A 71,310-nucleotide genomic window follows, 5' to 3' on the forward strand; every position below is an offset into this window, starting at 1 on the left:
ACACCTTCACAATGACTCTGCAGGTGGGCAGAGTAAGGATGAGGATTCCCATTGGTCACATGAGGAAACTGAGGCTTCAGGTCTAGATAGGGAGACAGGTCCAGAGTGGATGCAGAGTGACAATCCTAGGCCGGAACGGGCATCCTACCTCTTGAGCCGAGGCTCTCCACTGCCTGTTTCAAGATGCAAGTCCTGGCTCCCACGATAAACTGTTCCAAACCTCTGGACAGGGACCTCATCACCTCCTCTCCTCCCTCTCAGGAAGGGGTTCAGGAACCACTATGTTCCCTTAGAACATCCTCCTCTGCTAGGGAGGGGGCGCTCACCCACCCAGCCCAGATCTCCCGCCTGCCAAGAAACACTGAGGCCCACTCTCCTGTCCAGGGACCCTCAGCCCTTCTGAGGCAGCCTGCGCTGGGAGAGGGTAAGAGGTCTGTACAGGAGAGACCTGCCAGACCGCTGAGAAGCAGAGCTTACTCACACAGCTTACTGTCTATGTTACCGTGACCTGACTATTCCACTGTCTGCATCCGTCTAACTTGACTACTCCTGAATGCTGTGTACATAAGTACAAAGAACTTTATTGTTGATTCTTGAAAGACCCATCAACTCTTCAACAGAAGCGTCAAATGACAGTGTATACCCCAGCGCTCCCTGAACCCCTCACCTCAAAATCCTCACCTCGCTGTGTCCACCGATCCTAAACTATGACATCGTGATCCTTATAAACCAAGTAGAAAACTCACCTTAATCCAGACTTCAAAATCTCAACAAATATCCCAACCTTGCCCCCTCCTCCACACCCCACCCACCCCACCCTGGCGGCACTACTAAGGCTCTGTCGAGGCAGCACCCTCCCTCACCACAGAAAGTAATAAACTCAGCCTTGTCTGACCCATAGGCCGTTTTGGTGATATTTTAGGAAGCCAGCATTCGACACCGCCCACAGATCCCAGCTCTCTTCACTGTTCGCTGTCCTTAACTCACTCAGCCTACGTGCCAAGCATCCTACCGGAGGCAGGGGATATGGACACGAATACAGTCACGCACTGCTTAAACGACAGGGATACGGTCTGAGACATGCATCGTTAGGCGATTTCAGCATTGTGCAAACACCAGAGCGTACTTACACAAACCTATACCACACACCTGGTACTATATGGCTATATGGTATTAATCTTATGGGACCATCGTCGTATACACAGTCCAGACAGAAACATTGTTATGCAGCACACAACTGTACTGTAAGAAAGGCTCCTTTTTGCTGATGGTCAAACACAGATGAGGCACAGGAGTTCTCCCTCTAGCTGTTCTCCCGCTGGGAAGTGGTTTCTCAGTGACAACAGCAGAGCCTGGAGCCAGAAGGTGGGGCCTTTACTCAGCAGAGGCTCCTGCTGGCCAATTTCAAAGACTGAGTTTCTAAACGCAGGCAAGCGCTCCACCTGGTGGCTGTCTGCAGAACAGCAGCTGATTCTGGTCTCAGGCCCCAAGGCAGTGGTTTTCAGGAGACAGAGCCTCCAAGGCATGCCCACACTGCCTGCGGGCTGCTGTTCTCTGGGCTCAGAAGCACCAATGATAACCAAATCCACCCCTACCCGTGCTCACCTCCTCCTTGAAGGGCAGGGGCGGCACGGTGGGGTCCAAGCGGAACATGTCGTCACACAGCAGCGCTCGCAGGCACAGCGCCAGGCTCTCCACGTCTCGGGCCATGGGACCGACTGAGAGCTGTACTGTGGGGTGGGGAGGGGAGGGAAGAGAGATCACCCAGTCCCAGTGGGCTCTGGAGCTGGGCCCAAGCAAGGGCGGGGCCATGGTCCAGGAGTGTGAGCAGAGACAAGGAGGTAGGAACTCAGACCTAGTGTGGCCTAGGAGCCAAACGCTGCCCCAGGAGAGACAGGGGCAGAAGTGGATCAGGCAGACCTCCCTCCTCCAGGGCGCTGAGGGAACGACAGATCTCACCTGCCACCTGTCCATAGACACAGCCCTTCAGGCCACTCTTGCTGAATAAGAAACACAAGATGTTGGAAACAGGCAACGGCCACCCTCTGCTCAACCCCACACCCATAGAGCAGCTCCCAACTCACACCACTTTGGAAACAAGGAACCAAGCCCAGTGGTACTGTGACATTCCCTCCCAGCAAAACCCCAGTGAGGGAATCCCTGCCTGGAGCCCAAAAAGGGGGGAACCTAGGCTAAGGTCACACAGCCAGAGGCCCAGAAGCTCCCTCCACCCACCACCTACACCTTACCTGAGGCGGTTCCCCGTGGGCTTGAGGCCGCAGATGCCACAGAAGGCGGAGGGAAAACGGATGCTGCCCCCAATGTCAGTGCCTAAGCCCAGTGGGGAGCCTCCAGCCCCAATGAGGGCCCCCTCGCCCCCCGAGGAGCCACCTGGGCTCTTGGAGGACTTCCATGGGTTCATGGTCTGGCCGAAGAGGGGGTTACTGCAGTCATAGCTGGAGGAAGCAGGAATGGGTCAGCCCATGTCACACTGGCTTGGGTGCCCCTGCTCCCACTCTGTACCCCTGAGACCCAACCTGAACATGGACTGGGGGATGTTGGTGTGCACGAAGGGCACAGCGCCCTGCAGCTTCAGCACCTGCACCACCACGCTGTCACACTCTGCTGGCACCCCCTCGTTCAGGCTCAAGCCCAATGTCGAGTCCTGGCCCTAGAAGGAGGGATGGGCACCGAGAGGGACATGGCCTATGAGTTAGGGGCCCTCAGCAGCACAGGGCCCACTCCCACCACCATCTCCCTGGCCAAGGCACACACACCATGGTACCCTCTCAAGGCCTCTGGACCTGACACTTCCCCTGAGGGCCCGGGGGACCCAGGACACAGAGCTGGCTAGCAGGGGTGGGAGTGTGGAGGCCTGATACTGAGGCAGGACATACCTTGTAGCTGAAGCACTCCTTGAGGCTCACAGGGACACCGTAGAGCAGGCCCTGCCTTGGGGCCTGGGACAGCTGAGTCTCACAGTCTGCCAGGTAGGTGGTCACACAGTTAGTCCCTTTGTTCACCTCCCAGGCCTGGGAGAGGGAGAAATGGACACAGGCAGAGTGAGGCTGGCCTTTTTTTAAATTGTGGTAAAATATACATAACATAAACGAGGCCTTTTAAAGAATGCCCAGGGAAAGGTAGCCAGCAACAGCACCCAGAGTCAGGAGCACAGGGGATAACCGAGGGCCAGCACCCACCTCACTGAGGACATCTGGCCCCAGCCTCACCCTGGCTGTCTCTGGCTTTCAACCCAAGACGGAGAGAAAGTACTCCCAAGGCCGGGACACAACTGGGCCACTCAAAGGAGCAAGACCCTGGCCTCAGACGCCCTCAGAGGGATGAGCCGGGAGGAGGGTAGCCGTTGGCCACTCCACCTCCTCCTCCAAATCACATCTCTGCCCAGTGAGGCAGACGGGAACTGGACAGGAACAGATCCCCATCTCAGGTCGCACTGGGAGGCAGCGCAGAGCAGGGCTAGACCCAGGCTCCAGCCTCCCAGAGCCCAGCACCCCCTCTGCCCCACGCCTGGCCTGCACCTGCCCCAGCTAAGCCTCCCCTCTCCCAGGAACTCTTGAATCTGATAATCACGTCACGTGGAGGAGTGATGACTGACACCGATTGTAGTAAAGGGGTGGGAGCCTGACTAAAAGGAACCATGCACTAACATTAGGTGGCTGTCTGCCTCGGGGCCGGCCTTTCCGGAGCCCTCAAATCACTCAACAGAGCCCTACAAGACGGAAGGACCAGGGCAGAATGAGATGCAGCTTTCAGTCCATTCTCCTGTTCCTGTGAAACACCTGAGGAAAAGGGGTGTGGGCCCTGGTGCCATACTCAGGCACAGGAAACATGACCACGGCAGGAAGGGAGGAGGCAGATCTGTAACCCGAAGGCTCTCTTACGGATGATTAGGAAGGGCGAGAACTTTTTCAGGGACTTGGATAGGGAAGAAGCAACACACTTGAGACTGACCCTCAGTGCACCCGGCCCAGGGCGTTCCAGTCCTTTCTCCACAGTCAGTCTCACTCTCATCCTCTCCCAGACCACTGGCATACACGCCCATCAGTCACCTGACACTCATGTCCACCTGCTTAGCAGTCACACTCACTATCACACACTCTCTTTCAAGAAATCATACACAAATCACACTCATAAAGCACAATTCTTTCTTTCATTTCAAACACATTTCTCGAGCACTTACTATATGAGACAACTAGTATTCAGCACTGAGGTGCAAAGACAAATAAGACGAGTTGTGTCCATAAAAAGTTCACATTTGACATGGAAAAGAAGGACAAGGCAAGCCCTGTGATGAGTTGAGAAATGTGCTGTTAGAAAGTGAACACTGAGGGGTCGGCCCGGTGGCGCAAGCGGTTAAGTGTGCATGCTCCACTGTGGCGGCCCAGGGTTCGCCGGTTCGGATCCCAGGCATGCACCAACGCACCGCTTGTCAAGCCATGCTGTGGTGGCGTCCCATATAAAGTGGAGGAAGATGGGCAAGGATGTTAGCCCAGGGCCAGTCTTCCTCAGCAAAAAGAGGAGGACTGGCAGATGTTAGCTCAGGGCCGATCTTCCTCACAAAAAAAAAAAAAAGTGAACACTGACGAGGAAACCCTAACTCGGGCTGGGAGACGAGGAGGATCAGGGGAGGCTTCCTGGAAAAGGCGACTCTTCTCTGAGCCCTGACTCAGCCAGGGGAGCCTGTTGCACCAAGTGGGGCAAGAAGAGGGAGAAGAGCCTTCCAGGTGAAGGGGACCCCCCATGAGCCAGTGCAGAACATGGCAGGCCCCGGGTGCCAGGCAACTGCCAGCAGCTGAGCTGCTGACGCCCCAAGTTCCAGAAGGCCTGGGCCAGAGAGGATGCTGGAGATGGAGGAGCAGAAGAGCAGAGCCTGAAGAACCGCAGATCTGAGAGGGCATCTGGCCAGCAGGCTGGCACTTGGTCATGGAGGGAGATGGTGGTGGAGAACTAGGGTGGCTGAAGGGGCGTGGGGACAAGGGGGTGAACTAGAGAGAGCTATAAGAAGGGAACAGACCAGACTTGGTGACCGATAGGGTGGGGGCGGGAGAGAGAGGGAAGTCTGGGCTGGAAGCCAGGCTTCGAGCCAAGACAACATGCTCAGTGTCCCCCCCACCACACACAGAGTCAGCCTCTCTTCTCTCTCTGTCTCTCTGTCTCTGTCTCTCTCTCTCTCTCTCTCACACACACACACACACACACACACACACACAGAGCCACTCTGTCTCCTTCCCTTCCTGGCAGCCCCTGGCACTGTGGTCCCACCATCGCCCTCAGCAAGACAAACTCCAGGCCAGGTTTTCCCCACAGCCTGTGCAGAGAGAGGGAGAAGGGGGGAGCAGGGAGGATTATCAGCTGCCTTACCTTTCCCACGTAGGTGAAGAGCACAGCTTCCGGGGACAGCTCCCCACTGCGTAACTTCTGCGCCAGTTGAGGCAGGGGCAGCGCCAGCAATGCCTCGGAGTCCAGGTCGGGGTTCTGGGGAGATACCTCAGATCAGCCCCCCACTCCCCACAGGCCCCGTGTGCCTGCAGCAGACACCTGTGGCCCATGGCCCGAAGTCCCCACACCTACCAAGCAGATGCTCACTGTCACGTGCCAATCCATGACAGATATGCCCACCCGCAGCTCTGACACCAGAAATGGGGCCCAGCCTGCGCAGGCCCTGCCACCTGTGAATGGCGCAGATATATCTCTTCAAGAAGCTTACTGGAGGGGGTGCCCAGGAGAGGCCACGTCAGGCTGATTATTACAGCGTTACAAACAAGCACCACCAATAGCTGCCTACTGTGTGCCAGGCGCCGTGCTGGTGTGCGCTATGTTTAGATTAAATCTTACCACATTCCCACTGCACCGATAAAGAAACTGAGGCTCAGAGAGGGGAAGTGCATTGCTTAGGACCATACAGGTAAATTATAGTGTCTGTCCACTCAGCACACGCTGTCCACTGGCTGTCCACCTGCTCCTGACCACCCAAACCTGGCAGGGAGGGTGAAAACAAGAGGACCCCACCCTGAGCGGCAGGGGCTGTAGCTGGAGGTCACATCCAAAAGAGAGGCCTTTTGCATTCATCCACAGACATGTATTAGGTGCCTACTCTGCACCAGGCACCACACTAGGCTGGGGGTACAGCCATGAACTAATAAGGCATGTCCGTGTGAAACCAAGGCATGTCCGTGTGAAACCGAGCATGAAGAGGTTAACAAGCCCTCCCTGGGCTAGAAGAAGAGAGCAAAAACTTGGAGATAAGCTTTGCTAACTGCAGCTGTGCATATTCAGCATCATCAACTGTTGTGTTAAAACTAACCAGGTCTTTCTGTCCGTCCCTAGTATATGAGTGAGCTGTCTTTCCCAGGAAGTCAAGGTCCCGACGTCAAGATTCAGCCTCACAAGGCCAAATGCAGGTTGAAGATGAAAACTAACCAGAAAAGTCCAGACAGTCAAGGGAAAGAAATTCAGTCTTCAAGGCCAAACGCAGGCTGGTGGGAAGGTGCCAACCAGCGTGGCCACATGCACCCCCTCCCTTACCTAAAACCCCAGCACGTGCTCTCCCTCACAACCTTTCAACCCCTTGCCTCCCATCTTTCGGGGAGACGGGACAAATTTGAGAGCTCTCGTCTGCTGGCTGACATCACCCAAAATAAAAACTCTTTCCTTGCCATGAGCCTGGCGTTCTAGTTTTTTATTTGGCCCCTCTTGTGTGGCGGGTAAAGAACCTGGGTATAGGGCCGGCCCCGTGGCTTAGTGGTTAAGTGCGCGCGCTCCGCTACTGGCGACCCGGGTTCGGATCCCGGGCGCACACCGACGCACCGCTTCTCCGGCCATGCTGAGGCCGCGTCCCACATACAGCAACTAGAAGGATGTGCAACTATGACATACAACTAACTACTGGGGCTTTAGGGGAAAAAAAAAGGAGGAGGATTGGCAATAGATGTTAGCTCAGAGCCGGTCTTCCTCAGCAAAAAGAGGAGGATTAGCATGGATGTTAGCTCAGGGCTGACCTTCCTCACAAAAAAAAAAAAAAAAAAAGAACCTGGGTATATACCCAGTAACACAGGCTCTGGAGAGTTTACAGGAGGTGGAGGGTTGGGAGTGAGCAGATAGTTAATAAGTAAAGAAATAAGAATTTTAATAGTGAGAAATAACTTAGAAAAAATAAAACCAGGTACGGTGAGTGGGCAGCATGCAGGCACAGTGGTCAGGGCAGAGCTCTCTGAAGGAGGAGGGACATCTGCTTGGATACCTGGCTCCCAAGGCCTCGAGGGCTCCCAGAGTCTCTGGGGTTAGACCCTGCCCACAGACACACGCTTGCCTCCTCCTCCAGGGTACTGGGCTAATTGGTGAAGGCCGCTAGAGGAGGACACCCAAGTCACAGCCCCCATCTCTCACCTCCACCCTTCCTGCTCTTGCCATAGTCCCCAGGGACCTCCTTGTTGCCAAATCCAACAGACACTTGACCGTTTATTCGGCCCCCGTCTCACTGAGGCATTCGCACAAAGGGGTTGAGTCCACAGAGCAGCTCTCTTCAATTTCCTCGTGGGCATGGAGATTCTACCCTCCTCCGTGTTCCTCCTGCCTCTCTGCTACTTCTGTCATCCACTTATTCAGTCAGTCAACAAACATGTTCTCAGCATTTATTATGTGCCAAGGACTACGTGAGGGGCTATGAATTTAGAGGCAACCAAGACAGACGAGTCCCTGCTTTGAGAGAGCTTACATTCAAGAAGATAAACAAGTTTACAAATAATGGACAGATCATGGTAAGTGTGAGAAAGCAAATCAACAGAGCCCTATGATGGAAACAGAGGGCTGAGTAAGATGGGATAGGCAGGCCTCTTTGAGGAGGCGACATTTCAGCTGTGATTTGAAGGACAAGAAGCCAGATGTGAGGAGAGACAGAGGCTCCTTGAGGTTCCTCTTCCCTCTCTGATGCTGGGAGAAGTCATTCCTTCTCGTGGCTTCCACTCCAGGCTCTCCACCTATCCCGCGGCCTCCTGATCCTCCACCCAGCCTGACCCAGCTGAGCTCCACTGTTCCCACCCTCTGGGTCCTTCCCCCTGCGCTCCACTCCCCGACTTTCCACAGCTCCTCCTCCAGTACCCTTACTCAGGAAGGGCATGGCCATCCATCCAGATGTTAAAGTGAGAAAACAGGATCATCCGGGACCCCTCTCTTTCCCTCCCACTCACATCCAGTCAGCCACCAGGCCCCCCAAATGGCTCTGGGAAATGGCCACCTCTCCATCTGCTCTACCAAGACCCTCAGTGGTGCTCATCCTTTCCCCACTCATCACACAGGGGCCGCGTAACCGGCTACCCCACCCCCGCCTTGCCGCTCCCACCCACCCTTCCTGCCAGGCAGACAGTGCAAAGCCCAACCAGGCCTTGCCTCTCCCCTTAAAAACCCCATCGCACCACAAGCTCCAGAGCATGTTCCAGGTGGTGCTTCCAGGCCATGGTCCTGTCAGACTACTCTGCACCCCCTCAATGCGACACCACCCACTCATACCCACCACACCCCCAGAGCTGAGCACCCTCCACACACACCCATCACACAACCTTCGTACTCCGGCCTCAATTATCAGGAACACTCTACCCTTCTCCTTTTTTTTTTTATTTTATTTTTTATTTTATTTTATTTTTATTTATTTATTTTTCCCCCAAAGCCCCAGTAGATAGCTGTATGTCATAGCTGCACATCCTTCTAGTTGCTGTATGTGGGACGCGGCCTCAGCATGGCCGGAGAAGCGGTGCATCAGTGGGCGCCCGGGATCCGAACCCGGGCCGCCAGTAGCAGAGCACGCGCACTTAACCGCTAAGCCACAGGGCCGGCCCCTCTACCCTTCTCCTTAATTTGTTAAAGGGATACAATACTTACTTGGGATTTTTGAAATAATACAGGGAGCTACAAAGAAGAAACATGGATCCCTGATCTCTCCCCACATAACCGCTGGTGATACACTTTTTAAAAAGGTATACAAAATGAAAAGTGAACATTTCCCCCACCTCTAAATGGGACCACCCTGCCCAAGCTCTCTTCTGAAAAGAAAACCATAGTTAACAGTTTCTAATGAAACCTCACAGGAAAAAAAATTGTTCATGAAAAACCCACAATGTACATAATTGCTTACATATATTCTATTTGTGCACAAAGGGATCATACTATATACACAGTGCCACATCTTGCCTTTCTCACCTCACAGTGAAAATAGAAAGACTGCTTTATTTTTTTCTGATTATATAAATATGTGCTCATTGTAAAAAAAAAAAGTGCCTGACAGTATGAGGAAGAAAGTAAAAATCACCAGCGAGCCCACCACACTGCAGTAATTACCACTGACAGTGTGGCCACCACCATTTCCCACCTCGCTACAAGGTGCCCTCCAAGTCCTGTGCACCTCAGCTAGAAGCTACCAGCAAGCTCCCGCCTGTTCTCCGCACAAATTTTAATTCTTTCCTATGTTGTTCCATGTTGACAGTTGATGACATCGTTGCTAACAGCTATTTTTAACTCTTCAACTAGTTATCAAGCAGCTGAGACATTTTCTCTTTCACAAGACACCAAAGTAAGTCTGCATCTCCAGGAGGCCAATCTGCGAACATGGGGGAAATTAAATTTGCGTGGAGAATGCAGGAAAGTGTACACATAACCTCCAACTAAGCATGTGGCCAACCTGTATGCAAACTTTTTCAAGGGAAGGATACTGGAGGTGTCATGGAATCACTGCCCCTCCTCCAACTGTTTTTCTCCCTCTGAACCACCTACTGTGCTAATTTCAGGTATCCTAGACTGTCCTCCACGTCTTTTTTATTTTCCCTCATGGTTTTGATCACTTTGTTCTATTTCAAGATATCCCTTCCATTTGATCATGTAGGACACTGATACTGGTCTCAACGAAAACCACATTGTCCTTCAATTCATCTACTGAATCACTTTGTTTTAAGGTCAGGTTCAAGGTGGGCTTGGAGAAGGCCTGGAGATGGAACTACAGGTCAGATCCAGTTGAGGGAAGTGGCATTTGCAAGACCAGTGGGATTCTGACAAAAGGGGTTGTAAGAGACATGGGAAAGAGGCATTCAGGGTAAAACCACAAGTGCACAGGCACAGACGCATGAGCAGGTGTCGTGTCACGTCTCTCCCAGCCAGAATATTCTATTAATGGTGCTCCCTCTCTTCTATCTAGAAAATATTGAAACTCATGTCGGGGCAGGGTAGAAAACGATGGGCAAAGGGTTATTACAAGTTAAGCCTCACCTGGTCAACAGAGAGTTCCTAGAAACACACCTCACTCCAGAGCTGCTTTGGAGCCTAGAGAGGTGGACCAGTGTGTGATGGTTCAGGAGGTGCTGAGGGTCCCCCTCCTCCAGTGCCACCTCGGAACAGAGGTAGCTGGGCTCCCAACTAGCTTCGTCCAGAGTCTATCAGGCGGGAGCTGCTGTGTTCTCCCATGGCCTGCCCCGGGCCCTGCTCACCTCAGTGCCCCTTGCTATTTAGGGCTGGGCTGAGAAAGCTCCAGAAGAAAGGCTGCTAAGACAGCATCAGAACCCGCCTCTTTGTCATCCAGCAACCCCAGAGCCAAGCAGAAGGCAGGGAGGAGGGAGGAGCTGGTCCCAAGGCTGAGGCAGAGTTCAGTTAAAAGTCCACCTCCTGCCTGCCCCCAAGGCCTACAAAGCTATTGTCATCAAGCCCCACCCATTTGCTGATTGCTCAAAATAATGAGGCTCCTGAAATTGTTCTCCCTTTGTTCTCCACAGTCATTGGAAAACTAAGAGGTAAATTTCTCCACCCGGAAGAGCCAAGCTTTGGTGTTCCGAGGCCAGGCTCTCTTGCCCCATAGGGGTTATGTAAACAGCTTTTTGTATTTCAGGGTCAAAACTTCTACCCTGGAAGATTCAGTTCTTAAAAATAATGAAAGGCAGTTGCTCCAGAGGGAAACTGTATAGATGCTGATGTTTGGAGTTGAAGTGAGGAAGACCCACCCTTCTACCACCCCACACTCCTGCCAGCCCGTGCATTCCTTGCGACTAGGAGGGGAGTTCCGTAGGCAGTAACTGTGGGCACATTCCTGCAGCTGCCCCCACGCAGCTCTTGGAGCTGGCAGAACTAAGCTGGCTGCACAGAAGGACTTGGGGCCTCCGGAGCAGCCGAGGGTCTCCAGGCTGAGCCGGGGGTCATTGCAAGGATCCCTGAGCAGAGCACCCAGGAGCTCAGCCAGAGAAGGAGGACTAAACAGCAAAAAACCTGTGCTCAAGTAGGGGAAGTGGCCAGTTTGGATTAAACACCTAGAAATTGACTGATGGTGGACTTTTTAGGCAGCTTGATGAGTGGAGGCTGGAACCAGATCGATTTTGATTTCAATAAATAAATAAATATGACATATCCTGGCCCAGGAATGATGTGGAGTAAATTCATACCATTACATCCAGCCAAAACCTCACCGTAATCAAGGCCGCACCCTGGGCCTGGCATTCAAGGCCCAGTCTCCTTTCCTAATATCTCTCCCCTGCTCCTCTCCACTGGAATGAGGCTGGATAGTCCCGCTGGGCATCTACGTTCTAGCTACAGCTCTGCCTCAACTCAAAAATCACTTGCTATAGCTGAGCATCTGCTAACTGCAATTTTCTGTGACTCCCTCTCTTTCTCCCCCCCAGGCACATCCTCTGACTCCTGCTGTCCCCATCACCTGCAAAGTCTTCCCACAGTCAGATCCAAATCCTATCAAACACAGACCCTCAACACTCGCAGGAAGTCCTTCCTCCCTCAGCAGGTAAGAACATCTCCCAGAGTTCAGCATTTTGACTTCTACCTGGGTTCCATGTCTTAAGCCCCCTTTTCCACCCCCATACACACACTGAGCAGATCACCAGGGAAGGGCTGGAACTAATCCTGCTCACGGAATGTGCTTGTGGGGGGTTGGACACCACGGCCTGAGCGGCAGGAGCTGGGGAGACTTTCATTCCACCCCAGCTCTGCCAATAACTCCCTGTGCACTTGAGCAAGTCTCCTTCTGGCTCCCTCCTAGGGTCCTCAAGCACAAATCAATGAGTTTAAACTGTAAACTCTCCAGATTTCCTCGGCCATCACTCCATGATGCCAAAATCCAAAACCCTAGCCTCCTATTGGTTCTCATGCTCGCGTGTTAGCGTTCCAATAGTCAGTGATATTGAGATTCTTGGGCATCAAGTAAAGCTCCTCTTTGACCCGTTGCGGCGATGGCCTCCACAACCTGCCCAACTCCTTTCATTTCCCTTCCTCTCCTCGGTCCCACCTGGCTCCGAAAGAGTATGGAATGTATTAGGGCGAGGAGGGGCTCGGAGAGTTACAAACCTGCGCTGCCCGCCACCTGCCCCTCCGAGCGCCGGGAGGCTGAAAGTGCTGTGCGGTACCCCCCTTCCCCCCTCCACCCCCACCCAACCGTCACCTGGAGCCGGAAGCGCTGCGCAGCCTTGCCCATGTTCTCCAGCGCCGCTTGCTGCCGCTGTCGCGCCCGGGCCGCCGCGCCCCGCGCCGTCCGGCGACCGGACCAGCGCAGGGCCACGGCCGCCGCCACCAAGCAGCAGGCCAGGGCAAGCCCGGAGGCGCCGGAGAGCGCGGCCCACAGTTCGTCCAGCACCATGGTCTCCCGCCGCCTCCCGCTGCCAAGGGCGACAGATGAAGGATCAGCACGCGCCAGTTCCGCCGCAAAACCCGGCCTGGATCGCCGGGGATCCCGCGCCCGCCTGCGTGGGCGGGGCGAGCGGGGAGCGGGCCGTTGCCAGGCAGTGGGCGCGAGGCCGACGGCGAGCAACGGTCAAGGTCAAGCCCGGCGGCCCGCCTGGGGTCGCTCCCCGCGTCCTCCCGCCCTGCACCGGGCGGAGCGGGAGGGGCACCCGCTTCCCCGGGGCGCCCTCGGAAGCACGAGCGTAGCAGCGGTTCGGCGCCGCGGTCCGCCAGGCCTCCGCCCGCGCACCCCAGAGCCCCGACTCTCGGAAGACGCAGCCCAGCCCGAGCCCTCCGCGGGAAAAGCCGGCCAAGACCGCGGGGAGCAGCAACAGTTGGGCTCGCGGACCTGGTTAATCCTCGCAAACAGTTTAGCAGCAGCTTTCCTGGAGAACCTTGCGTGCGGGTCGTGCACCGCTGGGCGCCCACCTCTCCCCTGTGCGGGGCTCCCGGGCGCGAGCCCCGAACGGACACAGGAAGTTTTTTCAGCGCGCCCACCTGCTGCCCCCTCCGCTTTCCCCAGTGCTGGGACCCCGCGTCTGTCGCCCTGGGCTCTTTTTTATGGCCAAACCACTCATCGCTTGTCCTTTTGCTCAGCCACCTCCCGCAGACTGGCCTTCCCAGGGTCACCCTTTTCCGGGCCTGGACCCTTCTGGGTTTCACCCCCAGGAAGCAGGAAGAACGCCTGACCAGGGGGAGTTTGGGGACCTGGCGCCTTCATTAGCGGCGTGGGGGGATTGCATACACACAAATGCTTCTTCAGCCTAGGCTCTCTCACAGGACTTGATGTTTATGTGCTTTACCTCATTTGTCCTCCCAACAGACCTATGAGGAAGGCATTTTTATTATCCTCCTTTTACAGATGAGGTAACTGAGGACCAGAGGGGTTAAATGACTTCTGTGGGTCACACAGGTGGCTGAGTGAAGATTCAAACTCTAATCCTGAACCATTGCTCTTAACCATCAAGCAGAACTACCACTACTGCCCCTGGAAGTGAGGCTCTGTGGGATGGGGTATAGGAAAGTGCTTTGTGACTGGAAACATTGTCTGCTGAAACACTGTGCTGTCGCTCCAGTTCTGTCTTTACTGCTGAATCTCGGCCTTTACCTGAAAGGAGGAGGGTTATGATGCCTACCTCACAGGATTGTCAGGAGGAGTCTGTGAGGTCCTTTACCAGTGGTGCCTGGCACACAGTAGGCCTCCATAAATGTTTGCTGACGGAATGAAAGGCCTGGCTATGAAGAGCCTTGAATGTTATTGGAAGAATCCGGACCTGAGGGCCTTGCAAGTCACTGTTAGGCTCTTGAGCATAGTTGGGAGGGGGCCAAGGCCTTGTGTTTCTAAATCTTTAGTCCTTGTTGAATGCTGCTGAGTTCCTACTCACCACTGATGGCCCTTTGTAAGTTTCAAATCCGTGGACCTCAGTTTCCCTAGAAGAGGAGAGCTGACAGATGCAGGGTGATGGAAACCCCAATCTGAAGTAGGTCTTGCAAGGTCACCTCCCCCCATCTCCTGATGGAATAAAGGGATTCTAGCCCTTGATTCACCCTTCACTTGCTGGGTGACCTTGGGTAACTCAATTTTCCCTTTTGTAAAATGAGAAGCATTCTTCCTGACCCCCTCTCTCTGTCAAGAAGGAGAAAATAAGATTATAGTTATGGGGAAAATCTAGCCATTCCTGAGGCTTAATCATCAAGTTTGTAACCTGTTGTGAGTTGGGCCAAGATTTGTTAATTTAGGAACTCCATTAACAAAATACGCACTTGTGTGTCTTTGCTGTAATGATGATTTTTCTAAGTAGTAGCTTCCTGGGGGCATATTAAACAGGACTGAATTTACAGAAAGGGTCTGGAGGATCTAGGTAGGGTTTGGAGTCCAAGGCAGCAGGTCTTGGACTGAGTCTAATGTTCAGGTCACAGTGGGTGGCCACTTCAGTCCTCTGAGAGAGGATCCCCAGACCCTTCCCCTCTGACATTCTGTGGTTCAATTCAGCAGACATCCACTGACCCTTGCTACTATAGGCCCCTTGCTGTGAGCTAGGGAAACTGAGGCAAGTACTATATCTCAAACCTTGTGGTTTGAGGCCTTGTGGAGCTCAAGGTCTGGTTGGGAAGGAAAAACCCTGCATAGCCCAAAAAACAAAAGACAAGCTTTGGTGGAAACACAGAGATCATGCTGCATGAACCCGAAGGGCCTTGATGTCAGACCCTTGGGCAGAACAGCGCTCGGGGAAGCCAGATAGCACAGTGGTTTAAAGCTTGGCTCTGGAGCTGGAGTGTCCAGTACCCCATCCTTGTTGTGTGACTGTGCCCCAGTTTCCTTCCCTGTAAAATGAGGATAATAATAGTCCCCCTCAATTCTCTAGTACTATTGTAGAATCAAATGAGTGAACATAGGTAACAGCCAGAACAGGACCTGGCATATCGTAAGCAATCTACGCATGTTAATCATTATATTATTATTGTTATTATTTATTATTAGAGAAATAGCTACAGAGAGGTGTTTTCTGGGCTTAGAAGCCCAAACTCAGGAACCAGACTGCCTGAGTTCAAATCCTAACTCTGCTACTTATTTACTGTGTAACCTGGAGTAAGCCACTTTAATTTCTTGTGCCTCAGTTTCCTTTATCTACAAAATGGGGGATAATAATAGTGACTACCTCACAGAATTGTGAAGATTAAACGAGTTAATTGGGGCCAGCCCTGTGGCAAGCGGTTAAGTGCGTGCGCTCCGCTGCTGGCGGCCTGGGTTCGGAACCCGGGCATGCACCCGATGCACCGCTTGTCAAGCCATGCTGTGGCGGTGTCCCCTATCAAGTGGAGGAAGATAGGCACAGATGTTAGCCCAGGGCCAGTCTTCCTCAGCAAAAAGAGGAGGATTGGCATGGATGTTAGCTCAGGGCTGATCTTCCTCACCAAAATAAATAAATAAATAAATAAATAAATAAATAAATAAATAAATAAACAAACAAACAAACGAGTTAATTCAAGGAAAGATCTTAGAACAGCACCTTCCCGATTATAAGGGCTCAGTAAACATTAGCTCATTACTTTAAGCAGAGATGTGATGCAGTCCTACCAGTGTTTTGGGAAGGCAATGTAGAGGAGAATTGGGAGAGGCAAGCTGGAGGCAAAGGCCGTGGAATGGAATAGCAGGGCAATGCGAGGATCCGAGGGGGTGGGTTTCCAGGCCTCTGCCCTGTGTTATCAGAGAAGCATCTGTGAGTCAACACCATACCATTTGGTGAGCCAGAATAGCATGTACCTGCATTCAGGTGGTGGGTGTAAGAGCGAGTTACTCCTACCTGCAGCAGGTAAGTCCCTCAAGCAGGTCCTGGTGGGTTCTCTGAGCAGGATCAGGGTCCTCCCCAGTTAGCTGGTGTTCTTGAGCAAGTCATCCTTATGTGTCCTCAGCTGTCAAGTGGGAAGACAGGTGATACCCTGCTGAGCTGTCTTGGAGGTGGGGGCGGTGCTGCAAGGGCGGGGAGGAGAGCCTGCAGAAGGGGAGGGAGCTCCTCAGATTCCAGGGCGTTTAAGTCTGTCTCTGTTCTGGGCTGAGAACAGAGAGAGTGTGCCCTGTTCTCAGTAACTGCTCTGCTTCTCTGTTCCCTTTCACTTCTGTGAGCCTTTCCTCAGGTGTTGTGAGGGGAGGACAGGAGGAGGACACAGCCCTGCTCCAAGGAACTCACAGTCCCACAGGTGAGGTAGGACATCGCACTCAAAAGCGCCATGTGCGGCGCTTTACAATTTTTAAAGCACTGTCAGGTCTTTGACCTCAGTTGTTGGAGCCCCCTACCACCTCAGAGGCCCCCTACTACCCTTGCAGTTTCCTCTGAGTTAGGGGAGAGTCTGTCTCCTGTGGTACTTTGATTCAATAAATGATCCCAACACTCCACCCCTTTCTGTATCTGTGCTCTGTGAAAATAACTTTGTAGCTCCTCCCTCTAGAAGGTGGGGTCTATTTCCCGGTAAATCTCAACTGACCTTTGTGACTTGCTTTAACTAATAGAATGTAATGCAAGGAATGTTGTGCTAGTTCTGAGCGCAGAATCCAAGAGAACTGTTTTCTGTCTCTCTCCTGGAACCCTGCCACTGCCATGGGAAGAAGTCCAAGCTAGCCTGCCAGAGGATGGGGCCAGGTAGAGTACAACCTACTCAGCCCAGTTGTCCCTGCTCAGGGCCATGCTCAGGTGAGAGCACAGTCAAGATGAGCAGAGCCACCTGACTGCAGATACACAAGTGAGCTCAGCCAAGCCCAGCTTAGCTCAGCAGAACCACCAACCAACTGGAAAATTCAGAGAATAATAAATGGTTTGTTTAAACCCCTAATTTTGGGGTTAGTTTGTTACAGATCAATAGCTAACTGATATACCTCCCAATTCCCATTGGTATATCCATCCATTGCCCGGATGGATAACTGAGGCATGCAGACAACCAGTGACTTGATCAACGCTACATAGCCAGTGGGGGGCCCAGTTGTGTGTCAAACCTGGATTTTTGAGACTCAAAATTGCTGCTGCTTCTGTAACAGACATCTAGACTTAAGAACTGTTATTGAAAGTTCCTGGGCCAGCCCCTGTGGCCTATTGGTTAAGTTTGGCCAGCTCCACTTTGGCAGCCTGGGTTCGGTTCCCAGGCATGGACCTACACCACTCATCTGTCAGTGGCCATGCTGTGGTTGCAGCTCACATACAAAAAGAGGAAGATTGGCAGCTGATGTTAGCTCAGGGTGAATCTTCCTCAGCAAAAAAAAAGTTCCCAGTCGTTAGCTTGGAAACATACCAACCATACATCACCTTAAATCTATTTTCCTCAACCTACTTTAACCCATGCCCTCTTTGGATATACATGAAATGCTATGCTTTCTCCCTCCTAAAATTTATTTGAAACTGTGGGGTAAGTTTCTTTATCTTTCTGCATGTGTTTCCTCATCTGTAAAATGGGGATATTGTACTACCTCATTGGTTATTAAAGAGAATTAAATAAGTTAATGTTAGTAAAGTGTTGAGAACAGTGCCTGACATATAGCAAGTGCTATATAAAATAAAATAATAAAATAATGACTAAAAACAAGCCACGGCAATAGCAATTTTATTGAAACATTTTTATTTTGATCCTGAGAGCTACTTATTTTTCATTTGGATCTGGTGACATCAGTGTTGAGTGTTGAGTCAGTTCGTATGCCATAAGCTCTTCTATCGAGATGGTGTGGGAGACAACATCTCGTGGGTGGCAAACAAGCTTTTGAAAACCAGACATGCAGAAAAGCACCTGCCTTCCTTCTTGAGAAGCACTGGCAGGACATTATTACACATTTACCTCATATTTCACAGACAGTATGTTCTTGGTAGGTTGTGTGTAAATCAAACCCTAACATAAATCTATGTTATGCAAAGAACTCATCTGGGGAATCATTCTGCAAAGTGAAGATGGCTTTTGTAAAGCAAATCAGTATCCCTTTAAGGGACATTCAAAATTTTGACTAGAGATGGATTGAATTTCTTTGTGTGTAAAACAAATCTGCCCACCTAGTCCCCTCAGGGGATTCTGGTCCTTCTCTCTTTCCAGGCTCCTCCCACAGGTTCCAGGGCTGCCTACCAGTGAACCTCAACATAACCCCAAGAGGCTTCTTGCCTCCTCCCGTTTGGCCTCTTGCCCTTGGTTCTCTAGGACTGGGACCTGTGTGATTTGTGGCTCTAAACAAGGTGAATCCCTTTGAAACCAGAAGATGTGGGGCTGTTGTCCTCAGTGACTCTGATGTCATGATGTTGACAGTCTGGATATTCAGCTATCAAGCTCTCTAGCTTCTGCTCTAGCTGGCAACAACCTGCTTACAACTTCCTTCACAAACAGGGGCATCTAAGAGAGGCATAGCCCACAGTTCTAGCAGATGCCCACATCTGGTTCTGTGAATTGGGTGAACATACGGATAGGGTTAAAACTCAGGATCCAATGGGTCTGGCAGGTTGTGGGAATGAGCCTGAGTATGAAGGAAAGTTCTAACTAACTTCTCAGCTTTCCTCAAATACATTAGGCCCTAGTATTATTCTGTGCCTTTGAACACACTATCCCCTTGGCCTCTGATGCCCAGTGTTCCTCCATATTCTTCCTCCAACCACCCCACACTGCAACACATACTGCCTGGCAAATTTCTATTCATCCTTCAAGACCCAATTCAGAGGCCTCAGGTTCTGGATGGCAGGTGAAGCATATGCATTTACCTTCCCCATTAAAATAACAGAAAAACATATTTTTCAAAGAAAAACAGAGGAGTTACTGGTAAACCAGAAAAAAATATAAAATTCTTAGAAGATAAACCTATGCAAACCTATGATGAAAAGGAGAAAGAAACCAAGCAAACCACCATGGACATATTTTGAAAAGAGTGACACCTCCTCAAGAAGAGCCTCAGACAGGTCCTTCAGGAGGTATTCCAGAAGAAGGCATTGTGATCATAGGAGATGACAGCTCCATGCTTGTTATTGGCCCTGAAGACCTTCCAGTGGGACAAGATGTGGAGGAGGAAGACAGTGATGTTGATGATCCTGACCCTGTGAAGGCTAACCTAATGAGTGTGTCTGTGTCTTAGTTTTTAACAAAAAAGTTTAAAAAGTAAAAAAAATAAAAATTTTAAAAATAGAAAAAAGCTTATAGAATAAGGATATAAAGAAAATATTTTTGTACAGCTGTACAATGTGTGTGCTTTAAGCTGTGTTATTACAAAAGAGTCAAAATTTTATTTTATTTTTTATTTATTTATTTTTTTTGGTGAGGAAGATCAGCCCTGAGCTAACATCCATGCTAATCCTCCTCTTTTTGCTGAGGAAGACCGGCTCTGAGCTAACATCTATTGCCAATCCTCCTCCTTTTTTCCCGCAAAGCCCCAGTAGATAGTTGTGTCATAGCTGCACATCCTTCTAGTTGCTGTATGTGGGACGCAGCCTCAGCATGGCTGGAGAAGCAGTGTGTCGGTGTGCACCCGGGATCCGAACCTGGGCCGCCAGTAGGAGAGGACGCGCACTTAACCAATAAGCCACGGGGCTGGCCCAAGAGTCAAAATTTTAAAAAATAAAAAGTTTATAAAGTAAAAAAGTTACAGTAAGCTAAGGTGAATTTATTATTGAAGAAAGAAAAATATTTTTTTATAAATTTAGTGTAGCCTAAGTGTACAGTGTTTATAAAGTCTACAGCAGTGTACGGTAATGTCTAGGCCTCCACATTCACTCACCACTCACTGACTCACCCAGAGCAACTTCAGTCCTGAAAGCTCCATTCATGGTAAGTGCCCTATACAGGTGTACTATTTTTTATCTTTTATACTGTATTTTTACTGTAACTTTTCTATGTTTAGATACACAAATACTTATCATTGTGTTACAATTGCCTACAGTATTCAGTACAGTAACATGCTGTATAAGTTTGTAGCCTAGGAGCAATAGGCTATACCATACAGCCTAGGTGTATAGTAGGCTATACCATCTAGTTTTGAGTAAGTACACTCTGTGGTGTTCACACAATGACAAAATCGCCTAACGATGCATTTCTCAGAACATAGCTCCGTCGTTAAGCAATGCATAACTGTATATTTAAAAAAATATTTTTAAAAACCTGATTGGTATTCTTAGAGAAGTTTGAAAAAATACTGTAGAATCTGAAATATTTTAGAATAAGTTAAAAATATTACAAGCATAAAAACAGATCAGGTTGCTATGGAAAAATAGCAATCAGAGAATGAGGGAAAGTTCCTGGAAATTAAATATATGGGGATTGCTGAAATAAACAAATTCAATGGACAGACTTAAGTCATGAGTAGGACAACAGGCCAAGCTGGTGGTGTGGATGACAAAAATGAGGAAATCTCCCAGAATATTGAACGGGAAAGACAGAGAAATGAAAACATAAGAGAAAAATTTAAAGGCAAGAAAACTGATCCAGGAGATTCAGCATCCATCTACTGGCATTCCAGAAACCAGGAACACAGACAAAGGACAGGAAGAAATAATTCAAGGAGTAATAGATGAAATATTTTCCAGTTTAAGGATTAATAATAGCTAACACTTAATTGCTTACTATGTGCAATATTCTATGTGCTTATTAAAGAAGTCACAGGGCTGGCCCAGTGGCGTAGTGGTTAAGTTCGTGCACTCCGCTTCAGCAGCCTGGGGTGCGCAGGTTCAGATCCCAGGCGTGGACTTACACACCACTCATCAAGCCATGCTGTGGTGGCGTTCCATATAAAGTAGAGGAAGATGGGCACAGATGTTAGCCCAGGGCCAATCTTCCTCAGCAAAAAAGAGGAGAATTGGCAACAGATGTTAGCTCAGGGCTAATCTTCCTCAAAAAAAAAAAAAGTCACAATTCTTTAAAGGATTCACTCAGTGCTGAGCAAAATAAATGAAGATCCACATGAGCTACATCCTGATGAAATTTTAGAACTTCAAGGCTAAAGAAAAAGCCTAAAAGCTTCCAAAAAGTAAAAGTGATTACTTAAAAAGGAACGAAAATCTTGGTGATATCAGATTTCTCATCAGCAAAACATTAAATTCTAAAAAGTTATGAAACAATATCATTAAATATCTCAGTAAAATATTTTGAACCTACAATTATGTCCTTGGCCTACCAACCAAGCATGTAGGAAAAATAAAGACTTTTCCCAATGTTTAAGAACTCAAAAGGTTTACCATCCACGCACGTTATATGAAAAGTTACTTAAGAAGGTACTCAAGCAAAATGATAACAGAGCTCAAGAAAGAGGATAATTTGGGATGCAAGAAAGAGTTGCAGCTTAGTATGATCCAGAAGAAGTAAAGACAGTGAAAAACATTAAAAGAAGACCCTTTATATCTTGATACTTGGAATATTGTCCTTTGAGCTTCAAATTTTTGGTGATGTAGGATTACATTTCCATCTCTGTGAGTCTGTCATGCCACTTGGCTCTACAGTATTGGTATTACTTGTTCTGCCACTCATAAGCTGTCCAATCTTGTGTTTTTTTTGGTGAAGAAGATTGGCCCTGAGCTAACATCTGTTGCCAATCTTCCTCTTTTTGCTTGAGGAAGATTGTCACTGAGGTAACATCCGTGCCAATCTTCCTCTATTTTGTATATGGGATGCTGCCACAGCATGGCTGCTGACAAGCAGTGTGTAGGTCTGTGCCCGGGATCTGAACAATCTTGAACTAGTTACTTAATCTCTTTCTCCTGAAAAACGGGCATAATAACAGTACCAACCTCACACGATTGTTGGGATGATTAAATTAGTTTATCTATCTATGTAAAGTTCTTAAAATATGAGCTGACACATAGTAAATCCTTAATAAATGTTAGTTGTGGATATTACTATAAATATTTGCATACTACTACTATAATAGCTATTTATTGACTTTTGGTTTTCAAAATCAATAAAGTACAGAAGAGACACGGATACATACAAATTAACATAAAAATAATAAAACAAAAATTGGAAAGCATGCAGGTAGAAGGGAGAATATGTTCACTAATAGCTTCACTTTTTGGACAGGAGAGTTGATAGCATCTCAAATTAATATATCAAGAGACAGAGATTGTAGTATATTATCAAAAGTCTTATAATAGTAATAGGTATTATTTACAGAGTTTGTAATATATGCCAGGGACTATTATAAAAGCTGTAAATTTATAAACTCACTTAATCCCACAGGTAGATGGGGTAGATGGTACTGTTATCCCCATTTTACAGACCGTTATCTAGAAAAATAAAATGATAATGGTAAAACTCACAAAATGTTAGAAAGGGGAGAGAGGAGAAAAGGTGGGAGGTGATAGGTGCGTGAATTTCTTATCTTTCATAGTAGAAGCCATCTGATACTGGCTAAAGTTGATAAATCAAGATATAAAGTTTTGTGGGGTTTTTATGCTTTAGGAAGATTAGCCCTGGGCTAATATCTGTGCCAGTCTTCCTCTACTTTATATGTGAGTCGCTGCCACAGCATGGCTGACGTGTGGTGTAGGTCCACACCTGGATCCAAACCTGCAAACCTGGGCCACCGAAGCCAAACGTGCCAAAATTAACCACTACACCATGGGGCTGGCCCAAAGATATAAAGATTTTAAGGTGATCATTTGAAATTATAACGATAACCATCAGCAGCAGTTAAAACAGAAATTGAGAATTTAAAAAAACCTGTAAAGGTATAGTTGGGTCCACAGCGTTCAAAAGATTGTAGTTGATCTTTTTTTTGGCTTTTATTTCATTATCGTGCACCTGGTTTACTTGTCCTTCCCGTCTCAGCTGAAGCATTTCTTCCTCAATTCCCTAGCCTGGGCCGGGGCCACTCCTCTATGCTCCCCAAACTCCCTGTGCTTCTCTGATGGGGAACTGTTTATCACACAGTATTGAAACCATCTGTTTACATGTCTGTCTGGATGCTCCTTAGGGCAGGGACTATGTCCTACACCATCTATTCCTAGCACCATGCCCATTTAGTCAACATTTGTTGAATAGATTGTATGAATGAATCAATACAATTGTGTTGTATTGTATTGCACTGACGACACCTCTGTTTACATCCCAGTGGCTAGTGTATGTAATTGGTGGCTGCTGCCACAATCCTTAACACCTCCAGTGACAAACTACCAGTGCTTGCTGGTCAAACCCCAGGACTGGTAAACTTCTAAAAACTCTTCTCCTGTGTTAAGTGCTGGCTGCCTACAATCCACAATATCAGGAGAAGAGTCCCCCAAAGCTAGCACAATTTCTTCTTCCTCTAAAGGAGGAGGATGGACATGTTCACACTGAGCCTTCTCAGATTGCCCTCTCCTCGCTTTGTCACTGCAGAAACCCCTTGGGGTCCTGGTAAACTATAGATATATCTGTTTGCGTACACCGACACATGTGTCCCATGGGGTTGTGGAGCGACTGAAGTCAGCTGAGGTTCACCTGAGAAGGCTTCCTGGCCTAACTGGAGGAATAGAAAGGAAAGGGAGATGCAGAGAGGTCCCAAGGCAAGACCAAACAGGTGGCTCTGAGGCCCTGGGAATGCATATCTCTGGCTCCTTCCTGCTGCCCACCACCTGCAGCTTCTGACATCTGGCAGCCTTCTTGCCACAGCTGGCACCTAAACCTCAGAATAAGGTGGTGGCCCCAAGGTCACTGGGCCATCCTCAGCACTGCAGGCAACTAATGTTCCTCCTGCCTGCCATGTGAAGTCCCTAGGACCCCACAAAAGACCACAGCCGAGCTCACTGGACAGTCGTCTACTCTGATTATTACTCTGCCCCTTTCCTTTGGGCAGCCCCGGGATTCCCAGACACAAGCCTAGGCTCCGGCAGCCACTGATGCCTCCTCTGTGTTCCATCCTACACTTCAGGCATGGAGGTAACAGCCAACCCTCATTGAGCATTTTTACATGTTAAACACGTTACAAATATTTTTCTCATTTCACCCTATCAGCTCTCTGAGGTAGGAACTATGTTTATTCCCATTTTACAGATGAAGAAACTGAGGGTAACAGCTTGAAACACCTAAGTGACCATCCCCTTTTATTAATACTTTATCACTCTACAGGGTTCTATAGTTTATACTATACTTTCAGGAATGTTCTACCCTTTAATCCTGAGAACACTGAGGCTCAGAAAAGGGAAGTGACTTGTCCCTGGTGGCATCCAGCTGAGAAGTGGCAGGTCAGGAAATAGAAGCCAGGTCATGTGACTCTGAAGCCAGGCTCCTCTTCTTTTGCACAGCTGACTCCAGCTTCAGGGTAACTGGTGAGGGGCATCTGCTCTTATCTAGGGCTCAGACAGGATGGTCACCTTGTGATTCTGAATGTAAAGGGCCATCTGAGTCCAAACTTCAGCATTCCTTGCTTGAATGTCATAGATGCTTGGAGGAAATTAAATACAGTACCATGGGTAAGTGCTGCTAGAAGGGCAGCTCAAGTAGTACAGAGTGATTAGGAATGCTTCAAGACAGAAATAAGCTTCCACTGGGCCTTGAAATGTGGGTAGGATAAGGGCTGGCCAAGAGGAGAGAGAGAATGGAAAGATGTCAATGATCCTGGGCCTGAGCCAGCTCTTAAGAGAGACCTCAGAGGTCATTTGGTCCAGTCTCCAAACAGTACACAAATCCCATCACGTAACATCCTTGTCTCAGGACCATCTAGGTCACTAATTTGAAGTTTTTAATGTACTCTCAAATCATCTTAAGAGAATTTTAAAACTGCATATTTCTGCAGAAAGCCTGAATCAGTAGAGATGGGGCCCAGATATAAGTATTTTTAAACAATCACTCCAGACGATTCTATTCTCCACACTTAGAAGAACATCAAATTCTGGATCTTGTATCAATAATTCCCTATCAGTTAGGTTGCCTTCAGTTGCAAGTAACCAAAAACCCAACCTAAAGTGGCTTATATAATAAAGATATTGGCTGAAATGGAAAAAACCAGCATGAGGGTGAAATTCAGTTTGATCAGGATGTTGGCACTGATTCACTGCAATACTCCTGGTTTTGCCTTCCTCCATGTGTATCAGCTTTACCCTCAAGCTAGTTTTTCTCATGGTCCCAAGATGGCTGTCAAGTAGCAATGCTTCCTCATTCTCAGCCAGGAAGAAAGCATTACTTCCCACAACGCTTGAACAAAAGTCCTTAGTTTTACTCTGATCCAATGAATCAATCACTGTGACAAGAGGGATGAGTTTACCGCAATAGGGTTAGACCAGTCAGAACCCACTCCTGCGGCAAGGGTAGGGTCACTTCCACCTAAACTATGAGACTGATAAACATTATGGGAACATGGATGATGAGGAGGCAACCACAATGTCCACTACAACTTCTAAAGACTAGAAAATCAAAGTGCAATACTGTTTTGGTTATCTATTGTTGTGCAATAAATTACCCTAAATCTTAGAGGCTTAAAACATGATGTATCATTTATTGTCTCACAGTTTATGTGGATCAGGAATTTGGGCATGGCTTAGCTGAGTCATCTGCTTTAGGATCTCTCACAAGGCTGTAATTAAGATATCATTTGGGGCCGCAGTCATCTCAAGGCTCGACTGGGGAAGGATCTGCTTCCACACTCATGTGGCTGTTGGCAGGATTCAGTTCCTTAAGGGTTGCTGGACTGAGGGCCTCAGTTCCTCGCTGTTGGCTGGAGGCTGCCCTCAGCTTTTTGCCAGGTGGCCTTCTCCATTAGGGAAAACATACAAGAGTCAGAAACAGAACACCAGTATGATGGAAGTTACAGTCTTTTGCAACCTAATCATGGAAGTGACATCCCATCACTTTTGCTATATTTTGTACATAGAAGCAATCACTGGGTCCAGTCCACACTCAAGGGGAGGGGATTACACAAGGGCATGAGTACTAGGAGGCAGGGATCTCTGGGAGCCATGTCAGTAGGTGTCTAATACACATACAAAGTAGCACTCTCCATTGCTAGACCACTGTAATTGTTTAAAGGGGGTGTTTTTTATACCTTTTTACCATGATTCACAGAATTATGAATAGACTTTAAATTAAAACCTAGTAATGTGTGTGTCCACACACATACTAAAGTAAATACTTCACAAAATAATACTCACCCTTACTATGTGTAATGCACTCTCATGTTTTCTATTCTATTCAATTAAAAATGAGTAACTGATCTATACCTGCAGTATCGGTCAAGATAGACTAAGTTATACCTCAGTAACAACACAAACTCTCAGTGGCTTAACACAACTGTTATTTTTCACTCTCGCCACATGTCTAATTCAGGTCCACGGGGGCTCTGCTCCACATAGTCACTTGGGGACTCAGGCTGATGTACGTTCCATCTCAACAAATGTTTCCATGATCACTGTGATGGGAATGACATGGCAAATCTGATGCTCACTCTCAAAGCTTCCATCCAGAAATGGCAGACCCCACTTCCACTAATATTTCATAAAGCAAGTCACAGGCCATGCCTAACTGCAGTGGAGCAGGAAAGGCACCCCTGCCAAGTGCCCAGGAGGAGGAGTAACTAGGTACCTGTGCAAAGTTCTAATGCCTACCATACCCACAAAATTGATTTCATGACCATTAATGAATCACGGTTGTGAACCATAGTTCAGAAAACACTAGTTTAGCGCCGGCCCCGTGGCTTAGCGGTTAAGTGCGTGCGCTCCGCTGCTGGCGGCCCGGGTTCGGATCCGGGCACGCACCGACGCACTGCTTCTCCGGCCACGTTGAGGCCACGTCCCACATGCAGCAACTAGACGGATGTGCAGCTATGACACACAACTATCTACTGGGGCTTTGGGGGGAAAAATAAATAAATAAAATCTTTAAAAAAAAAAAAAAGAAAACACTAGTTTAAAGGTTTCTTATGTTGATCAGCAATCTGGCTCACTACAACTTCCTTCCACTGGCCCCAGCTCTGCCCCTGGGGACACTCAAAACATATCTGTTTTTCCTGCCTTAGCACAGTCCTATTTGGAGACAGCATCTCTCTTCCCAAGTCTTCCCCTCTCCTGGCTTAATACTCCCCATTCCAATTATTCTTCCCAGGATGGGACTTTCAGCTTCCTCTGCATCCTGATCACCCTCCTCAGGCTACACCCGAGTTTGCCAATGTACCTTATAATGTGTCACCTCAAAATGTGGTCTGAGCAGCTTGAAGTTCAGCAGTTCCCATTTACTCAAAGATATGAGGCCTGAGTAAGCTTAAGGATAAGACTGGCCTTAAGAAGCATTTTCTGTTGAGCCAATTATTTAATCTCCTCATTCAGCAAGTACTATTGACAATGATGTTCCCAGTGGGAGGCCCATGGAAGTCTGATCAGGTCATCTTCTGGCTTAAAACTCCTGCAATGGGTTCTAATTACTCAGGATAAAATACCCACTCCTTCAAGTGGCCTGCAAGGTCCTGTGCAGTTGGCTTCTGCCTGCTTCTCTAACCCCATATTTCACAATCATCCCCTTCTCTCTACATTGCAGCATACCGGACCTCTTTCAGGTCCTAGAATGTACTCTTTCCAGCTTCAGGAGCTTCACAGTCACATGACTTGTTCTACTAGAGAACACCCCGACACACAACATCCCCCTTGACCTCAGTAATCAAACTCCTCCTCTTCATCAGGCCTGTTTAAACATCTCTTACCCCAGGCTAGGCTAAGTCCCCAGGGATATGTACTTAACACTCCTCTCAGTACTTTGCTCACTATAACGTAGTTCTAATTCATTTGTAATTACTTGTCTGTCTTGTCCACTAGATCATACGTCCCATAGAATAAGGACCTTGTCTGTTTTGTTCACCACTCTCTCTAGTTTCTAGGATTAGGCCTAGCGCGTAAGAGATACTCAACATGTACTGACTACCTAATGTGTACCAAACATATTGGTGCCTCATGGTTAGGGATGCAAAGATGAATACTAGCTTCCTGCTCTGAATAATTCCCAGTCTGGGGATGGGGTGAGGAGAGAAAGCAAACATGAGAAGTGGTATACTCACGTTATATACAGATGGCTGGGGAAGCACAGAAGAGGGAACAACTGAGTCTGCTTTAGAAGGATCAGGGAAGGCTTCTTGGAAGGGGTGGAAATTTGGGCTAGCAAGAAGAGCAGAGAAAACAGGGCATTTAGACAGAAAAGGCCATGTGTCATGGCACAGGGGCATCAAGGGGGCAGATCATGCTTAGGATAGACAAAGAATCTGTGAAAGGAGAGAGCAGAGGGGAATGGCAGAGAAGAAAAACAATCAACAGCCAGGGGCCAGGGCAGAGTTTGGACTTGATCCTGCAGACAAGGAAGAGAGAACAAAGGATTGTAAATAGGTGAATGATGCTGTCAGATCTGAGTGTTTAACATGTGTCAGTTACTTATTGCTATGTAACAAACCACCCCCAAAATTTATTGGCTTAACCATTTTATTTGCTCATTATCCTGGGGTCAGCAAGTTAGGCTGGTTTTGACAGGGGTCACGCATGCAGCTTGGGTCATTCCACCACTTAATTGAGGTTGGAAGGTCTAATATGGTGTCTAGCGCATGCATCCAGCCGGCTAGCATGGGCCTCTTCACATGGCACTAGAAGAGTTCCAAGGAGACAGCAGAAGCTGCAAGGCCTCTTGAGGTCTAGGCTTAGAATTTGCACAACATTCGTTCCACCAAATTTAACTGGTCAAAGCAAATCATAAGGTCAGCCCAGATTAAGGATTAGGAAACAGACTGTTTCTTGATGACGGAATGGCAAAAGTCACAGTGCATTGGGACAGGATAGGAAGAATTATCACGGTCAGCTACCACACAACAGATAAGGGGTGGCATGAGAGGGTGGAGAGAAGGGAAGGATTTAGGACTGGTTAGAGTCACAGAAATCAGTTTTGAGACTGTCATAGTCCAGTGAGAAATAAGGCTTGACCTAAGAATCAAGAGATATTTAGATACAAGAGATATTTCAAGAAAGAAATTTCAGATTATGTATAATTTTTTGAAAGTTACTTAAGTGGTCTAAGCTTGTTTCCTTATCTATAAAATGGAACTAAAAAGACTATCTCTCAGGGTTTTTGTGAGGATAAGAAAAAATGCTGCACGTAAAACAATGCTCAGCGTGGGCCTGCCTCAGATAAGTGTTCAATATGCAGTGGTACTTCCTGTCACTGCTCTTATTAATTAGGCATCAGGGGCAACTGCAGTTTCTGGCTTGGGCAGCGGGGTAGATGGTGGTGCTGTGTTTGAAGATGAGGAATGCGGCAGGACCAAATGCAGCAAGGCCAAAACTCTTACCAGAGTCTCAAACAATTTGTGACAAACCAGAGATCCAAGCTCTCTCTCTACCGTGACCCATGGCTGCCCCAACACCTGGTCCTCTGCCAAGGATGGGCTGTTGCAGGTCACTAGGAAAGAGGAACTCACGAGCAATACTGAGGCAGCTCTCTAGATGCGGCCCCTCCCACAGCCCACATCAAGCCACCTTTAGCACAATTATACCCTGCGGCCTGGGTTCTCTACTCCCTCCTCTCCTTTTTTGGACATCAGGTGCACAGAATTAGATTAAGCATAATCCTTGTTCACGACACACCTTTCCTTCCTTCCTTCCCTCCCTCCCTCCTTCCCTCTTTCCCTCCTTCCTTCCTTCCTTCCTTTATTTTGTGAGGAAGATCAGCCCTGAGCTAACATCCGTGCTAATCCTCCTCTTTTTGCTGGGGAAGACCGGCTCTGAGCTAACATCGATTGCCAATCCTCCTCCTATTTTTTTTCCCCCCCAAAGCCCCAGTAGATAGTTGTATGTCATAGTTGCACATCCTTCTAGTTGCTGTATGTGGGACGCAGCCTCAGCATGGCCGGAAAAGCGGTGCGTCGGTGCACGCCCGGGATCCGAACCTGGGCCACCAGTAGCGGAGCGCACGCACTTAACCGCTAAGCCACAGGGCCGGCCCCTGACACACTTTTATCATGCACTTTTTTGTGTGTGTGTGTGTGAGGAAGATTGGCCCTGGGCTAACATCCATGCCCATCTTCCTCTACTTTATATGGGACGCCGCCACAGCATAGCTTAACAAGCAGTGCGTCGGTGCACGCCTGGGATCCGAACCTTCAAATCCCAGACTGCCGAAGCGGAGCGCACACACTTAACCGCTCGCGCCACCAGGTTGGCCCCAACACAACACACTTTTATGCATAACTTTTTACTAATTTAGTTGTTTTGATAATGTAATAAGCACCAAATATGAAAGCCAGGACCTTGACAATAACCTAATCTAACTACATGTTCCCTCCAGCCCCATCCTATCCCCCTGCCTATGGGAACCATTATCCTGAATCCCACAGTGAGACCCATTCTTCCTTTTTTACATAGTTTTACTGCATATATATTCTTTAAAAATGTTTTTAAATTCTTAGTTGTATTTAAATTTATAACATCACCAGTCATCAGAAAAATGCAAATTAAAACCACAATGAGACATCAAGACACACCAACCAGAATATAAAGCTTAAAACTTACAATTCCAAGTGTTAGCAAGGATGTGAAGCAAAGCGCTCTATCTTTGGATTGCATCACCATGATTTGTGTGAGGAATCTTGGCTTTGGGAGAGCTCAAATTAGAAGTTCCAGGCAGGGTTTTTATGATATTCTGGCCATGTAATCAACACTCTCATAACCTGTTAGGCCAGTTGTAAACCATCAGTTAAAGAAAGTGACCCTGAGAGTCACTGGGGGATCTTGACTTTAAGTGGTGAATTTAGAAATCCCAATGCCCTTATCTTGGCCAAGAGTGAAAAACCAGACATCCAGATAAAGACAGAGCTTTTGCAATCCAGCTGTAAATCAACTCTATCTTCCACAATATGAAATTCTAGAATAGGCAAAACTATAGTGACAGAAAGCAGATCAGTGATTACCTGGGACCAGGGATGGGGAAAGGGAATTGAGTGCAAAGGAGCACAAGGAAACTTTTTAGGAGATGGAATTTTTTTCTATATTTTGATGGTGATGGTGATAATACCATCATATACAATTATCAAAATACATTAAATAGTACACTTAAAATTGATAAATTATATTGTATGTAAATAATAACAAAAAAGACAAAAGTTGTATTGTTTTTTTTTTTTAAAAAAGGCATCGTGCTACATTTAATATTTTGGGACTAAACTTCATTCATTTAATATTTTATTGCTAAGATTCATTCATATTGTTATATGTCACTGTTGTTCATTTGTTTTGACACCTGTATAATATTCCACTGTGTGAATATTCCAATTTATTTGTCCACGCTCTTGCTCATGGGCATTTGGGTTTGCTTTTGTGACCAAGACTGCTATGAACATTCTTGTACAGGTCTTCCTAGTGTAAACGTACCAGTTTCTCTTGGATTCATCCCTGGTATTGGAATAACTGGGTTGTAGGTTAAGTAAATGTTCAATTACAGGAGATAATCAAACTGTTTTCCAAAGTAGTTCTCTGTTTTTCTTAACTAGGTCTGTCTGTCCCCAATTAGACTGGAACCCCAGGGGCAGGAGACCCTCTCTTGAATTATCACTGCTTAGCACTCAATTAGCACCAGGCTGGATGCTCAGGCACCTGAGACCTCCCAGGCTCAGCAAATACTGAGTGCAGAATAAACAGCAGGCGAAGACTACGTACCACACATGGAGGCTAATTAGGGTCCTACTCCCTGGAGCTCTATCTTCTTAGCTTCACTCTATTTTGAGTTTGGAAGGTCTTCCAGGGCCTTTAGTTACAATGCAAATCCCAAGAAAAGAGAAGGCTTAACCTCATCTAAAAATCCTTCTCAGCTGACACTTCTAATACCCAAACAAAGATTAGCAAGAAAGGCATAAAGAACAAAGGGAGTGACAGAAAGAGAAGAGGAGGGATAAGGAAAGCAGGAAGAACTTTTTTGTGCACAAGAACCAGTTTTTCAGAAAAAAATTTTTTTAATAAAAAAAGCAGTATCTGCAAGTGAGCATAAGCAATTTTTAATATCCCTGCCATTAAAGGATTGCCTTCTTTGTGCTAAAGTCACAAAAACAACATAACTAGCATGCAGTCAGTAAATGACATAATGTTGCCCCAAACACACACTGTATGAGGTGAGCCCTTGTGATGCTGGGGGAAGAGCTCTGAGGGATTTGGGGGTGGGCCAAAGGACTGGCACCAGAGCTCAGTCACACACCAGGAAGGAGAAAAAACAAAACGAAACAAAAAACAGAATATAACAAGACATTAGGAGATTCCTAGCTGCTCAGAGAACAAAAGGAGGAGAGCTGCCATTCCTAAGGATGAGGAGGTCTCGTTATCTCCCACGATCCCAACTGCTACGATTCCAGCAGCTCCCTGGCTACCTGTCAGACAGGAGCTCAAGGTATACTTGCTAGAGGAATGAACAATGGAAGGAACACATAAGGGAGCATCACAGCCCTGGGGCAGAGCAGCTTCCCCAGCCACATTTGGGCAGCAGTGCTGTGGATAGCAGGAGGAACAGCTGCAATTATTCAGCTCAGGAGAGTTCTCTCAATGTAAGTAAGCAGATTATTATGCATTGGCTTAACATTTTTAGCTACTTGCTCCTTAAATTAGATCATGAGCCATATGGAGAAACTAGGTGGCACCCTTCGGCTGCTCAAGACTGACCAAGACTGGGCCGGCCCCATGGCTTAGTGGTTAAGTGTGCGCACTCCGCTGCCGGCGGCCCGGGTTCGGATCCCGGGTGCGCACCGACGCACCGCTCCTCTGGCCATGCTGAGGCCGTGTCCCACATACAGCAACTAGAAGGATGTGCAGCTATGACAGACAACTATCTACTGGGGCTTTGGGGGAAAAATAAATAAATAAAATCTTTAAAAAAAAAAAAAAGACTGACCAAGAAGAACTCGCCTCAAGTGTGAGAGGGGCTCTGTAATCAGAGGCCTGTAACCAGGCTGAGGTCCTGGGCTTTGGGCACCAGGGAGCTAGTGCTCAGTAGCAGCAGCTGGTACAAAGGAAACTAACAGTACTTGGACTGACATGAGGCCCCCAACTTCAGCCCCAGCTCTATAGAGCTTCAACAATTTTATTGGCTAAATGCTTCTTCCCAAGTTTACAGCTTAAAGTGTGGGCCAGCTCACTGGCTCTTCCTTCTAAGCCCCCAATGGAGCACGACACTTTAGCACAGGCTTGGTGATGGGGGATGGGGGTGGGGTGTAATAAGATAGAAACCTGCTGATGCTCCACAATTGGACAGCAGGACAGAAAAACTCCTACTTTCTACTGCTGAAAACTGTCTACAGAAGGACTTGAACTGGATGGAGATAGGACCCAGAGTGCATCTTTGCCACTTGTCTCGGTTTCTGGTGCCTCCATGGGAGTACACCCTGTGTCCTCCTACACCAGAGCTTCAGGAACAGAGTGAGGCTAGGTCAGCCTACACATTTTGCAAAAGTACATAGGCCCAAAATTGGCCATGAGGTTTGGGATTACCAGCTCTCCAACCTGGCAGGATGGGAAGAAAGAGAATGTGTCCATGAAAATCTTTCGGAAGTGAGTCGTGTCTTCCACCTGAACCTCGATGCTGTATTGATTGGCCAGGAGCTCGATGGTGCCTTGTACCACATACTCGTTCTGTAAGTGTGAGAGTGAGCAGGTAGAATAGACAACATGGCCTCCTGGTTTGGTAGCAAGGAGTCCAGCCCTGAAACCAGAAAGAGACAGAAGCAGTGACTAGTGAGCTTCCCAGTGGTAGAAGGGACAACAGGGCCAGCCTGGTGGTGTAGTAGTTCGTGTGCTCCACTTCGGTGGCCCAGGGATCGCAGGTTCGAATCCTGGGCGTGGACCTACGCACCGTTCATCAAGCCATACTGTGGCGGCGTCCCACATACAAAAAGTAGAGGAGGATGTTAGCTCAGGGCCAATCTTCCTCAACAAAAGAAAAAAAAAGAAGAAGAAGAAGGGCAACAGAAGGAGCTGGAAGCACGGATAGGGAAGTCTACTGTGGGATGAGTAGTTGCATTGGACAGCCTCTGAAGTCCCTTCTACAATGACACTTCCTGAAAAGTCATTCTCAAAGCAGAGAGCAACCCAACCTTACTCCTTGGGCTTTCCCCTCCAGGAAGCCTTCTTGAAATGATCCCCTGAGCTCTGACTCTAGTTATGGACCAAACCCTGATGCTGTCTATGGACTGGCTCCTTACCCTAGCCCTACAGAGCCTTGACCTCAGTAACTATTTTTCAAACTCGTGCTACTCTGTGGTACTGGGACTAGCACAGGGGTAGGACAACATAAGTGACTCTGTGCAGCCCACCTGCTATGTATGTCCCACCACATAGGGTTTTTATGTTCCAAAGAAGACCATCCCATGATGTCTGTCTCGTCCAGGCAGATCCCCAGCCCAAAGACCCTTCTAGAGGTGATGGTCTTGGTAAGAGCTTCCAGTCCCCCAGTCCCCCAGGAGACCAGATGCCCAGAGCGCTCTGATCTTAGATCCTGAGGTTTTGTAAATCTGTCACTCACGCGAGAAGCTGCACCTGCAGCATAGGCAACATCTGCCGTTCTTTCTTCCTCGACCGCTGAAAGATGTTGTTCTCCTCCTCATGAAGGGAGTGGCGGTCTGTGGTACAGGGCACGTCCACCAGCACCTGCCCAGAATGTTAAAGGGTAAAATATGAGTGCTCCTTACAGGCTCCTTTTCCTTAGGTCAAGGCTGTTTTAGGCCCCTGGCCTGGGAGGTTTTCTGGAGTACTCCCTCTCCCCATCTTCCCATTGCAGAGTACTTGACAAAGCTTCTCATTTTAACCTGGTAGACAACTGTGGAATAATGAGTGGGAAAATAGTATATTTAGATATACTCATGGCTGGTCAAAAAATCAAAACTGGGGGCCAGCCAGTGGTGTATTAGTTAAGTTCACGCGCTCCACTTCGGCGGCCCAGGGTTTGTGGGTTCAGATCCCAGGCGCGGACCTATGTAGCACTCATTAAGCCATGCTGTGGCAGCGTCCCACGTACAAGATAGAGGGAGACTGGCACAAATGTTAGCTCAGCGACAATCTTCCTCAAGCAACAAGAGGAAGATTGGCAACAGATGTTAGCTCAGGGCCAATCTTCCTCACTTAAAAAACAAACAAACAAAAAAAACAAAAAACCAACACACCAATAACTATAATTAAATAATTGATATCAACCTAGAAAGAAGTCTTTAGCATTTCAAGGCTCTGTTCTTGGCTCTGTCCTTAGCTATTCGAATGAAAATATCCAGTTAACAGATGATACAAGGCTCAGAGGGTAGCTAATATACTGAGTAACAGGATCAGGATTCAAAATTACCTTATGTTGAAATGATGTCATATCCATTATGGAAAAGTTTTCAAGTGAGAAATGTAAAATCATTCATTCATTTAACTAAGAGCCTACTCTGTGCTAGGCACTAGAGACAAAAAAAAAATTAGGGGCCGCTCAGTGGTGCAGCGGTTAAGTGCGTGTGCTCCACTGTGGCGGCCCGGGGTTCGCAGGTTCGGATCCCGGGCGCGCACTGACACACCACTTGTTAAGCCATGCTGTGGTGGCGTCCCATATAAAGTAGAGGAAGATGGGCACAGATGTTAGCCTAGGGCCAGTCTTCCTCAAGAAAAAAGGGGAGGATTGGCATCGGATGTTAGCTCAGGGCTAGTCCTCCTCACAAAAAAAAAAGAAAAAAAAATTTAAAAAGCACCAGTCCTATATTTATGTTTCAAAAAAGTAAAAATCATCGATGGAAAAGATCTATGAATTTTTAGTTAAGCAAAAATTCTGAGTAAATTAATAATGACCCAATGTTCAATATTCTGATGTATTCCTAGGCTGCATGAATTGACACAGTGCACACAGAGTAAGAGAAATAATGATTACCTTGTATTCTGGTCAGGTCATATCTCAAGAACTGTGAGGGAGCTGGCCTTCACAGGAAAAAGAGACATTAACTAAATAGGGATGCCCAGAGAAGGGCCCATGGGCTGTTTAGAAACCAGATCACAGGGCCGGCCCGGTGGCTTAGTGGTTAAGTGCGCGCGCTCCGCTGCTGGCGGCCTGGGTTCAGATCCCGGGCGCGCACTGACGCACCGCTTCTTCGGCCATGCTGAGGCCACGTCCCACATACAGCAACTAGAAGGGTGTGCAGCTATGACATACAACTATCTACTGGGGCTTTGGGGGGGAAATAAATAAATAAATAAAAATCTTTAAAAAAAAAAAAAAAGAAACCAGATCACAGAAGAAATTAATACCTTCTGTTTCCAGCAATGTAGTAAATTAAATATCCTGAAAACTCCTATAATACAAAATACCTAAAAAGGCTGGATAAAATATTTTTTTTAAATACTTTTAAATGCATAGCTCATAGAAATTTAGAGAAATCTTCAGAAGCCAAAGAAAAAAAAGAGCACAAATCCAGGGAGGCATGCTGGAGCTGAAGCCGACGGCTTCTATCGTTTACCAATTCCTAGTAACCTAAAGCCTTGGAGGACAGAAAACAGGGCACTGGGCTCACGTGAGACAGGAAATTGGAATGGAAATCCACAGCAAAGCCAAAGTCATCAAAGGGCTACATGCTCAGAGTGAAGTAGGAAAAAAACCAAAAAACTCAGCCCACAACAGAAGACAATAGGAGAACTTCTCTGTTTTGGCTTTAACTCTGGGCAAAAAGAGAAAAAGAAAGAAATCTCCCTGAGAATTTGTTTTTTTTTTAATAATTTTATTTATTTATTTTTCCCCCAAAACCCCAGTAGATAGTTGTATGTCATAGCTGCACATCCTTCCAGTTGCTGTATGTGGGACGCGGCCTCAGCATGGCCAGAGAAGCAGTGCGTCGGTGCGCGCCTGGGATCCGAACCCAGGCCGCCAGTAGTGGAGCGCGGGCACTTAACCGCTAAGCCACAGGGCTGGCCCTCCCTGAGAATTTGTAACCACTCAAGTAGGAGGTTCAAACTCATGCCTGCATGATCCAGAAAACCCCATATAGAATAATTAATGGTCCTGGGTTGACAGATCCCTCAAACACTTGGCAAAAGCAAATGCAGGTTTCTTTCTGGAGGAAGGCAAACTAACCCTCAAACCAAGGCTCTTATAATTAACTAGGCAATGATCCTAAGCTGACTAAACAAAATCAGATTTTTCCACATCTAGTAAAGGCAGAATAGCTTGTTGCAAACCAACCCTCCTGTTGGAACAACTAGAAATGCTTGACAAAATATTTAAAATATCTATCTGAAATCATCAGCGATCTACTAAGGAAGCAAAAACTTGAGGGCCTAAGATCCTAGAGAGAAAAAGTACAGGGAGGTGGGCCAGAAGCATTCAGCTCTACTCTAACAGCTGAGAGGCTCAGACGTTGAACAGAGCTTTCACAATCTTATGGGGCTGAGGGGACAAAAACGGGAGTTCAGAGTCCACACCAAGGAGCAGAGGGTCCTAGAAAACAAACACCTCATGCCTTGAGTTGGAGCCCTGAAATTTAAAACCCTAGGTGTAGAGGTAAAGTGGAAATAGAACAGTCCTCACAAACTCCAGCTTTGAATCAGCCTAATTTCTAACTGAGTCAAGACGATCTGCTCTGATGTTAACTGTCAGCCTGAAGGAAAATCAAATCCTTTCTAGAGAAAGATGTCACCATCTAGAGCCTCAGATTATCCCTACAACTTTCACACAAAATGTCTGGTATTCAAATAAAAAAAAAAATTACTAACACCAGGAGACAGGGCCGGCCCCATGGCTTAGCGGTTAAGTGCACGCGCTCCGCTGCTGGCGGCCCAGGTTCGGATCCAGGCGCGCACCGACGCACCGCTTCTCAGGCCATGCTGAGGCCGCGTCCCACATACAGCAACTAGAAGGATGTGCAGCTATGACATACAACTATCTACTGGGGCTTGGGGGCGGGGGGGGGGAAAGGAGGAGGATTGGCAATGGATGTTAGCTCAAAGCCGGTCTTCCTCAGCAAAAAGAGGAGGATTAGCATGGATGTTAGCTCAGGGCTGATCTTCCTCAAAAAAAAAATAATAATAAATTTAAAAAAATAAATAAATAAATAAAATAAAATAAGTAAATAAATAAATAAAATTTAAAAAAACAGCAGGAGACAAAATCAAATAACCAAAAACCAAGAGAAAAAAATAGATAATAGAAGGGGGCCAGGCCCGTGGCTGAGTGGTTAAGGTTCTGTGCGCTCTGCTTTGGTGGCCCCAGTTCGTGGGTTTGGATTCTGGGTGTGGACCTATTCCATTCACCAGCCATACTCTGGAGGCATCCCACATAGAAAATAGAGGAAGACTGGCACAGATGTTAGCTCAGGGCTAATCTTTCTCAAGCAACAACAAAAAAAAGAGGAAGACTGCCAATGGATGTTAGCTCAGAGCGAATCTTCCACACCAAAAAAAAAAAAAAAAAAGGTAATAGAAGCTGACTCATACGAAATCCAGATCTTCAAATTATCATAAAATTTGAAACAATCATGATTAACATGTTCAAGAAGTCAGATAAAAAGACATAAAATTTTATAACTTCCAATTGCTACAGAACTAGAATTTTTAATAAAAAGAATCAGATAGAAATTCTAAAACTGGAACATAAAATAGCTAAAATTAAGAGCTCAATAGATGTGGTGGAAATGTAAATTGGTGAAGCTATTATGAAAAACAGTATGGAGGTTCCTCAAAAAATTAAAAACAGAACTACCATATGATCCAGCAATTCCACTTCTGGGCATTTATCCGAAGGAAATGAAATCATTATCTTGAAAAGATATCTGCACCTTCATGTTCATTGCAGCATTATTTATAATAGCCAAGGCATGGAAACAACCTAAGGGTCCATCAACAGATGAATGGATAAAGAAAGGTGGCGTGCACGCACGCACATACACAGGAATATTATTCAGCCATAAAAAAGAAAGAAATCCTGCCATTTGCAACATGGATGGACCTTGAGGGCATTATGCTAAATGAATAAGACAGAGAAAGACACATGCTGTATGATCTCACCTGTATGTGGAATCCAAAAAAAAAAAAAACCAACGAACTCATAGATACAGAGAACAGACTGGTGGTTGCTAGACGTGGGGGGTTGGGGGTGGGTGAAATGGGTGAAGGTGGTTAAAAGGTACATATTTCCAGTTACAAAATAAATAAGTCCTGGCAATGTAACGTACAGCACGGTGACTATAGTTAACAATACTGTATTGTATATTTGAAAGTTGCTAAGAGAGTAAATCTTAAAAGTTCTCATCACAAGAAAAAAAATTTGTAACTGTGTGTGGTGATGGATGTTAACTAAACTTATTGTGCTAATCATTTTGCAATATATACATATATCAAATCATTACGTTGTACACCTAAAACTAATACAATGTTATACGTCAATTATATCTCAATTTAAAAAAAGAGAACTCAGGGGCCGGCGACATGGCTTAGCGGTTAAGTGCGCGCGCTCCGCTGCTGGCGGCCCGGGTTCGGATCCCGGGCGCGCACCGACGCACCGTTTCTCTGGCCATGCTGAGGCCGTGTCCCATGTACAGCAACTAGAGGGATGTGCATCTATGACATACAACTCTCTACTGGGGCTTTAGGGGAAATAAATAAATAAATAAAATTTAAAAAAAAAAAAAGAGAACTCAGAAGATGTGTTTAACAGCATGTTAGACACAGCTGAAGAAAGGACTGGTGAGTCAGGTCAAAATAAAATATCCAGACTGAATCATGAGGGAAAAAAGAAGAGAAATACAAAAAAGAACATCAAGTATATATAGGACATAGTAAAAAAGCCTAACATACAACTAATTGGGGTCCCAAAATTATATGTGAGAAAAAATGAGGCAGAGAAAATATATAAAGAGATAATGGCTGAGAATTTTCTAAAACTGATGAGAAAAATCAAGCCACAGATTCAAGAAGCACTATAAACTCCAAGCAGAAAATATACATATCACTTTTAAAGGAGTTTAAATAAGATTTATAGCTGACTTCTCAACAGAAATAATGAAGAGCAAAAGAAATAAGATCTTCAAAATGCTGAAAGAAAACAACTGCCAACATAGAATTCGATGTCCAGTGAAACTGTCTTTCAAATTTGCTCTTTAGATTCAGTGTAACCCCTAGCAAAAGCCCTGAAGATTTTGTTGTGCAAATTAACAAACATAAATCCTAAAATTTATGAAAACGCAAAGGACCAAGAATAGCAAAGAGAAATTTGAAGATAAACAAAGTTGGAGGATTTCCTATACCAGATATCAAGACTTATTATAAAGCTACAGCAATTATAACAGTATAGTTTCTTGAAAAGAAAGACAAATATGCCAATAAACAGAACAGAGTCCAGAAACAGACCCACACATATATGGATACTTGATTTATGACAAAGGTGACATGGCAGAGCAGTGGGAAATGAATAATCTTTTCCCACTGGGCCAATTGACGCTGGGCCAATTAGATACCATTTTTGGTATCCTTACTTTGTTCACTACATGCAAAAATCAGTTTCAAATGGAATGTAAATCTAAATGGGAAAAGTAAAACAAAAACATCTCTAGAAGATAACAGAAGAATATCTTCATTATGTTAGGTAGGCAAAGGTATCTTAAAATAAGACCCAAAAGCACTAAACATAGTGATAAATTAGATTACATTAAAATTAAGAACTTCTGTTCTACTATCAGGAGGGTGAAAAGATAAGCCTCAGGGGCCAGCCCGTGGCATAGCAGTTACGTGCGCATGCTCTGCTGCTGGCAGCCCAGGTTTGGATCCCGGGTGTGCAGCGACGCACCGCTTGTCAGGCCATGCTGTGGCGGTGTCCCACATAAAGTGGAGGAAGATAGGCACAGATGTTAGCCCAGGGCCAGTCTTCCTCAGCAAAAAGAGGAGGATTGGCATGGATGTTAGCTCAGGGCTGATCTTCCTCACAAAAAAAAAAAAAAAAAAAGATAAGCCATAGAGTGGAAGAAGACATTTACAATATATATATTCAATAAACAACTCATATCCAGAATACATAAAGAACTCTTACACATCAATAAGAAAAAGACAGACAGTTCCATAGAAAAAATAGGCAAAAGACTTGAATTCTCACTTCAGAAAGAAGGGCCAATACAGAAAGAGAAAGACAGTGCATGATTTCACTCATATGTGGAAGATAAACCAACACACGGACAGACAGAACTGTCTGGTGGTTACCAGGGGCTAGGGGGCGAGGGGTGGGCACAAGGGGTGGAGGGATGCACTTATATGGTGACTGATAAACAATAATGTACAACAAAAATTTCACAATAAAAAATAAATTTAAAAAAAAAGGGCCAATAAACACATGAAAAGGTGTCCAAATTCATTAGTCATCAGTGAAATGCAGCACTTTCAAGTCAAATGGGAGACATTTCATTCTATATTTTTCCAGAAGGCAAAGCCAGGATCAATGAATGGAAATAATAATAATAAAAATAATAAAGATGGTGATGATGACAATATTATAAATGCTTTCTCTATGCCAGGAACTGTGCTAAATGCATTCTTATTTAACCTTCACCTATGGGATAGGCACTATTACCTTCATTTTACAGATGAAGAAGCTGAAGCTTAACTGAAAGGTTAACTTGCCCAAACTTCTCTGGCTGCTAAGTGATGAGTCAGGACTCCAATCCAAGCAGTCTGACTTCAGAATCCTTGTACTCAACCATATAACATACAATCTACAGATTTTAATTCAATAAGAAGAAGAACTTTCTAACATCAGAGGTGTTCAACAACAGAACCTCAGTGAGCCCCGGTCAATGGAAGTGTGCAAGAACAGGCTGAACAACGATGATGGCTACTACCCACCTAATCTTCATGGCCAGGTGATGTACTAAGCACTTTCCCCGGACCCTCTCGTGGAATCCTCATAATAATCCTATGTAGTAGTATTCCCTGTTTTACAAATGAAGAGGCTGAAGTTCAGAGAGATTAAGCAGCTTTTCCAAAGTCAGTAAATGGCAGCCCTGTAATATGAAAACAGGTTAGGCTGACAGCAGAGGTCATTCTCTCTCCACTCTGTTCTGCTGCCTCCAAGTCAAAAAAGCTGAATAGAGGATTCCTACACAGGCAGGAGGTAGGTCTCTCAAGCCTATCCAAGATTCTATAAGCCTTGGTCTTTCAATTTCTTAGAGTGGTTGAGGCAGGATGGTGAGAAGTGGACAGATTAGATAAATGAGTCAGATGACAACACAGAGACAACAGCTATATATTTTTCATATTTTTAAATTTAAAATTTTTTTTTAAAATTTTCGTGAGGAAGATCAGCCCTGAGCTAACATCCATGCTAATCCTCTTTTTTTGCTGAGGAAGACCGGCTCTGAGCTAACATCTATTGCCAATCCTCCTCCTTTTTTTTCCCCAAAGCCCCAGTAGATAGTTGTATGACACAGTTGCAGATCCTTCTAGTTGCTGTATGTGGGACCACGGCCTCAGCATGGCCGGACAAGCGGTGCATCGGTGCGCGCCCGGGATCCAAACCTGGGCCACCAGTAGTGGAGTGCACGCACTTAACCGCTAAGCCACGGGGCCGGCCCTATTTTTTATATTTTTAGAAGTATCTGTTTTAAATAAATATTTTTAGAATACGCCAATTAAAGAAAGTACAAACAACTTAAAAATATGAAATGACTTTCAACATTTATAATAAGAGAATATAAATTAGATGCTATCAGTTTGGCAAAACCCAAAAAGTCTGACACCACCAATGATGGCAGGATGTGAGGAAACGGTACTCTTCTTCATTCCCAGTAGATGTGAAACTGATTCACCTTCCATAGAGAATGATTTAGTAACCTCTGTCAAAATCTTAAATGCATATAAACTGTTATCCAGCAATTATACTTCAAAAACATTAAACTAAAAAGGATTGAACCTCAGGGTACATTATTAAATGAAAAAAATACAAAGTTCAGAATAGAAAACTGAGTATAATACACTACCATTCCTATTTTTACAAAAATACACACAGTTGTATTTGTATATACACAAAAAATAAATTTTAAAGGATACAGAAGAAAATATAAATAAGGGTCATCTGTAGGGAGAGGAAGTAGATGGCTGTGAGATAGGAGTAAGAGGGAAACATACTCTTCACTGGATAACCTTTGGCACCTTCTAAATTTTGCACCATGTGCTGTATTAATACTCAAAAATGAATAAAATGGGGGGGTGGGCCCCATGACCTACCGGTTAAGTTTGGCACACTCTGCTTCAGTGGCCCAGGTTCAGTTCCCAGGCACAGACCTATAGCACTTGTCAGCAGCCATTCTGTGGCGGCCCACATACAAAATAGAGGGAGACTGGCACAGGTGTTAGCTCAGGGCAAATCTTCCTCAGAAGGTAGGTAGGTAGATAAGTAGGTAAGTAAGTAAATAAATAAATAAATAAATAAAATGGGCTTATTCATACTTATTTTAGTGAGGATTTCTGAGCAACCAAGTGAGTTGAGAAATAAAATAAGCCTAATAACTTTCTACTCAGGTTCAAACTCTTTTTGCTAGCTAACTGTCTCTTATGAAGATAGGAGGCAGTCATCTAAGCTGAAATGACAATTCTGCAGATGACTGTGTTCTCCAAATCATCCATGTAGAGCTGGCCAGGTCCAGAAATAGCCCTAGATATTCAATTATGTTATGTAGGAGCTGGATCCAGGATGTGGAGGCCAGATTTGGCTGGCTGGATGTCCCAGGTCAGGAATCACTCACCCGGTCATAGGTGTCCCCCTCCAGTTCTCCCCACTTCCTGCCATCCCATGAGGTGACTCGAACTCGATTCCTATCCCTGATATCTTGAGGTACATAGCTGTGAAGGACCTTCTGCAGTCTGCCTGTTCGGGAAGTGGAGAGATCATTGGCAGCGAGATTGCCTGTGGGAATATAAATTTTAGGATTTTTTTCCTCCATCTGTAAAAAATGCCACTGGAATCTTGACAGGGATTGCACGGAACCTATAGATGGCTTTGGGTAGTATGGACATTTTATGTCTGTGGGAATAAAGAAACTTCAGAGGCCACGGCCCAGTGAAACATCCCATCAGCAATGGTGCTGATGGAGTGTCAGACCAATTCTCAGGCACAGCCAATCAATGCAGACCCCAGGGCAGAGGAGGGGCAGGTGGAGGAGAAACATTTATTGTGTGCACGGCACCATACTAGACGCTCTGGAGCAAGGGCTGCAAAGGCAAACACCCACACAGGCCAGAAAGGTTTTGTAAATAAATAAAGTAGACCAGGTAAGAATATTTATTTCTAAAGAAATATGCTCTCTCCCACTTTTCTTGAAACATGTGTCTCCATCTTTGGCAGACACTACACGTTATTTACCCAAAATTTATTCTCCTCTTATTCCTTAGTAATAGAACTCCAATTTTATTTGGGGAGGGGGAGCAATGTACTCCAAAAGACCACAGTTCTCAGCCTCCTTTTTTTTTTGTGAGGAAGATCAGCCCTGAGCTAACATCCATGCTATTCCTCTTCTTTTTTTTGCTGAGGAAGACCGGCTCTGAGCTAACATCTATTGCCAATCCTCCTCCTTTTTTTTTTTTCCCCAAAACCCCAGTAGATAGTTGTATGTCATAGTTGCACATCCTTCTAGTTGCTCTATGTGGGATGCGGCCTCAGCATGGTTGGACAAGCGGTGCGTCGGTGCGTGCCTGGGATCTGAACCCGGGCCGCCAGTAGCGGAGCGCGCGTGCTTAACCACTAAGCCACAGGGCCGACCCTCAGTCTCCTTTTATAACTAAGTATGACTACATGACTAAGTTTTGGTCAATGCGTTATAGTAAGAATTACTGTGTGAGACTTCTGGAAATGAGACTTAGGAAATGTGCCTCTTTTGTCCAGTCTTTTCTTCCTGCCTTGAATCTGAATGTGATGACTGGAGTTCCAGCAACCATCTTGGACCATGAATCCTGAGGACGGAAGCCAGCAATAAAATAGGTTGCCAGTGATGACTGTGGAGCCTCCATACCAGCCCTGGACTGCCTATATCCCAGATTCTCTCATGTAAGAGAGAAATAAACTTTTCTTCTTTAAGCCAGTTAGTTGAGTTTTCTATCGTATACAATCAAACCTAATCCTAAGTGATTCACCGTCCATCTTTCATTTTCCCTTTTGTGATAGACACGAGTTCAAGAAATATCTCACTTTGCTCTTGGCTCTACTATAAGAAAAAATACTACTGCAAGCTTGATGATAAATGGCATTTGATACCTGGCCTCAGAGTCAAGGAATGAAAGGGGGACGTGGGAACTGTGGTGAAGAACTGGAGAGTACATACCTTATCTAACAGGAGTGGTCACTACCATAAACCAGCTTAGTGTTCCCACAAAGAAATATGGTTCCAGGGCCTGCCCCATGGCTTAGCGGTTAAGTGCGCGCGCTCCGCTGCTGGCGGCCCGGGGTTCGGATCCCGGGCGTGCACCGACGCACCGTTTCTCTGGCCATGCTGAGGCTGCGTCCCACATACAGCAACTAGAAGGATGTGCAGCTACGACATACAACTATCTACTGGGGCTTTGGGGGTAAAATAAATAAATAAAATCTTTTAAAAATAAATAAATAAATAAAAGAAAAGAAATATGGTTTCAATTCTTGAGGGCACGCAAAGAAGTAAAAACTGGATTCTCTGCTCAAGAAGAATTTGCAGCAGGATATGAACTGAGAACAGAAAAGCTGGGTTCCAGTTCTGGCTCTACCTCCAACTCATGTAAAAAATTGAAGTTATTTAATCTCTCCAGAGCTCAATTTCCTCCTCCATAAAATATGAGGGCTGGACTAGGTAAACTCTAAGTTCCTTTCTTGAACTGAAATTCTGTGCTCCTGTCTCCCTGGGATCAAGGAGTCATTTGGGTGAGGTGCTGGGACGAGAGTGAGGCACTGGTAATTCAGCACCTCTTAGAAGAGCCAGTCTCAATTACTTCTCCTTGGCCGTTCTCCCTCCTCTTAGTTCAAGTTCCTCCTCTTCCGAGTAACCCTACCTCATTCACCCCCCTTCTGAAGGATTCCCACCCACTCAGATCAGCACAGCCCAGCACACATGTTGGGCTCTCTTGCATTGGACTCATTAAGCCATATCAACATATCTGTGGATTTCCAGAAGGCTGAGATCAAATGTGGTACCTCTCCGAATCACTCATGGGGCCTACCATGAGGCTGGAAGCTAACTCAAACTGAGCAAGCTGGCTGATGAGAACTGGAAAAGAAGAGTCCAGGCCCAACAAAAAGGCCAGGGCATACGGCAAGAGAAGCCTGGCTGAGCTCCAGGGTGAGTGTGAAAATCACAGTCCCCTGTGGATATTTCTCAGGTCCCCAAAGAAAAAATACTGCCTGTTTTAAGGCAGGACGTTGGCCAGTGGATGGCTGAAATAACACCTACAGCGAGTGCACAGGCCTGCACTGGGCTAGACTACTGAGATGAGGAAGACTTGGGCCTGTCCCCAAGGAATTCATAATCTTAAAGAAGGAGAAGATGCATACCTAGTAAAGCTCTGATGCAAAGCTAATGTACTAATAGTTGCAAGGGTGATGCCCACTGTGTAGGAGCACAAGAGACAGACGCATCACTTCTCAACTGGCCAGCAGTGTGCCAGAAGGTGGCACACTAGAGCTGAGGCTTGAAAGCTAAAAGGATATAGATAGGCCAGCTGGGATGGGGTAGGGGTATTCTAGAGAGAAAGCATAACATGAGCAAAGGTGGAGGCTTATTGGGGCATCAGAGAGTAGCAGGATGTGGCTGAAGCACATAAAGCCTGGAGAAGAACGATATATAAAGCTATAAAGGGTGGCTGCTGCCAGACCTTATCACTTTAGCTGGCAGGCTAAGGAAATGGAAATTAATCTTAGAGACAAAGTAAACAGATGCAGAGGAGTGCAAGTGTCATGTGGCAGATTGATCAGGGCCCTGCTTTAATCTGCCTTCAGAGACCTCGCTCTGCTCAGTAATCTTCGTTGGAAAACTGACAGAGAAAGGAAGGAAATAATCACAAACAGAAAAAATACACCAGTTTAGCAAGCAAGCACTATCGCCCCTCTGATCCTGGACCAAAGAACTCACCACATTCAGTGTACCCCTGACTGGGTGAGGTGGGGAGCCCTCCCTGCCCAAGACACCAGCCCTCTGACTTACGACAACAGCCAGTCTGAAGCAATGCTAGTGTCTTTCCCCCAGGGGCTGCACATAGGTCAAGCACAGTGTCACCAGGCTGCAGGCCGAGGGCCAGGACAGGCAACAAGGAGGCAGCATCCATCAGGTAGTAGTCCATGACACCCAGGCTGCCAAGCCTAGAAGAGAGGAGACCACCTTATAGTCAAATTCCAAGTCAGGAGACTCAGTGGAAGTCAAGGCACCAAGTCCATGCCCTCAGGGGCTACTGAGCTCTACTCAGCAAAAACTCATTTCTCAGACCCACACCCACTTATTTACCCACTCACTCGTTCTTCTACACAGCAGCCAGAGTGATCCTTCCAAAACAAAAATCAATTCACTCTAATTCGGCCACGCTAGCCACCTTGCTATTCCTTAATTAAGCCATGCATGCTCCTGTCTCAGGTTTTTGTAATTGCTGTACCTTCTGCCTGCAACGCTCTTCCCCCAGATAGCCCTCATTTGCTTCCTCACTTCCTTCAGGTCTCTCTTCAAAAGTTACCTCATCAGGGCCGGCCCCGTGGCTTAGTGGTTGGGTGCGCGCGCCCCGCTGCTGGCGGCCCGGGTTCGGATCCCGGCGCGCACCGCCTCTCCAGCCATGCTGAGGCCACATCCCACCTAGAGCAACTAGAAGGATGTGCAACTATGACATACAACTATCTACTGGGGCTTTGGGGGGAAAAAAAGTAAATAAATAAAATTAAAAAAAAAAAGTTACCTCATGAGAGAGGCACTGGCATTCTCTGACTACTCTATCTAAAACTAGCAGCTGCCTACTCCCATCACCTTCTATCTCTATTTTGAGTTATTTTTCTTTAGAACCCTTCCTATTCACTTTATATGTATACGGGTGTGTGTGTATTCCCCCCCACCCTTTTAGAAAAAGGGCAGGGATTTTGTCTACTTTGTTCACTGTCATATCCCGAACACCTGAAACAGTACCTAGCATATAGCAGGAACTCAGTTTTATTGGATTACATATTGAGATCAAAGCGCTTCGTAGGTTCAGAGAAGAGTGCCATCAATTGTGCCTGTCAGTTACCTGAGTTAGGCCTGATGAAGGAGTAGGCCTTCATTAGGTTAAAAAAAAAAAGGAAGAGGAGCATTCCAAGCAGAAGGAAAAAGAACAAGCAGGGCTGGCCCCGTGGCTCAGCGGTTAAGTGCGCGCGCTCCGCTGCTGGCGGCCCCGGTTCAGATCCCAGGCACGCACCGACGCACCGCTTCTCCGGCCATGCTGAGGCCGCATCCCACATACAGCAACTAGAAGGATGTACAGCTATGACATGCAGCTGTCTACTGGGGCTTTGGGTGGAAAAAAATAAATAAATAAAATCTTTAAAAAAAAAAAAAAAGAACAAGCAAAGGCACAGAAGCATGCAAACTCATAGCTTCTTTCAGAAAACAGTGAGAAATTTGGTGTGGCAGAAATACAAGGTGTATGAGATTGAGGTTGGAAAGCAGATAGAGGCCAGGTTGTAAAATGTCTTAAACCCTATGCTAAGGGGTTTGGACTATAACCTATAGGTAGTTACCAAAAGTTTTTAAGGAAAATGACATGATCAGCTAGATAGAGTTTTAGAAAGCTAGGTGGGCTAGAGAGAAGAAATTAGAAATAGAGACCTAGTGAGAAGGCTGTTACAAGAGTCCAAGTGAGAGCCAGTGAGGCACGAAGAGAGGCAGTGATAGTGTGGGCAGAGAGAGAGGAATGGCAGACAACAACCTAGTGGTCACAGGAGGACTCCTCACTCCTAGGCCAGTTGTCAAAAGGGCAACTGGTAGTGCAGCCATTCCCCTGCCCGAAACATAGCTCAGCGTGGACAGCCACTGGGGACAGACTCAAGGAGACAGAACCCTGGTCCTTGCTGCCCTGACAGGAAGGCTCTGGGAGAAAGAAATGACAAGACATAAGACATAGCCCCACTGAGGGTCAGCTACAAGGCCTACAATCCCCAGTCGTAAGATTGTAACCCCTCTGGCATTCAAAAATGGGCTCTGGCTGTGATAGGATATTTTCAAAGTCAAACCAGGCTTGGATTGTCTGTGAAACTGTGTGCTTCATGCCTCACAAAGGAGAATGACAAAAAACAGAAATCTGAGAAAAGCACAGAATTGCTATCACACCAGCACTGGCCCACAAAACCCACTCTCATCAAGTTCCTTCCTTTTGGAAGCATCACTCCTTAACATTTTTTCAGTTCACAGACAGTTTTGAGAATCTGCTGAAAGCTACAGTCCCTCTTTCCAAAAAAAAAGCACAACAAATTTTCAGACAATTTCAGGAGGTTCCTGGACTCCCTAAATACATCCTTGAACTCCTGAAAGATTAAGATCTCCTTGATTTGTAAGGAGCCCATCAAGACAAGAAGAAAAAACCCAAATACATAGGGGTTGCTTCCCCCACTACTCTCAGGGTATCCTCCCTGAGTAGGAGCCAAGCACCTCAGACAACTTAGTAAACCACATGGTTCTTACTCCATGGTTCTTAGCCCATGGTTCTGTGTAAAGCCAATGCCTCTGAACTGGTCTCCAATCCTGCCCCAATCTCTCTCCCCTACCCACCCTCCATGACTAAAATGATGTCCCTGAAGCATAACTTTGATGAGAATAACATTAATAGGGCCGGCCCCGTGGCTTAGCGGTTAAGTGCGCGTGCTCCGCTGCTGGCGGCCCGGGTTCGGATCCCGGGCGCGCACTGACGCACTGCTTCTCCGGCCATGCTGAGGCTGCGTCCCACATACAGCAACTAGAAGGATGTGCAGCTATGACATACAACTATCTACCGGGGCTTTGGGGGGAAAATAAATAAAATCTTTAAAAAAAAAAAAAATAACATTAATAGTAAAGAGTGCTATATTGATGTAATGAGTGCTATATTGTGGTACTATACTAGGTGTTTAATATGCATCATTTCATTTAATGCTCACCACAACCCTATGAGGCAGGAGAACCCGGATTCCAGAGCCAGACTGCATGGATCTCAAATCCAGCCCAGCTGCTCATTAGTTGTGTGACCTTCAGCACACTACTCAATTTCTCTGTGCCTCAGTTTCTTCATTTGTAATGAGTACCTACCAGATATGATTATTGTGAGGATTAAAGGAATTAACAGAAGTCAAGTGTTTAGAACAGTAGCTGGCACTAGTGAGCTACAGTGTCAGCTATTACTACCATTATTTTCCAGATAAGGATACCAAGTCTCAGTTATCCAATGCCACATGTCTAGTAAGTGATGAAGGCAGGATCCAAATCTAGGTTTTCTTGACTCCAAAGCCCATGTTTATAACTACTGTGCATTATTGCCTTTCCCCTGCTTGGAAACTCTTTTCAGTGGTTCCCTAGAACAGATCTTGGCAATTTAGAGCAATATGTAGTAAAGGGCACATGGTCTGAAGCCACCCAGCCCTGGCAATTTCAGCCATTTATAAACAACTCTCGGCCACCAGAAAAATCCCCTTCCCCCAGAATGCAAGCTCCTGGCATTCAAGATTCCCACACATCGTCCCCCATATACTTTTCCAGCCTTATCTCTTACTTCTCTTAAGCATACAGCCATTCCTCAAGCCAGTAGCTAGGATTATTGCAAAGCCTCCTAATTTATAACCCCATTTCTAGCCTTGCCCCTCTCCAATCTGTTTCCCACACAGCAGCTAGAATGATATTTGAAAAATTCAAATCTGGTCACGTCATTCCCCAGCTTAGAACCTTTCATGGCTCCCTCTTCCTTTTAGAGAAAAAGCCCAAAATCCCATATGGCCTATAAGACCTTCATAATCTGGCTCCTGCCTGCTTCTGTAGCCTCATATTTAGCCTCTCACCCCCATCTCCAGCCCCCTGTCACCAGCTTTAATTTCTACTCAGTTTTCAGGTCTTAGCTTAAATTTCACTTCCTCAGAAAAGACTGGGTTAGATCTCCTAATTATAGTCAGGTGTTGCTTAATGACAAGGATACATTCTAAGAAACTCATTGTTAGGCAATTTTGTCATTGTGCGAACATTATAGAGTATACTTACACAAACCTAGATGGTGTAGCCTACTACGCACCTAGTCTATACGTACCAATCTTCAAGATCACAGTCGGTGTATACATTGTTTCATTGACCGAAACATCGTTAAGGGGCACATTTCTGTATAAGACTTCTTAGCATCTTATACTGTTCCTCTGGAGCACTTATCACAATCATAATTAGTTTTGTTTTTGTTTTTGTCTTTTTTTGTGAGGAGGACTAGCCCTGAGCTAACATCCGATGCCGATCTTCCTCTACTTTACATGGGATGCCGCCACAGCATGGCTTACCAAGCAGTGTGTTGGTGTGCGCCCAGGATCCGAACCCGCGAACCCTGGGCCACCGAAGCACAGCACAGGCACTTAACCGCTTGCGCCACCGGGCCGGCCCCCCGTAATTTGTTTTTTAATAGTTGTCTTCCTCACTAGACTAGAAGCTCCATGAGGGCTTCTACACCCATAACCCAGGCATTAAAGAATCCCTGGCATTTGGTAGACAATAAATATTTATTGAATGAATCAATCAATCCTTCAAAAATCAATTCCCGGGGCTGGCCCCGTGGTGTAGTGGTTGAAATTCGGCACACTCCCCTTCGGTAGCCTGGGTTCGTGGGTTCGGATCCTGGGCATGGACATACACTACTCATCAGCCATGCTGTGGTGGCAACCCACATATAAAATCAAGGAAGACTGGCACAGATGTTAGCTCAGGGCTAATCTTCCTCAAGCTAAAAAAAAGAGGAGGATTGGCAAGAGATGTTAGCTCAGGGCGAATCTTCCTCAGCAAAAAAAAAAAAAAAATCAATTCCTACATCCTACAATTAACACTGAGCTCCCCTTTTCTCAGTTTCTTTTTGTTTAAAGAATGCCTTCATTTTTATTGTTTTTTTATTTTGTTTTATTTTAATTATTATTATTATTTTATTGGGGTTTTTTCTTGGTGAGGAAGATTGGCCCTGAGCTACCATCTGTGCCAATCTTCCTCTAGTTTGCGTGTGGGACGCCACCACAGCATGGCTTGATGAGTGGTGTACAGGTCCACGCCTGGGATCTGCACCTGCCAAACCCAGTCTGCTGAAGCCGAGCATTCCTACCTAACCACCACCCTGCCAGGCCTGCCCCTTTCAATTTCTAATGCACAATTTAGCATTTGACTACAGGGTCTTTTTTCATTCAACTTCATATACATCTGAGCATTGGATCAGAAGACCAAAAGTTCTCCCTCCTCCTCCCTCCACCCCATCTGTTACTAACTTTGTGCCCTTAGGCAAGCCCAACTTCCTAGGCAAGTTCCATTTCTTTGGTACCATGAGGTTACTTGTCCTACTCACTCTGATGGGTGGCTATGAGGGCAAAATGAGAAAGCAGCTGTAAAGAACACAAACTTTAACTGGAGAGGGTGCAGTAAGTGCTCAAGGAAGAGGTGGCTGTTTTCTATAAGAGACAGTAGAGCAGATTTAAAGCGCAGGTTCTGGGATCAGACTGCCTGGGTCTAAATACTAACTGTACCACTCACTATCTAAGGAACCTAAAGTAAGCGAAACCAAGAATGAAGGAGTTAAAATTTCCCTGGATTAGGGCGAAACCTGCCTGTACCCACAAGGTTGGCATGGGAAACAAAGTAACCAAAGTTTCTGAGCTTGTTTTGCAGAACAGCAAGAGGATCACTGATAAGACAGCAGCTTGGTGACAGCTCCCCCCCACTAAACATCGCGCAGGTGCACTGAGAGGCTAAAATGACCAACTGTAAACTTTAGACGTCACAGACTAAAAATCTACCGCGTACAACACAAAGAACCCCCCTGAATTTGCACAAGCGACCCATGAAGAAATATGAAAGACAGTCGCGCCTGCGCAGAGAACTCTTATAACTTTAGCCCCAAGGACACATGCTCCCGCTCTCCTACCTAAAACCTCAAATAAGAACCCTTGCTTGAACTTTAAAACTCCTGGAGGAAAACATAAGTAGTACACTATTTGTCCTTCACCATAAAGGGATCTTTTCAAATTCCATGTCTACTCAGACAAGGGAAACCAAAGAAAAAATAAACAAGTGGGACTTCATCAGATTAAAGAGCTTCTACAAGGCAAATGAAACCAGGATCAAAATGAATAGACAACCCACCAGCTGGGAAAAAATATTTGCAAACCATATATCCGACAAGGGATTAATCTCCATAATATATAAAGAACTCACACAACTGAACAACAAAAAAACAAACAACCCGATCAAAAAATGGGCAGAGGAAATGAACTCTTTCCCAAAGAAGATATACAGATGGCCAATAGGCACATGAAAAGATGCCCAACATCACTAATCATCAGGGAAATGCAAATCAAAACAACACTAAGATTGGGCTGGCCCTGTGGCTTAGTGGTTAAGTGCGCGCGCTCCACTACTGGCGGCCTGGGTTCGGATCCCGGGTGTGCACCGATGCACCGCTTCTCCGGCCATGCTGAGGCCGCGTCCCACATACAGCAACTAGAAGGATGTGCAACTACGACATACAACTATCTACTGGGGCTTTGGGGGTGAAAAAAAAGGAGGAGGATTGGCAAGAGATGTTAGCTCAGAGCCAGTCTTCCTCAGCAAAAAGAGGAGGATTAGCATGGATGTTAGCCCAGGGCTGATCTTCCTCACAAAAAAAAAAAAAAACCCTACACTAAGATATCACCTTACACTCGTTACAATGACTATAATCACCCAGACAAAAAACAACAAATGCTGGAGAGGCTGTGGAGAAACGGGAACCCTAATCCACTGCTGGTGGGAATGCAAACTGGTGCAGCCTTTACGGAAAACAGTATGCAGATTCCTCAAAAAATTAAAAATAGAAATACCTTATGATCCAGCTATCCCACTACTATCTACCCAACGAACCTGAAATCAACAATCCAAAGAGGCTTATGCACCCCTATGTTCACTGCAGCATTATTCACTATAGCCAAGACAGGGAAACAACCGAAGTGTCCCTCGATTGATGATTGGATAAAGAAGATGTGGTATATATATACCATGGAATACTACTCAGCCATAAAAAAGACAAAATCGTCCCATTTGCAACAACATGGATGGACCTGGAGGGTATTATGTTAAGCAAAATAAGCCAGAAAGAGAAAGACAAACACTGCATGATTTCACTCATATGTGGAAGATAAACCAACACACGGACAGATAGAACTGTGTGGTGGTTACCAGGGGCAAGGGGGGTGGGGGGTGGGCACAAGGGGTGGAGGGATGCATTTATATGGTGACTGACAAACAGTAATGTACAACAAAAATTTCACGATAAAAAAAAGGAAAAAAAAAACACCTTGCTTGTAGCTTTTTGGGGAGTTCAGGATTACAGCATTAGCTGCCCCTTCTCCTCGCTCAGCACTTTGCAATAAAATTCCTACTTTCTTCCACTGCACCCGGTGTCAGAGATTGGCTTGCTGTGCGATGAATGAGTGAACCTCCTTCTTGTTCGGTAACATAAGTACCTTAACTTCTCTGCACCTCAGTTTCCTCAAATGTAAAAGAGGAACAATAATATTACCTACCTCAGAGGGCTGTTTGTCACTGGCTAGGTGCCTTGGGAAACCTAAGGTGGGTTTGGAAGCATTTAACTGTTTTTCCAAGTTGTTTTTTTCCCTTTTGTTATATGAAGGAGATGCAACCACCAAGCACCCTGAACTAGACCAAGCCTCACCACAAGAGCTATGCCCATGACCTTTGCCTTATTTTTAATGCTAAATTCTCTCCTGGAGGAGTTTAGGCCTCATTACCATAACCTGCAGTGTATGTGGAAGTGTGTTTTCCAATTGAGCCTGCCTCTCCCTTTTGAATGTTCATTACCCATCCAAAATAAAGGTCCTGCTTCCCTTTGTTCAGGGACACCATGACTTTGCAAATGATAACTCATAGTCTCCTACTTGCCGCAAATATACTTTACTTTGTGAGACAACTTCCACTGGTGTAGAGTTTTATTTTACTCACCAGGAGGTGAACCCACTTGGTTCAGTAACATGTTGACAGAACAAAAGGAGATATCACATAGGTACAGCACTTAGAAAAATGTCTAGCATGTATAAGCACTCAGTAAATACTAGCAATATTATGATCCTTATTAAAGGGGGCAGGAGCTGGGTCACTTCCTGTCTACTTCCAGCAGCCGCTCAGGACAGCCCCAGCCAGGGCTCCAGATCCTACCTGGCAGGAGGGAAACGGCTGACATCCCCTCTGGGGAAAGTGAAGCATCGAAGATTGGGACTGTGCGGACTGTAGGCCGAGGAGGCTGGGGAGGGAGCTGCAGTCTGGCCACTTTCTGGCTCCCGTTCCCTGTGGCAGATGGCTTCATTCACAAAGTCCCTGGCACTCAGCTGTGCCAGCTCAGCACTCACATGATCCCAGGCAGCAAAGTTATTGACCAATGCACCATACTTCTGCTCTGAGAGGAGACTGACCCGGATTGATGGCCAAAGATCCCCAAACTGCACACTGTAGGTCATGTCAAAATTCTGCAGAGCCAGTCGAGTGGCAGGAAATTTCGGCTCTGTGGCAGCCTAAAAGGGAAAGAACAGGCTTATTGGTCTTCCAGTCTTGCCTCTACCCCAACTGCCCAACCCCACCAATACCTGAGAGCCCTGGGGCAAATGTAGATCCAGCTAGTGCTCACTCCCGCCTTTGCATCCTGCCTCTGCCTACCAGAGAAGTGTGGGCAAGAAAAGCAGTGGAGAGCTGGCCTTTCTATCTCAGGCTTGTGAGACAAAGGAAGCTGTAGCTCTCTTAATAGCATGTTGGGGTCACCAAGAAAGGGCCTTGGAGTAAGAGGAACTTAAGAGAACGGGAGCTCAGGAGAGGACTCTTGAGAGGAGTCTACAGAAGGGTGGAAGAAACTATAGAGGCTCTGGGGGAAGTCTCAGGCTTAAAAACAAAAGAGGCTTTCTCTCTGAACAGTTCTTCCATTTTCCAAAGCACTTTCATGTCTCCTAGCTTATGTGAGCACCACAACAGATAGCTCGGTGGGAGAGAAAAAATATCAACCTTCCACATTTGATGGAGAGATGAGGGTAACTTACCTACGGTCATGCAGAGACTGACACCATAATGCTCAGAATCACAGGGTTGAGGGTTATTTGGGGAGAGTTCCCAGACCCCAGGAAGGTGGGATAAGGAGAGCACACAGAAACCTTGAGGTGTGAACCAAAATGGAGACTTCTAGCATGACTGCTATGGGGGTAGCAGAGAGGAACATGAGTCAGGCTTAAAGAGCATAAAAGTAGATTAAAAGGAAAACGAAGACTTCAGCTGAGAAGTCCACAAGTTGGCCCTGGTTGCCACAGCTGGAACACCCACTGTGGCTGGCAGTCTTGTTACTGTCTGTGACTTTTGCTCTGGCCTGGATTTTTGGTTTGGTCAGAACTCTAGCTCTGGCTCTCATTTCCTGCTATGGCGGGGACTCTTGCTCCGACCATGACTTCTGCTGTGGCGGGGACTCTTGCTTCGACTCCGACTTCCTCTACGGGGGGCACTCTTGCTCTGGCCCCGACTTCTGCCATTGTGAGGACTCTTGCTTCGGCTCCGACTTTTGCTACGTTGAAGACTCTCACTCTGGCCCCGATTTCCACTAAGTTGAAGACTCTCGTTCTGATCCTGATTTACGCTTGGGTAGGGACTATCGCTCTGGCTCCAACTTTCATTTTGAGGGGGACTCTTGCTCCGGCTCTGACTTCTACTAGGATGGAAACTCTCGCTTTCACTCCGACTTCTGCTAGGGCGGTGGGGACTCTCACTTTGGCTCCGACTTCCACTTTGGTGGGTATTCTTGCTCTGGCTGTCACTACTCTGGTATTCACTAATAATAATAGTTGAACTACAGCTGGAACTTTTGGATGAAGGCAAAGGACAGCTGTAGGGAATCTGGGAGGACTCTTTGCAGGAGCCTCGAGAAGCCACAGAGTAGACATGCAGGCCACAGGGCATAGCATCAGGTCGGCCTCGGGCTCGGGGGGCAACAGGTAAACTTTGGGGGTCAAAGGGTGTTCTCAAAGGGATACAAGAATAGATGTGGGTAGAACAAGGAGGTGCCACAGGCTGGCAATGGGGTTGGGGTGGGCCCCTGGGAGTGCTATAGGTGCCACAGGGGGGCACCATGGGTTGCTTATGACACTGAGGGGGGCGTGTGGATTGATTGAGGGAACCAGAGAGTGGGCAGGGATCGGGGGTGGAGGGAACCACAGAATATACATGGGTACTGCAGGGGGATCTTATGAGGGGTCCATGGGGGCTTCTCTGAGCATAACTATTGGGTGAGACAGAATCACAAGGAAGGCGGAGGGGAAGGGAAGTGGGGATAACAGTTTTGAGGATTCTAGGGACCACAGTAGGTAAGGTAGTCCCTTGGGGAAGTTCTTTAGGGCAAGAATTTGAGCAAGTTGTAACGGATGTCACTGTACAAAAAGCACCTGAGAGACCAGAAGGGCCGGAGGGAGGTGGAGGAGAGGTGCTGGCCTTAGGGGGCCTGGGCTGGTCAGGAGGAGTTTGCCGGGGAGGGGTGACCAGGGAGCGACTTCTGTGGGGAGCACGTGCCTGTCTTAACTCTGAGGATTTGGGGGACTTCACTTGGGGGCAAGCTGGGGTAGGCAGAGGAGGGTCGTTATAGCTTCTGCGGGGGGGTGACTGGGGTGGAGATATAAACTGGTTGCTCAGGGGTGAAGGAAAGAAGGCAGAATAAGGACAAGGGGAGGACAGGGGAAGAGGTGGTTCCTGGGGGCAAGGGGGACCAGAAATCATAGCGACTGGGGTTACGAAGAGGTAAGAGCTCCCACCAGTCTCCCAGGAGAACAAGGACTCAAAGCAAGGCTTCCTAGAAGCCTGGGACTGGGGTAAGCAAGGAGAACCAGTACTCCCAGGGGGTAGGCGGATGGCACAACAAGGGCTCCCAGGGGCAGGTATGCAGGTCTCTGGGGGAAGATGGGAATAGTGATAAGAGCCTTCTGGAGGTGAGCTGGGACAGCCAGATGTGCCTGCCTGAGAAGAAAGTGGGGAGCCACAGTAATTTTTCCCACGGGGTGGGTCAAGCTGTGGTTTAGGTTCACAAGAGTCTGGAGGCTTATGGTGGCCATGGTAAAACCTGCCGGTGGGTGGGGAAGATGCTTGGGAAAGAGGAGGGTCATTATAACTTCTCCCTGAGGACCAAGGAGAGAGTGGAGGGGTGATCATGGGCCCAGTTTGCAAAACCCTGTGAGAAAGGGGTGGGGAAACTATAGGTCTAGTTTCCATGGGCCGGTGAGCAAGGGGAGGTGAAATCATGAGGCCAGTTCCCAAGGGCCTATGAGTAAGAGGAGGTGAAATCATGGGGCAAGTTCCCTGGGATCCATGAGTGATGGAAGAGGAAATCACGGGACCAGTTCTAGGGGGCTCATGAGTGAAAACAGGTGAAATTATGGGACCAGTTTCCAAGGTGACATGAGTGACCGGACGGGAGGTCCCCGGGCTGGTTCCTGGGTGCTGATGAGTGACAGGAGGTGAAATCATGGGGCCAGTTTCCAACGGCACATGAGTGACAGGAGGAGAAGTCACCGGGGTGGTTCCCAGGGGCCGATGAGTGAGGGGAGGGGAGGTCACCGGGCTGGTTACCAGGGCTGAAGGGTATCCACCACAGTAACAGAGGTAAGTGTGCTGGTCGATGTAAGGGCTTCGGGGACAGGGACACGGTGTTCTCAGGGAGCTGATCCAGCCGCAATAAGGGCTCCGGGGACGGAGAGGGGGTGACCCCAGGAGGCTGAACCGGTCAAAACAAGGGCTCGGAGGGGACGAACCCGAGAGGATAGTCTCAGGGCAGTAAGGCCTTCCGAGGAGTGGAGAACAAGGTTCAAAAGAACATGTCCCCGGATGCAGGGGCGGCTGTGGGGGTGGGGAGGGGGGCGGTGGGGGCGGGGAGGGAATCGGTCGGGGTAGAGAAGGGGGCGGGCCGGTTACGGAAGAAATTCCAGGGCTACAGGTGAGGCCAGAGAAAGGGTGTCTGGAGCAGCGGGGAGAGCCCAGGGGGTGAGGGGAGTCGCTGCACCTTTTGCCTGAGTTTGGGGAAAGGCCGGGACTACCGGCAGGGTGGTCACTGTAACCTTTCCTGGGCGCCAGAGGCAGCTGGAGGGTGAGGGAGTTGACTCCTTTCCTGGAGGGCGAAGGAGACCCAGGGAGGACAGGGAAGTCGCTGTGACATTTTCCGAGGGGTGAGGGCGGCCGGGCTCGAAGTTCTCGGAGGAAAGGAGGAGAGGAGGTCATAGGGGGCGGAGGGGAAGAGGTCGGGGTAGGAAAGAAGGGGAGGGAGGGGGAGGGGGAGGGAGGGAAGGGGAAGAGGTAGTGGGAGCCAAGCGGAACGGAACCGCGAGCAGGGGAACAAGAGGCGGTGACATAACTGAAAGAATGACGGCGGAAGCGATGACGTAACAGAGGGGCGGAGTCAGGAGGCTGCACACTTATCAAGAGGGAGAGCCGAAGACTCGTGACGAAATAAAAGGGCGGACAGAGGCGACGACGTAACAGATGTGAGAGGGAGGAGCCTAGTGACGCTCCCTGAGGGGCGGGACAAGAGGTCGAAGGCGTTCCAACCGGAGAGAGGAGCGACCCTAACTGAGCCGGGCGAGCAGTGGAAGGGCTGGGGAGGTTTCCCGAGAGGCGGTGGCAAGGGGCCGCTGTCACTGTTCCCTCCTGGGCCTTACCCATTTCTTCTTATGTCGATGTCTCCGCGGGACCGTCGCGAAGTCGGCCCGCTTCAGCACGTCCCGAACACCTCTCACTACCAGCGCAGCCATGTCTGCGTGCGTTGCCGGTAATTCCGACCGGAACCGCAACCGGAGGCTCGCGGGTTCCGGAGAGGTGGTGCGCGCCGCTCTGGACGTAAAGGGGAGGGAATTACCGCTGACTCTCTCCCGGGGCTCCACCCATCTTTACATCCCGGGTGCAAACCTCGCCCCGCCAACGATCTTTGAGAGCGCTGGAAAAGAGCAACCATTCGCACAGAATGGTGGCTCCGCCTGGATGTTTGGAGCATTGAGAGAGACTCCGTAAAGGTCCCTGACCCAGTTTGGGGGTCAGAGAGGACTGGGAACTGGCACTTGAATACTGAAAGAGTTAACTAGGCAAAAAGGGGTGGTAAGGGCCTTCTAGGCAGAAGTTGCACGAAGAAAAGATCCTAAGAGGAAAAAAACAGGCTAGACTTGTAGGCAGAGGCGGATTTATAGTGAAGCTAATGAAGCTTGGGTTTCAGGACCTGTCATTGGCACTGCCCCCTTCAAGGGCCTGTACCTAATTTTGTATTGTTTTTCTTAAAGAAGGCCTCCCGAATTTGAGTAAGCTTTAGGCCCCACAAAACTTGAATCCACCAAGGAGCCGGTGGAGAGGAGGAACATGATCAGATAAGTGTTTTTAAAAATGAACATCTGACAGCAGATGATCAGAGTAGTTAGGGGTAAGGCAGGCAGGGAGGTCAGATGAGAGAAGATGATGTTCTGGATTAGTGTGGTGGCAGTAAGATGGAGAGAAGAGGATGGATTCCACTTACAGTTAAGAGAGAATTACACGAGCCGGCCCCGTGGCTTAGCCAATTAAGTGTCCACGCTCTGCTACTGGCAGCCCAGGTTCGGAACCCCGGGCGCACACCCGATGCACTGCTTCTCAGGCCATGCTGAGGTGGTGTCCCACATACAGCAACTAGAAGGATGTGCAGTTATGACATACAACTATCTACTGGGGCTTTGGGGAGAAAAAGGGGGAAAAAAAGAAAAAGGAGGGGGATTGGCAATAGATGTTAGGTCGGGGCCAGTGGTCTTCAGCTAAAAAAAAAGAGGAGAATTGGCATGGATGTTAGCTAAGGGCTGATCTTCCTCACAAAATAATAATAATAATAATAATTTTTTAAAAAAGCAGGAGGAGAAAAAAAAAAAAGAATTACAGGATTGATTGACTGGGCCCTACGCCACCATTAACAGCTGTCCTCTTACCCCACATTTATTCTTATAAATTATTACCACCTGATATGTATTTATTTTCTTATAGTCTGCTAAATTGTAATTTTCAAAAGGTTAAAAACATAACTCTTATACAAATATATAATGAACACATGCCAAAGACTTTATTCATCATAATAAACTACTCACCCATTATCCTAGATAATGAGGCACCCAGTAAATGGTAAGACTTGTTCAATGAGAATTTGAGTTTTAGAGATTTAGATTATCAGCCAAAGGAATGCTAAAATAAATTTGCTAATAGTTGCAAAAACATTAATATTTTATTAAGTAATAAACTGTGATGTTTGGGATTATCTCTTCTACCAGATGAAAATCAATTCCATCTTTGCTGGACAAAATTCATTTGCGTTACTACGCGTAGGAGTTGTTTGCGTTGCTCTCAGACGAGAATTATTTGCATTGCCATCAGTTTTCTACAAGTTAACCTCTACCCCTACAAAGTTGTAAGATAGCCTAATCCACATCAAGTCAATCAAATGTAAACCCCAGCACTACAATGAAAGAGCACCCAGTAATCCTCTTCTGCCCATTTATAAGTTCCGGACAATTTTTCTGGACATGTCTACCCTCACAAGAATGTAAGATTTAAAAGAGCAAGGATTTTGTTTAATTCATTGCTGAATTATCAGCACCTAGAACAGTATATGGTACATAGTTGGCTCTCAATAAATATTTATTGAATGAGTGAGTGAAAGATGAAAAAGTAGAGATGTGAGTGTAAACAATTTTTTCAAGAAGTTTGTTACAGGGACCTAGCAGTTGTAAGGTAACAAGGAGATATATGTATAGAGAAAGGCCTTTTTATAAAGCTCGTAGACATTTAAATGCAGATAAGAATTGTCAACCTTAAAAATAAGTCAGTTATTTTTCCAGCAAAACGAGTTTATTCAGGAATAGCTAAAAAATTGCAATTGGGGATATGCATGCTATAGCAGACCATAAGCAAATCCAATAATCAAAGGAGAGGAACGTTATTTTATAGGGAAAAAGGAAATTGGGAGGAGTTGTTTTGAAGGAAAATCCATTGGAGAAAAGCAAGAGTTCAGAGTGGTGATGGTGTCTCATTGGCTGAGTTGCTGGGGTAGTTGATTTCTCTTTGGGATGCGATGTACATTTTTTTCCTGTAATTAATGATTCTTTCCTGTTGATGACTTCTGCTGGGGTCTATGATTGACTATCTTTCCCGTAACTGACCTCAAGTGGTACTGCATGGGAGCTCCCCCTTCTGGCCTCCCAACTCGGTTTTAAATGAGGTTTCCCTTTATTTAATTTTCACATTTTCCCATTTTGATCAAGATCTTCTTCCACAAGCATTGCTAATCAAGAGTCAGGTTCTCTGCACATAGTGGTTTTGTCCCTCGGTGCCAGGAAGGACCTTTCCTGGTAGTCATGTCCCACGGTGGAGGGAACGTGCACAGTGGTTGGAAACCATTTAGGCCACATTTGAGCAACAAGGAAGGCCAGGAGGGAGAACTCGCAAGCATCTCTTATTCAAAGTCTATAGTTGTCTGAGGTTGTAAGCCTCAGAAACCGTTTCAAATTGTTGAGCTAACATCAACTTATTAGGTACATCATGTTTACAGAGGTTCGACAGGCAATACGTACAGCATTTAGTAACAAGTACACAAAGCAGGATTAAGAACAATACAACAGGGGTCGGCCCCGTGGCTTAGCGGTTAAGTGCGCGCGCTCCACTACTGGCAGCCTGGGTTCGGATCCTGGGCGCGCACCGACGCACCACTTGTCCGGCCATGCTGAGGCCACGTCCCACATACAGCAACTAGAAGGATGTGCAACTATGACATACAACTATCTACTGGGGCTTTGGGGAGAAAAAGGGAAAAAAAGGAGGAGGATTGGCAATAGATGTTAGCTCAGGGCTGGTCTTCCTCAAAAAAAAAAAAAAAAAAAAAAAAGAACAATACAACAAGCCCAGTTTGTAACGGGCTGAATAAATCAAAAGACAGTGGGTTATTGGGTGAAATTTGTTGAAGCCAATGTGCTTGCTCTCTAATTCTATGTAATTGGCTCTCTATTTCCCCAGAGTTATTTATCCATGTGCAACAGGAGGTGTTTGTTACTGCACAGACACCTCCCTACTCAGCAAGTAGGTATCTCAAACTCCCTGGCCAATGAGTTAAGCAACTATTGTTGGGTTGCAACTGCTTTGGCTGTGGAACCAGCCAACTCTTCTAGTGTTAGGGAGAGAATCTTGATCATTTGTGCAGTAGCACTTATTCTGACCCACAGAAAGAAAGCTCTCCCCACAGAGGCAAACCCAGAATCATGCACACTTCCTGGAAGTTCTTATTTGAGGTAATTATAGGAATTTAGTGGAACTGACCAATGAGAGGCTTCTGATTGGTTATGCAGGGAGAACAGGGTGGTGAATATGGCAAGGGCACACTGATCTCCTACTCTCCAGCTGTCAAGGCAATGAGATGCCCAAGCATAAAGGCTATTGTCAGAGCCTTCACATATGAAAATGTAACCAGGGGGTGTACATAAGGCTTCTGCAGAAGCAACAGTATCTATGGACTTATTCACTGGCGTAGAGTCATTACCACCATTTAACCTAGGCTTAGACATTGTGTTTTTACATATTAAGAAGTTGCCTAAATATATGGGTGTAACAAGTGTACAAATGATCTGGTTTACAATTGCTATCCTACAGAAGTTATCATACAAATATTCATAAGGTCTTGCCTTTCCCTCCCAAGGCTGGGTTAAATTAAAGCAAGGAATGAGGGGCCTGCCCTGTGGCTTAGCGGTTAAGTGCGCGCGCTCCGCTGCTGGCGGCCCGGGTTCAGATCCCGGGCGCACACCGACGCACCACTTCTCCGGCCATGCTGAGGGCGCGTCCCACATACAGCAACTAGAAGGATGTGCAACTATGACATACAACTATCTACTGGGGCTTTGGGGGAAAAAATAAATTAAAAAAAAAATTAAAAAAAAAAAAAGCAAGGAATGAAATTAGGCAGGCTCAGTACCCTGACTTTATAAAATGGGCCTGCAGAACAATTTAAACATACAATGGCATCTGGAATTCCAGTGAAACTACCTATAGGGTGAACTAAGGGGTCATTATTGTCCTGAACAGATCGAAGTTTCAGATGGCAAATCCAGCAATCAGAGGTCTCCCCCTTTGGCAAGGGATTGGGAAATGTAGACAAGGGCATTGTCATTCTACAAAAGAGAGGGAGAAATTAAGTAAGACAATGGTGGGAAGAGGGTATACAGGCCTGGTCCAGTCATCTTGGGAAAGCTGTCTGCCTCAGATGTCAGCTGCTTCTCTTCCCAGTCAATTTGATTTGGAGATCTCCAGCATTTGTACAGGACTAGATGTCAGGTGGAGCCGCCTTTAGCTGTGAGATGTGTACCCAAGTCCCTGAAGTTTGGCTGCCATCTGGATGGTGAGGAGGGCCTACTATAGTTCCTTCCAAGGATATTTCAAGGGCAGTGAAAAATGGGAAGCGTTAGTTTGGAGCATCACAGCCAGACATTTAAGGAAACTAGAAGAATTTAGGATCCAGTCCAGCTTACAGGTATATAACAAAATCTTAAAGACAATTAATAGGACTATAATGTAATACCTACATAGCTGCAAACGTAATTTCTGTCTCCACAATTACCCTCATTTTTATTAAACATAATAATAGTAAAACTAATTTGTATTAAACTTGGCCTGATTATTTATATAAATTCAGCAAAAATAGTGATTGACCATGTAAGCTCTTTTTTAAGATTGCTTTGCTGAAACCTTGTAAGCAAGGTACTAGGCTGATTTTTCCAAGTGGTTCCCTAAAGTTGTCTGGTTATTTCTGAGTCTATGTACATCTTTCTCGAATATGACATATTCGTTCTTGAATGTGACAAGTCGAAGCCTTGGTAACGTAGCCAGTATTTCCAATTGTGTTCTGTTACAAGGAAAACAGACCTTCACAGAACCCATGCAAATATATAATATATATTGTCATAAAAAGAATACTTAAGAGATTAATCCTAGATCACGTAGCTTGAAAACATTTGGATTAGTTTTGTTACATTTCTGAGGTTTAAGAATACTTAACTTATAAGCAATTAATTTCAAGCCAATTAAATAGAGCTTTTACAAATCAGTCTTAGCAATACCATCTGGAGGTAGAAAAATATTACATATATACATACATAGAAATACATAGTATATAGACAGACACAGAGACCTTATAGCTTTTGTTTTAAAAATTTCAGCCATGTCCAATAGGCACAGGAAAAGATGTTCAACATCACTAATCATCAGGAAAATGCAAATCAGAACTACACTAAGATATCACCTTACACCCATTAGAATGGCTATAATCACCATAACAAAAAATAACAAATGTTGGAGAGGTTGTGGAGAAAAGGGAACCTTCATTCACTGCTGGTGGGAATGCAAACTGGTACAGCCTTTAGGGGAAACAGTATGCAGATTCCTCAAAAAATTAAAAATAGAAATACCTTACGATCCAGCTATCCTAGTGCTGGGTATTTATCCAAAGAACCTAAAATCAACAATCTGAAGAGGCTTATGCACCCCTGTGTTCATTGCAGCATTATTCACTATAGCCAAGAAGTGGAAGCAACCCAAGTGTCCGTCGACAGATGACTGGATAAAGAAGATGTGGTATATATATACAATGGAATACTACTCAGCCATAAAAAAAGACAAAATCATCCCATTTGCAACAACGTGGATGGACCTGGAGGGTATTATGTTAAGCAAAATAAGTCAGACAGAGAAAGACAAACACCACATGACTTCACTCATATGTGGAAGATAAACTAACACATGGACAGAGAGAACAGTTTGGTGTTTAGCAGGGGGAAGGGGGTTGGGGGGTGGGCACGAGGGGTGAAGGGACGCATTTATATGGTGACTGACAAACAATAATGTACTACTAAAAGTTCACAATGTTATAAACTATTATGATATCAATAAAAAAAAAATTTCAGCCATGTCTCAGGTACAAAGTTCAAAGGAATAGTTGGATCCAAATTATGTTTCTAGCAGATGGCCTAAGTTAAGGCTATTTTCTCAGATGGCCGAAGTTTGAGCACTAGAGGTGGTGCAGAAGGGGAAGTAGGAAGATGGCACCAGAGGTGGGGTCTGAGCATAAGACAAAGAAAATGGGGAAAGGGAAATAGAGGCCTCAGGAGCCATTTTGTTTTCCCTCAGTTTTTTAATTGTTTTGGCTAATTTAGATATGGTATCTTGTATTGAGGTGATTTTAGAGTTTTGTGCACTTTTGGAAGCCTCCAGGTACCAATTAAAATAAACATACTATTCATTTTGCTTAGTATTAGAGCCACCGTCTTCCAATTTGGTTTTAAGAAAATGAGTTTGGGGAGATCTCTAAAGTTTCCAATGGCCATTGTAATTCCACAATACTCTTGGTCAGTTTGGCCTATTTAGTTAAAAATGCACATGTAGGGGGCCTAAAGTTCTCAAACATAAACCTGACTGGGGTCTCTGAAGGAAGGTTTCCCTCAGAACATTTAGATGACTGGGATCTCATTTCTGACCTTTTCTCTGAAAACCCAAGAAAATTGCTAGAGTCCTAGCCCTGATCTCCAAAGGAATCTAAATCCAAAAAAAAAGTTGCTGGATTCACAGCCCTGATTCCAAAAGGAATCCGAAAACTCCTGGATTTTCAGCAAGCCTGAACCCCAAAAGGAACTGTATTACCTTCAGAAAACAACTGAGTACTTACCAAGGACAACACTTGAACCCGAAGGACAAATTGCTTCCCCAGAGAGGACAAGGCCTCTCCCCATTGATCTCTAATAAAGTCAGAGAGCTCAGAATGCAAAGGGCAGTGACTCACAGAGGTGATGGGCACAAGGGGTTCGGTGCAGGTACGTGGTCCAGATCTCACTTCAGACACCATATATGTCAGCCTTAAAAATAAATAAATAAAACAGCGGTTAAGTGCTCAAGCTCCACTGCAGCGACCCAGAGTTCACAGGTTCAGATCCCGGGCGCGCACCACTTGTCAAGCCATGCTGTGGCGGCGTCCCTTATAAAGTGGAGGAAGATGAGCATGGATGTTAGCCCAGGGCTGATATTCCTCACAAAAAATAAAAAATAAAACAGCCAGTTATTTTACCAGCAAAACGAGTTTATTTGAGAATAGCCAAGGAACTGTATTTCAGGAGATCAGTGCTATGGCAGGCCATAGGCAAATCCAACAATCAAAGGAGAGGAACGTTATTTTATAGGGAAAAAGGAGAAAATTGCGAGGGGGTGTTTTGAAGGAAAGTCCCTTGGAGAAAAGCAAGAGTTCAGGATGGTGATGGCTTCTCGTTGGCTGAGTTGCTGGGATAATTGATTTCTGTTTGGGATGCAATGTACGTTTCTCTCTGTAATTGATGATTCTTTTCTGATGACTTTTTTTTTTTTAACTCTTTTTTAATTTTTCTTATTTTTTTTCCCCAAAGCCCCAGTAGATAGTTGTACGTCATAGTTGCACATCCTTCTAGTTGCTGTATGTGGCACACGACCTCAGCATGGCCGGAGAAGTGGTGCCTCGGTGTGCGCCCAGGATCCGAACCTGGGCCGCCAGTAGCGGAGCGCGCGCACTTAACCGCTAAGCCACCGGGCTGGCCCTCCAACTCCATTTTAAATGAGGTTTCCCTTTACTGATTTTCACAGGATCCAATGAAGAGAGATTGAATACACTAGAGAGGAGGTATCCCAGCCACACCTATTCTCAAAGACTTACACCAATTATGGAGTGTCAGGACCACAGCCACAATCTCCCTGTGAAGGGCCCCTTCCCACTCCAAGCCTCAGTTTACCCATCTGTAAAATGGGGGAGTACGGGAGAGAGCTGGACTAGATCAATGATTCTCAAACTTTTTGGTCATGGGACCCCTTTACACTCTTAAAAATTATTGAGAATTATTGATTTTGTTTATTTATCAATATTTGCCAGATTAGAAATTAAAACTGAGAAATTTTATTTTATTTATTTTTTTATTTTTCTGTGAGGAAGATAAGTCCTGAGCTAACATCCATGCTGATCCTCCTCTTTTTGCTGAGGAAGACCGGCTCTGAGCTAACATCTATTGCCAGTCCTCCTCCTTTTTTTCCGCAAAGCCCCAGTAGATAGTTGTATGTCATAGTTGCACATCCTTCTAGTTGCTGTATGTGGGATGCGGCCCCAGCATGGCCAGAGAAGTGGTGCGTCGGTGCGTGCCCGGAATCGGAACCCCGGGCCGCCAGCAGCGGAGCACACGCACACTTAACTGCTAAGCCACGGGGCCGGCCCCAAAACTGAGAAATTTTAAAAATATTTATTCATTAAAAATAACAAAAATAGGGCCAGCCTGGTGGCATAGTGGTTAAGTTTGCACACTCTGCTTTGACGGCACAGGGCTCACAGGTTCAGATCCCGGGCTCGGACCTATGCACCACTCATCAAGTCATGCTGTGGTGGCATCCCACATACAAAATAGAGGAAAATGGGCACAGACATTAGCTCAGAGCTAATCTTCCTCAGGAAAAAAAAGAAAAGAGGAGGATTGGCATTGGATGTTAGCTCAGAGCCAGTCTTCCTCACAATAAATACATAAATAAATAAAACAATAATAAACTTATTATGGATTAGCATAAATATCTTTATGAAAATAATTATATTTTCCTACAAGAAATTTAGTCAGAAGAGTAGCATTGTTTTACAAATCTCTTGTGAATTAATGTCTGGCTTAATAGAAAGCTGGATTCTCATATCTGCTTCAATGTGTTGTAATATGTTGCTCTAGTTGAAGTACATGTAGAAAATCCAGCCTCACACAGATATGTAGCTAGAAAACAGAGAAGTATTTTAATAGGCTTTATAGATAACTGTGAATATTCTTTGAAACTACACCAAAATTTGAAAATAGTAGTTTCCTTAAAGGTTAGTGGCAGTGTGGAATCTGAAACCATATCGAAGAACTTTCATGCTGTTACTTTTATTTTATTATTTTTTTTTTTAAAGATTTTATTTATTTTATTTTTTTCCCCCCAAAGCCCCAGTGGATAGTTGTATGTCGTAGCTGCACATCCTTCTAGTTGCTGTATGCGGGACTTGGCCTCAGGATGAACGGAGAAGTGGTGCCTCGATGCGCACCCGGGATCCGAACCCGGGCCACCAGCATCGCAGTGCGCGCACTTAACCACCAAGCCACAGGGCCGGCCCATGCTGTTACTTTTAGATCCATTGGTCTGTCTTGTACTTTGAATGAGTCTTTTGCCCATGCATGATTTTGTCACATCATACAGTGGTTATTTGGAAATTATTGGCTCACTGAGTTATGCAGATTTTCCAAATGTTTTCACATTCATTATATAATATCAAAAAAATCACATTTGTTGTTATCACCACTGATCTCATCAGAAAAGTCTTTAAAAGTTAGGAAGCTTTTAAGCTCACAACAGCAGGTGCAAGTTTTTCAAAATCCTAATTTTTACTTGAAAGCTCAAATTTTATGTTTGGCAACAAATACTGTCAATTGTTTTTCTTGAAGTGACAGGCTTACTTTGTTCATTTTTCCAAAAAAAGTTAGTATATTAAAATACAATTGATTTTTGTCTATTGATCTTATATCCTGAGACCTTGCTAAATTTAATTATGTTTTGATAACTTTTTTGGAAATTTTTTCAGGTTTTCTGTGCACAAGGTCATATCTTTTATAAAGGAACTTTTACTTCTTTCTTTCCAATCTGTATGCCTTTTTTTTCTTGGCTTTATTCCGCTGGTTACCACTTAACAGTACAGTGTTAAATACAAGTGGTAGTAGTAAACATCCTTGTGTTGTTTCCATTCTTAGGGGGAAAGCATTCAGTACTTCATTATTATATATAATATTAACTGTAACTTCTTTTATAGCTGTCCTTTACTAGATTGAGGAAGTTCCCTTATATTCCTAGTTTGCTGAGATTTTTTTAAAATCATGAATGGTTGTTGATTTTCTTCAAATGCCTTTCATGCATCTATTGAGGTGATCATATGGTTTTTCTTCTTTATTCTGTAAATATGATGAATTACATTGACTGGTTTTCAAATGATGAACCAACTTTGCATTCCTATAAGAAAAACACACTAGTTCATGATGTATTGTTCTTTTTATATGTTGTTATATTCTTGCATCTGTGTTCGTGAGGGATATTGGCCTGCAATTTTCCCATCCTGTAATGTCGTTGTTTGATTTTGATATCAGGGTAATGCTGGCCTCATAAAATGAGTTTTGGAAATGTCCCTTCACCTTCTATTTTCTGAAAGAATTTTTATAGGATTGGTATTATTTTTTCATTACATTTTTGATAGAATTCAATAGTGAAGCCATCTGGGCCTTGAGTGTTTCTTTTTTCTTTCTTTTTCTTTTTTAGGGGGTGGGGAGCGTGGGATGAATAGGAAAGGAAGGTTTTTATTTACAAATTCAATTTCTTTCATTGATATACGGCAATGATTTTCAACCAGAGGTGATTTTGCCCCTCCCCCAGGGGACATTTGGTAACATCTGGTGATATTTTGGGGTTGTTACAACTGGGTGGTGCTTCTGGCATCTGGTGGATAGATGCCAGGGATACTGCTGAAAACCCTACAATACATAGGACAGTCACCCCACACAAAGAATTATCCAGACCAAAATGTCAATAGTACTGAGGTTGAGAAACCCTGATATGGGGTTATTTGAATTTTCTAATTTTTTTTTTTTTGAGGAAGATCAGCCCTGAGCTAACATCCATGCCAATCCTCCTCTTTTTGCTGAGGAAGACTGGCCCTGAGCTAACATCCGTGCGGATCTTCCTCCACTTTATGTGGGATGCCACCACAGCATGGCCTGACAAGCGGTGTGTTGGTGCACTCCCAGGATCCGAACCCGGGCCGCCAGCAGCAGAGTGTGCGCACTTAACCACTATGCCACAGGGCCGGCCCCTAATTCTTTTTTTTTTTTTTTTGATTGAATTTCTTTTTTTCT

The 71,310-nt window shown here is 46.1% G+C and overlaps 3 protein-coding genes across 5 annotated transcripts in view; all 3 read right to left on the reverse strand.

Moving 5' to 3' along the window:
• The window catches only part of LOC101401985 (fatty-acid amide hydrolase 1), a 19,831-nt gene extending 7,140 nt beyond the window's left edge, over nt 1-12,691 (reverse strand). Inside the window, exons 1-7 of one of the 2 annotated variants that reach the window (XM_004442044.3) lie at nt 12,440-12,687; nt 5,383-5,496; nt 2,898-3,032; nt 2,538-2,671; nt 2,250-2,456; nt 1,960-2,000; nt 1,606-1,730 (exon numbers count right to left, since the gene is read on the reverse strand). In XM_004442044.3, coding sequence (XP_004442101.1) covers nt 1,606-1,730; nt 1,960-2,000; nt 2,250-2,456; nt 2,538-2,671; nt 2,898-3,032; nt 5,383-5,496; nt 12,440-12,634 — 951 coding nt within the window. In that variant the 5' untranslated portion in view covers nt 12,635-12,687. Of the gene's footprint in view, nt 1-1,605; nt 1,731-1,959; nt 2,001-2,249; nt 2,457-2,537; nt 2,672-2,897; nt 3,033-5,382; nt 5,497-12,439 lie in introns of both variants that reach the window. The other variant, XM_087446005.1, reaches the window with a different exon arrangement.
• A 5,048-nt stretch (nt 12,692-17,739) lies between these two features.
• NSUN4 (NOP2/Sun RNA methyltransferase 4) lies at nt 17,740-60,187 on the reverse strand. Of its 2 annotated transcripts, none has more exons than XM_087446006.1 (6): nt 60,010-60,187; nt 55,499-55,851; nt 47,285-47,439; nt 43,865-44,025; nt 34,651-34,775; nt 17,740-25,879 (listed from the first exon to the last, which is right to left on the reverse strand). In XM_087446006.1, the coding sequence occupies exons 1-6, from the start codon at nt 60,100-60,102 to the stop codon at nt 25,741-25,743; spliced, it is 1,026 nt and encodes a 341-aa protein (XP_087302132.1). In that variant the 5' UTR covers nt 60,103-60,187; the 3' UTR covers nt 17,740-25,740. The 2 variants fall into 2 exon arrangements, with proteins under 2 accessions (XP_087302132.1, XP_004442098.1); XM_004442041.3 differs by lacking the exon at nt 17,740-25,879 and adding an exon at nt 30,092-33,831 and having other exon boundaries at nt 60,010-60,182.
• On the reverse strand, nt 56,313-59,572 carry LOC147914058 (sperm head and tail associated protein-like). Its single transcript, XM_087447070.1, has one exon. It carries the CDS (start codon nt 59,570-59,572, stop codon nt 56,726-56,728), a length of 2,847 nt encoding a protein of 948 aa, XP_087303196.1. The 3' UTR covers nt 56,313-56,725.
• Nucleotides 60,188-71,310: the final 11,123 nt, after the last annotated feature.

Source organism: Ceratotherium simum, chromosome 22 (genome assembly GCF_057802395.1).
Source record: "Ceratotherium simum simum isolate JZ-2026a chromosome 22, ASM5780239v1, whole genome shotgun sequence".
NCBI lineage: Eukaryota > Metazoa > Chordata > Mammalia > Perissodactyla > Rhinocerotidae > Ceratotherium > Ceratotherium simum.

Coding starts and splice junctions, on each gene's coding strand:
- LOC147914058 (XM_087447070.1), bottom strand. CDS start 59,572: ATGACCTCCTCTCCTCCTTTCCTCCGAGAACTTCGAGCCCGGCCGCCC.
- NSUN4 (XM_004442041.3), bottom strand. CDS start 60,102: ATGGCTGCGCTGGTAGTGAGAGGTGTTCGGGACGTGCTGAAGCGGGCC. Junction 47,440..55,498: donor AGCCGTTTCCCTCCTGCCAG/GTAGGATCTGGA, acceptor CCTCTCTTCTAG/GCTTGGCAGCCTGGGTGTCA. Junction 44,026..47,284: donor GCTTCAGACTGGCTGTTGTC/GTAAGTCAGAGG, acceptor ATATTCCCACAG/GCAATCTCGCTGCCAATGAT.